The 70,977-nt window shown below is 45.4% G+C and overlaps 3 protein-coding genes across 5 annotated transcripts; 1 reads left to right on the top strand and 2 right to left on the bottom strand.

Moving 5' to 3' along the window:
- Positions 1-10,111: 10,111 nt before the first annotated feature.
- On the bottom strand, positions 10,112-48,646 carry TBC1D22B (TBC1 domain family member 22B). Of its 3 annotated transcripts, none has more exons than XM_033152555.1 (13): positions 48,397-48,645; positions 45,171-45,227; positions 42,026-42,327; positions 40,210-40,389; positions 39,442-39,512; positions 38,259-38,387; positions 37,622-37,687; positions 33,067-33,181; positions 14,885-14,991; positions 13,667-13,742; positions 13,056-13,183; positions 12,711-12,806; positions 10,112-12,182 (listed from the first exon to the last, which is right to left on the bottom strand). In XM_033152555.1, exons 1-13 carry the CDS (start codon positions 48,450-48,452, stop codon positions 12,054-12,056), a joined length of 1,512 nt encoding a protein of 503 aa, XP_033008446.1. In that variant the 5' UTR covers positions 48,453-48,645; the 3' UTR covers positions 10,112-12,053. The 3 variants fall into 3 exon arrangements, with proteins under 3 accessions (XP_033008446.1, XP_033008447.1, XP_033008448.1); XM_033152556.1 differs by lacking the exon at positions 48,397-48,645 and adding an exon at positions 46,758-46,853; XM_033152557.1 differs by lacking the exon at positions 40,210-40,389 and having other exon boundaries at positions 48,397-48,646.
- A 466-nt stretch (positions 48,647-49,112) lies between these two features.
- TMEM217 (transmembrane protein 217) lies at positions 49,113-55,720 on the top strand. Its single transcript, XM_033152558.1, has 3 exons — positions 49,113-49,174; positions 49,648-49,750; positions 54,892-55,720. Exons 2-3 carry the CDS (start codon positions 49,748-49,750, stop codon positions 55,483-55,485), a joined length of 597 nt encoding a protein of 198 aa, XP_033008449.1. The 5' UTR covers positions 49,113-49,174; positions 49,648-49,747; the 3' UTR covers positions 55,486-55,720.
- A 9,781-nt stretch (positions 55,721-65,501) lies between these two features.
- On the bottom strand, positions 65,502-70,334 carry PIM1 (Pim-1 proto-oncogene, serine/threonine kinase). Its single transcript, XM_033152559.1, has 6 exons — positions 70,075-70,334; positions 69,726-69,832; positions 69,478-69,528; positions 68,963-69,329; positions 67,314-67,490; positions 65,502-66,843 (listed from the first exon to the last, which is right to left on the bottom strand). Exons 1-6 carry the CDS (start codon positions 70,154-70,156, stop codon positions 66,686-66,688), a joined length of 942 nt encoding a protein of 313 aa, XP_033008450.1. The 5' UTR covers positions 70,157-70,334; the 3' UTR covers positions 65,502-66,685.
- Positions 70,335-70,977: the final 643 nt, after the last annotated feature.

Raw genomic sequence — 70,977 nt, forward strand, 5'->3', positions numbered from 1 at the left:
TATGAGCCTAACACAGCCTGACTCTGATGCAGTGGCTGTAAAACACATGTTGGCACGGCTCCCAGGCTAGAGCTCTATCCTTTGCTTGACAGGGTCGGACTCTGCGCAGAGGGGCGGACCAGGGGATTAATAGGTGTGAACAGTTATTTTCTCAGCTTGTCTCTTTCAGGAATAATTGACTTGACTCGCCTCCGTACAAAAAATGGTCCCTGCTTCATAGCATCTCTGGCACCACTTAACACAGTTGGGCAAGGGCTAATGAAGCAGCCTGACCTTCCTGCCCAGGAGGATTGCGGGAGCTTGGGGGGGGGGGTTGCCTGCAAGGAAGCTTCAAAATGGGGAGAACCTGGACCGTTGTGGTGTTCCCATGGAAACACCACTGCCTGTGCATAATGCTACCTCTACACACAACAAAGGTGTAACTCTGGTTTTAAAGCAGCGGTGGGGAACCACTGCCCCTTCAGAGATTGCCCCAGTTCCCATCATCCCTGGGCACTGGCCAGGCCAGCTGGCGCTGATAGGAGCAACATCTAGAGGGCCACTCCTGTTTCTAAAGCAACTCCAAAGTTGCCAGAAAATAATGATGTTTTATTTCATTCTACTACTAAAAATCCAGTTACCTTGTTTAGACAACATGGTTAACTTGAAAACCATGGTTAGCTTGCAAGTGGTTTGCAAGCTAACCATGGTTTTCAAGTTAACTATCTTCCCTATCTTCATGAGAATCCTGTGAAGTATCATTCCCATTTCACAGATAGGAAAATAAGGCTCGGGGATGGTGACCAAAGGAACGCAGGAAGCTGCCTTGTGCTGAGTCTGACCATTGGTCCACCTAGCTCAGAATGGTCTGCACTAATCGGCAATGCATCTCTGGGGTTTCAGGCAGGGAGTCTTCTTTCCTAGTCCTACTTGGAGATGCCAGGGGTTGGACATGGAACTTTCTCCACGAAAAGCAGATGTCTTATCATTAGGCTACAGCCAGTCTCAGACCACACAATGACAACATTTGTGGAGGGTAGCTTTTGGAGTCAGGTGTGTCTCAGGTCTAAGCAGAACCATTTATCCATTGAAATGCACATGTACCAGTAAGCCCTTCTGATTATCACTAAAAGTACGAAGCTATTTGCTGGTTGCACTGCAGCCTGGACACTACCCCCCCCCCCATACACACTATATATATGAATGCATGATTTAAAATAAACATTAAATGTTTTTAAGGAACAATTCTCTGGCCATTTGGGTAACTGCCTTCTCTCAAGTCACAGATCTGCAATCCCCTGGACCCCCCAGAGCTTGCTGTGAGGTCTAATCATGAGATCTCAATCATTTTCTCCCCTGGTAAGTGATTAGCTTATTTTAATCAGTATTATCTTTCATAGCCTTCTTCTGCTAGCACTGCTTTTCCCTCCTGGTCTTTTCATATATTCAATTTTCCAATGAAGAAAATTAGCACTCATGTCATTAAAGGGGGAAGAAAATCTCACTGGGCACAATCTGACAAAATGCTTAACTTTGACTGGATCCTGCCAGTAATGCATTGCCAGAAAGCCAAGGCTCAAAAGAGACACGTATGCGGCTGCCGTTATCATTCACACGCAATCCATTTGCACATTCAATTGTAAATGCTTTTGCTGGGAAAAGTAGCATAGGAGGCAGGCATAAGTTGGGGGGGTGAAGCCCTTGGCAGTGGCTACAAGCCAAGATTGAGCTGTCCACTGAAGCCCACTGAAATTATAGCAGGAGCCTTCAAGGAGAGAAGAGTGTGAGGATGGCCAGCAGTTTGCTGAGCAGACAGAATATGGTCCTCCCTGCTGTGCTCTGTCAAGAGTGAGATCCAGGCACTCTTGGCCAACCCGCCAACGCCCTGATGACCCTGTGAGGGTCCAAGGCATTTACGTTCCCCTGATGGAAACATCAGGTAGATGCCGGCGTCATCCTGGGAGGGTGCCGGATAGAAGGGATGGCATTTGGAAACCCACCCATCAGGATCTGACCTTTAATAGAGAGCAAGGCTGACATTTTTAGCATGTCAGAAGATATCAAGCCTGCTTGACTAAGTGCAGGCGGGGAAGACGCGGGCCGAAATGGCAAAAGAAGTGATGCTATGGGAATGGAGAATGAAACGGGTGGGCACCTGCCATCTCCAGGCCCGGAAGATGAGCATTAGCTTACACAGCAGGGAATTTCAAGGCTATTATGACTTCTGGTGCCATGTAAGTGGGCTCTGATCCTGTGTTCTGCAGTAGTCTGAAGACAAGTGTTTGATATAGTATGAGCAGGCTCACCCTGGGTCATCTTGTGCTTATTTATTTCTGATTTGATTGCAGTAACCTTCTGCCGAATGTCTCATTCTGCCCTGAAGTGATTGTTTGTCCTGTGATGACACCTGGGTAGGTGGCAGGGCTGGCTCAGGATAATGCCAGTTTCCCTCAGGGATTCCCTTCCTTCTCACAACATGGATTTCCTGCACGCAAAACACTCCCATGTAGAAAGCAGCACAGAACCTACCTACATGCCGATTGTAAGAGCGAAAGAAGAGTCCTGGTGGATGAGGCCACAGGTCTGTCTAGTCCAGCATAACCTCCAACATTCCTCTGAGGAAAATAGGGACATCCTAAGGAAAAATGGGACATTCTGGGATCAAATCAGAATGCGGGATGGCTTCTGTAAATCTGGGACTGTCCCTGGAAAATAGAGGGATCTGGTGGGTGGGTCTGCAATCACATACCGGAAAATTCATGTCTGCAGTTAAAGTATTTGGGCACAACAAGTTGGTCTTTTAGTTTTTTAGGGAATTTGTACAGTAAGGAAAATGGCAGGCAAATGCTCTAAAAAGTTCCGGATCATATAGCCACCACACCAACAAATCAGGATGCATGCCCAGTAAACAACGGATGTCACATAACCTCTGGAAAGGCTTTGTGCGAACCAAATCAGGATGGGTGTTCAATAAACAGGTCATCTGGAAGCTGACAAACAGGCATTTTAGCCAGGTTCAGCAGCACAAGCAATGCACAGCAGCAGGACACCAATGAGACACCAACTGGTGAGGAACAAAGAAGCATCTCAGAGCCAGCATTCGGGATAAATGCCCATCGATCTGCCTGTGAATGGCCTTCCTAGCCCCTGTAAGTCGCTTTGATGCCTCTTGCTTTTGAATATAAAATTCCTTTGTTGGATGACGGTTAGAAGCAAAAAGAAAAACCTGCTGTTAGAATGCAGTTTATAACAAGATCACAGAAAAGCAAAGCAACAGAGCCAGTACATGTTTACAGCGATGGTCTCAGAAGACCAGAGTTCAAAGTCTACTTAGGGCGCCATCTCTGAAGCACCACTCCCAGCTAGCAGGTCACATCCACAGACCAACCTTCCATGGCAGCAGCAGAAGAAGATGGTGGGGTGGAAGAGGATGACTGGGCCCAATTGCTGGTAAACGGCAGGTGATGGCAACAAAACCAGCTCAAGATCCAGCAGATACTGGGCTGGTTTGGCACCCCCACCAGAATACCCGGTTTTGTAAGAGAGCCTGCTGGATCAGGCCAATGGCCCATCCAGTCCAGCTTCCTGTTGTCACCATGGCCAACCAGATACCTGTGGGGAACCTGCAAGAAGGATGTGAGCACAAGAGTGTTTTCCCCTCCTGCAGTGTCCAGCAACTGGCTTTCAGAAACAAACTGCCTTTGACTGTGGAGGCAGAGCACAGCCATCATGGCCAGCAGCCACTGTCAGTAAGGACTTTTTTCTGGCCTCCATTGGAGTCTGGCTTAGCTGGTGGAGCTGAGTGGAAAGGCACGAAATGCCCCGCAGCCCATCCTAAAGGGTGTTGGAGATGGATTGCGATACCAGCCATGAAACTTACTGGGTGGATCGTTCACTGTCAGCCTAACCTACCTCACAGGGTTATACTGAAGATAAAGGCAGAGGGGAGGACTAGGCACACGACCCTGAGCTTCTTGGAGGCAGGCTGCAACAAGAGGCAGCTACAACAAAATGTTGCAGTGTGGAGTACTCCTGTTCAAGGTTCCAACCAACCAGCCATGGCATCTTCCAGGAAACTCCATTTCTCCTCTCTCTTATTCTTCCATTCCCCCACCCTTATTGGGCAATTCTGGAGAGTTGCTCTCCTTTAAGGTTTTATTGTCTAAAGATTTGCTGTTCTTTTGGAAGGCCTGCCCATAGCTTTCTCTTGTGCATTGATAGTTCTGTTTTTGGTTACATACGGATCTGTGTTTGGAGAATGGATATATAAGGTTTCCCCTCGTTTCTCAAGCTCAGGACCAACCATTCTTCTTAAGTCTGCCCCCTGTTGGCCAAAGACAGAGAGCACTCAGAGCCTGACAGCAAGCAAAGGGGACAGTGAATTTTTCCTCCCTGGGCAATGGAGATTAAAAATAAAGTTGGATACATATGACATCCTATCAAGTCTCATTAGCTGGAATGAGAGTGCTACTTGGGCTACATTAAGCTGAAGGGTAATGCAGATTTGCGTTCTTTTCTGCCTTATTTTGTTCATTTCAACAGGATTTAAACTGCCTTATTACATTTTTATTTTGTTTTATACCATGCATTGCATAATGTTTTTCTCAGTGACAATCAATGGCAATGCAAACCCAATGTGATGGCAATAAAATTTCCATTACTGGCTATGTTTCATCCATTGACAACTGTTTTGGGGAGCAATGAGTTGTTGTTGTTCAGTTGTGTCCGATTCTTTGTGACTCCATGGACCAGAGCACGCCAGGCACGCCTATCTTTCACTGCCTCCCAGAGTTTGGCCAAACTCATGCTAGTCGCTTCGAGAACACTGTCCAACCATCTCATCCTCTGTCGTCCCCTTCTCCTTGTGCTCTCCATCTTTCCCAACATCAGGGTCTTTTCCAGGGAGTCTTCTCTTCTCATGAGGTGGCCAAAGTATTGGAGCCTCAGCTTCAGGATCTGTCCTTCCCAGTGAGCACTCATGGCTGATTTCCTTCAGAATGGATAGGTTTGATCTTCTTGCAGTCCATGGGACTCTCAAGAGTCTCCTCCAGCACCATAATTCAAAAGCATCAATTCTTCGGCAATCAGCCTTCTTTATGGTTCAGCAATGAGTAGGGGGAATTAATTTAGTGGGGGGAATTTGTTCCATCTCCTAGCAGCCTCCAGATTTTTCTTCTTGGCAATAAGCAGAGTGGCAGCCAATGCACAAAACTAGATTGATAGAGGCTGAGATGTTGTTGTTGTTGACAAAAAATATACTGAAGTGGCTATGTGATTGTTAAACCCTGGGCTGATTTATTTATTTATTGCATTTCGATCCCACCTTTTTTCCAATGAGCTCAAGGTGGTCTGCATGGTTCTTCCCCCTCCTCATTTAATCCCAACAACCCGGAGGGGTAGGTTAGGCTGAGAGGCGGTGACTGGCCCAAGTGGGGATTTGAACCCTGGTCTCCCAGATCCTAACATTCTAACCACTGCATCAGTAGCAGCCTAAAGGGTCTGTATATTACAAGCAGCTATGTGTAGGAGAGCCCCAGTGTCATTGAAGCTGCTTTGGGAGAATTCAGAGTGAAGGAGTAAAAGGACAGGGGAACTTACTCCTTTTCCAACTCCCCGCTGCAAATTTGCCCCTCCAACAGTTTTAACCCACCATGGGGTTATAGCCATGGATATAGCAGAGCCTTCTCCTTGTCATGCTAGCTTTCTATGACCCCCCCCCCCCCCCCGGAGATGCATTGCCCCATTTGCAATCTGAAATTCTACAGTCCAAGCAGAGGTTCACCACCTTTTCTGTATTTTGTGAGAACGGGGCATGAAAATGGTTTTGAAGGAAGTTTTCTGCAGGTACCTCCAGCAGTTGTCAGAACTGGTAGCTGCTACCGTCACCCAGAGTCTGAACTGCTAGGAGCTACCATCACCTGGAGGCTTCTTGCAACATGGTACATTGTTCAGCACTTTCCTCATGACCCCACAAACTCACAAATAAATGTTATATAAAACAAAAAGATCACCATGTGTTTTGTACCTCACTGTGTCCTTCAGGAGAAATATGAACATGTTGTAAGGTGGAGACTACTCCGTTGCACTCCCATAATACTTTGGGGGGGGGAGAGAGCATGAGAGAGAATCACAGAATTGTAGAGTTGTAAAGGACCCCAAGGGTCATCCAGTCCAACCCTCTGCAATACGGGGGTCCCAACTAGATCATACATGACAGATGGCCAACTAACCTCTTAAAAATCCCCAAGGAAGGAGAATCCACCAACTTTCAAGGGAGTCTGTTCCACTGTCAAACAGCTATTACCACCAGAAAGTTCTTTGTGATGTTTAGTCAGAACCAGTAACTTGAAATCATTGGTTCGGGTGCTACCCTCTGGAGCAGGAGAAAACAAGCTTGCTCCATCTTCTATGTGACAGCCCTTCAGATATTTGAATATGGCTATCATATCTCCTCTCAGTCTCCTATTCTCCAGGCTAAACATACCCAATTCCATCAACCATTCCTCATAAGGCCTGGTTTCCAGACAAACATGGGCTGAGTATTGATCTAGGTGTAGATCTCTGTACTGAAGCAAACACCATCTGCTGAACTCTACACATATGTACTCAACTTGTATTCGCCATACATTACTCACATCACACGAGTTAGCCCCAAATCTGCTTACATTACCTGAGGCATTAAGTGAGGTGGTCCTTGAGAAATGGCCAACTCATTCTTGGGCATACCACATAGGAACATGATAAATTAGGTATTAGACCACAGGCCCTTGGTCAGTCTACGCAGCTCAGCTCACGATTCTGCTACATGGTACAATCCCTTTTCTTCTCTATACGGAGTTGTCAAACCCACAACTAATGTCATCTGCTCTGATGAACTTTCTTAGTAACACTTAACCCACTTTGTGCTTCTTTCCTCTGAAGTGACTCAATTCAAATTGTCACTGTGTCTTTGCTCCTACTTTGACTCTCAAATAAACAATTAAGATTACATTGTTCTCTCAAAGCATTTGCCTCACTTCCTCATTATCTGACACTGGCCTTGTACAAATAATCCTTTATATGCCAAAGGAAAGCAGTGGCAGACATCTAATCAGTTATGAGATTAAAAGAACATGATTTGACTGGTCTTCCATGTTCTCTCTGAATATCTCTACGTGCGTACCTTATTGGGGCCCCATCTCACACTCATCAAATGTACAGCTGATGGGGGACAGATGGCAGTCAGGGGAGACTCAACTCTGCCTCAATGTGTGATGGGTGTTTAGATCAGGGGTAGGCAACCTAAGACCTGGGGGCCGGATGTGGTCCAATCGCCTTCTCAATCTAGCCCATGGATGGTCCAGGAATCAGCGTGTTTTTACATGAGTAGAATGTGTCCTTTTATTTAAAATACATCTCTGGGTTATTTGTGGGGCCTGCCTGGTGTTTTTACATGAGTAGAATGTGTGCTTTTATTTAAAATGCATCTCTGGGTTATTTGTGGGACCTGCCTGGTGTTTTTACATGAGTAGAATATGTGCTTTTATTTAAAATGCATCTCTGGGTTATTTGTGGGGCATAGGAATTCGTTCTCCCCCCCCTTCAAAATATAGTCCAGCCCACCACATGGTCTGAGGGATGGTGGACCGGCCCACGGCTGAAAAAGGTTGCTGACCCTGGTTTAGATGGAACACTCCTAATGAAAGTTCTATATATATATATATTTTAGGATCAACCAGAGTTCACAATATAGTGAGTAAGCATTCGAGTTAAACAGTGTTCCTTTCTAGGCTCAATGTGAAAAAGATTATTCTGGAGGGAAAGCAACTTCTTAGTTATTTCCCGAAATAGCTGTAGTAAGACAAAAGGGACGAAAAGCACCCACACATTTTTCAGATTAAATGGTTTGCTACTCCGGAGCAAGGGATTTCTCAGCATCCAGTGGGCCCTTTTCCCTACATGCACGACCAACGCTTGACAACTGCAGCATCAACTGGAAACTTGAAAAGATGGATGAGCACAGATGCTGCCGACCAGATTCACATCATTGCTCAAACACAACGGCGTCAGCTCACAGATTCAACTGCACATTGAGTGATGAAAAATCAAGTTATATACATAAACATGTGAACTACCCATAGCTGGCAGACTTGGTAGTGCCTGGGGGAGGGTCACAGATTAGGTTGAATTCAGTAGGTGAGCGCATAATCTTACCCAATTCCTTTCTCTTCGAACAGCAAAGCTGAATGCTTGGGAAGAACAACCTTAAAGGTGGAACCAAACAGTGACAAGCTAAAGGAGGAGAGTAGGCAACCATCACCAGACAATGCAATTTGTGAGAATAAAGATAAGAGCAGAGCAGACAGATGACACAGATATGGAACGAAATGGGTTGAAATTGAGAAGGATCTGCTTTGCAGGAGAAAATAGAACACACAACCATTAGGCTGGCAAGGCAATCAAGCCTGCAAACTCAGAACACTCCAAGGATACATCCAGGTATACACAAAGAGATCCCAACAGAGGCACCCGACCAGCGACAATTGCAATCAGGACTGCTTGGGGTGGGGGGAGCCATTTCAAAGTGGAGCCTGATTTTTTTCTGTGGGGGTATTAATGAGATAATTCCAGAGTGAAGCAGACCATTAGCAATCAATTACAACAAAGCACTGGCAATAAATGCTGATAATTAGGCTCCCAAAAAGTAATTATGTTTGTTCCACTCCACTGAACTTTTTATTTTAATAGTAATTAACTTAGGGTGGGGGAGAGAAAGTTTGAGTGACCTGCTGTGCCCGGCCCCAGCACACATGAAAAATGGAAGGATGGCCAATTCTAGCTGTGAACTCCTCAGAATAGACCTCTTGGGCAAAGGAGGAAACTACTGGAATGCCTTTTTGGCTTTTAAACGGTGATAAATCAGAAGGGCTTGCCACAGTGTAACAATGACTTGCCTGGTTCATCCGTTCAACGATGTTTAGATCTCTTGTTTGGCTGAATCATACTTTGTGTCATCTCTGACCATGAATGAGATCAATGGGAACTGCTATTCTGATCAAGGAAATCCACGGTGAAATGAACCATTACCAACTGCAGTGGCTATGCTTAAGAGGCAACCCATCAGTGGGTTCACCCTTCCCATCAGTTGCCCTTTGGAGACCCTATTGAATGAGGCCACAGCCAGGCCCCCAGTGCCCCAGAACTGTCTTTAGTAAGAACACTTTTACGTGCTGCATTAATGTCTCAGACCTGCCTGAGGAGCCAGTTGGCCTTTTGCTGCTGCAACATTATTGAAACTAGGCTCTGGTCCAGGATCACTTGAGAAGACCAAGCAGACTGGCTCATGGAGGTGTCAGATCACACCCTTGGAAAGCCCCAGGCTATACTGAGTACTTCTCTGCAACATACTCACCTCATTGGCATAATTTATGCTGACCTAATACAAAGACAGAGAAACCAGACTTCCCTCTGGCCCCCAAAGATACTATCCTCGCATGCAAATTGCCTTGGCAAGACACCCGTGAGGGAAGGCAGTTTGAATTTCTACTCTCCTCGCAATTCTCTCACTAATGATGTCCCACATCCAGACTGTGCTTTTGGAGCACCCAGAATTTGAGCTCAAAGTGGTAATTCTAAAACAGGGGTCAGCAACCTTTTTGAGCAGGTGGCCGGTGCACTGTCCCTCAGACCTTTTGGGGGGCTGGCATATATTTATTTTTCAAAAATGAACGAATTCCTATGCCCCACAAATAACCCAGAGATGCATTTTAAATAAAAGCACACATTCTACTCATGTAAAAACACCAGGCAGGCCCCACAAATAACCCAGAGATGCATTTTAAATAAAAGGACACATTCTACTCATGTAAAAACATGCTGATTCCTGGACCGTCCGGGGGCTGGATTTAGAAGGCGATTGGGCTGGATCTGGCCCCAGGGCCTTAATTTGCCTACCCATGTTCTAAAAGGTGACAGAACTAAGCATCATAAATTGGGGAATTCCTGCTTCAGAAGAAAGGGCAGAATTAGACTACAACCTCTCAAAAAGAAAGAGGAAAGCAATGGGAGATTGATTCAGGAATGCGAGGAAGTCCTCAAAAGCCTCATCACTCCTCATCCACAAACCCACCAAGAATAAATATCAGCAACAAGGGATGGTTTTCTCTTTTAATTAGTCATGTTAAACTAATGACCACCAGGTCGCTGTCTCGGAGGAAACAACAAAAGGCACACACACAAAAGAAAAAAAATCAAATCAGAATGCCTGAGAAAACAATTCCAGGTGAGGAAAGCAACTTGAGAGACACTGCTGGGTGTTTGAATGGTGGGAAGGCCCTCACCCTTCTCATGCCTCCTGGTGCCTTCACTGGACGGCTTCTCTTTCTCTGTCCCAGGAGGAAAAAACAAAACAAACAGAGGTGGGCGCAGTCTGAAGCCTGATGGGATGAACAGCAAAGGTTGGCCCAATGCAAGGAGAGGACCTCAGCCTAAGGGAGCAGATCTGCCCCCAGAGGTCCAGGCTTGGCACTAATGAGGCTGCGCCTGCTGGCTGGAAGAAACAGTTCAAAATGAAAAACATTCTCCATATCCCCAATGAAAATCACATTGAGACAATGGTGGGGGAGAGATACGAGGAAGGGAGCTTAGGAGAGAAGCCATCTCCTACCTCCTCTGAACAGTTCAGAAGCCTTGCAGCAAGATGCCCAACTGCCTTCCCCGCTGCTCAAGCAAAGGACAAGATTCTCGCTAGGGCTGGAAGAAGGAAAGCCAGGAGGTGCTGGCGAGGACCCTTTTCCTCACTACAGCAATGTGCAAGGGAGACTTGCTACAGCAATGTACAAGAATGGCCTCTGCTGCTGCTGCTGCACTACTTGAGAGCAGAGGGCTGCCATGCTTGTTATAAGGGCATGCTGGAGTGTGGAGGGGGTAAGGTGGGTGCCCTTCAGGTCAACTTCCACCTGGTCCAAGGTGCCTGTTCCAGCAGAACGTGCCTCTCTCTTCAAACCCTTCACTTCCTTGGCACTGGAGGTCATGCAATGCTGCTTCGCTTTGGAGTCAAGTTTTCTGGACAGAAACAAAATGCGCATAACAGGGGTGGAAATGAGCTAGTGCAGATGTGCCGACAGATCTGACACCCTGGTGACCGGGGGACGCAGCAGGCCCACTGTTATTTGCAACCTAGGCAGCCTTTATACGCTTGGGACGCACGTTATAAATATAAAATCATATCTGCTACAAACAGAAGACGTATATTGTACATCTTTTACCCATATACACAAGAACACAATATACACATAATGCCTTGGAGGAATGTCATTGTCACAGAAAGGATTTCCTTTTCGAAGCACAGCTCCCCCACCCTTACGCCCTCCGGTTCAACGCACACAGTAGATCAGTCAGTCAGTCAATCAATCAATCAATCAAGTCAATCACAGGAGGCGTCCTATCACTTGTGTCATTCCCAACTGTGCGTGGACAAGACAGCCTTTGAACACATACGAGCCCCCGTATGCAGAGAGGCGCAACTGCGCAGCGAGTGGAGTGTTACGCGAGTGTGTGTGTGTCTCTTGTTAACCTTTTGAAATGGTGCACTTCTTCAGACACGTGGAGTGAAGCTAAGCCCTGAGAGCTTCTTGTGTCCAACGGCACTGCCATCCCCTGGGCAGGACTCTTTGTAAGGCATCTTCATTGGGGACTTTGATTGAACGGCATCTGAAGAAGGAGAAGAACACAGGCCCAGCTGGGAGTGTGTGAATGTGTCTGTGCTTAGGCGGGTTAACAAGAGGCTTAGATGACCCACGCTGGAGCTTGGAAAGGCAGTCAGAGGCTCAGTTTATTCTTACAGCCCCTGCCCACCCACCCTGCACCCTGGGCTCAGGTCACCGTCACAGCACAGGACACAAATGGTAGTTTGAGTGGCACATCCACGCACAGAGTGGTAGGCAGGCACACGCAAAAGTTAAGACAGAGGTCCAATGTGAGCTTTTTACAGCAGAGTAGCTCCTGGTCAGTGGCTCCGAGGACTCGGGTGATGCATTGCCACAGTGATTGGGATCGGGCAAGCATGATGGGGAGCAGAGGCGGATCCCTGGCCCTTATCGGCGGTAGTGATTGGGCGCATCTGCAAACATGTACTTGAGTCTGTAGGCTTCGGCGAGGAGGAGTCCAATCTCTTCGTTGCCCCAGTGTATCGTGGGAAGGTTTTGTAGCAACATTAGAAGGCCCTGAAATTAAGACAGAAACTTGGGTATGCAGAGAGAAGCAAGATGTGGCTCTTGGTTTTTTGTGTTGTTGTTTTTAAAAAGCAAACACCCTTTTTGTTCTTTTGTGGTTTCACGTGTTGAGATCTCTACAGCTATGGCAAAAACCTGTATCTGTGCAGTCTTGTTTCAATTAAGTATGAATCACAGCTACCGATTTACTGATTTTCACTTTAGGGAGAAAGAAAAAGTGGTGATTTTGACAACAGGCAAGGGAGAATGTAGTATATTTCAAATATCCAAACACAGAATACTTGGGTCTTCCTCTAACAGGTGACGCACTAAGTTTACTAGATCCCCCAGTCAGGGAAAGCATTTTTTTCCCCTTTAAAGCCTGGATCTCTGGATTGGGGAATTTCATGCACCTAATCACATGCCAGAGTTATCGTTGCTCATGCTGCCATCTGTTGCCTTACTCTAGACAGATACATCCTCAAGCAGGATAATTATGTGGCATCCTTTCCCAAATGTAGCTGCCTTCTGAAGATTTACCTGGAAGTCCTCTTCATCCAAGATCTCTTTCCTCCACTTAATCAAGAATGCAGCGCAGACATATAAATGGAAATGAGAGAATCCCTCTGGCTCAGACTAGGAAAAAAAGACACTTGGGGTTAAAAGGAATGGAATTAGCATGGATTTTTTTTAATATCACGGCTTCTCCCCTGTTTTATGGGGCTGCAGGGATGTGACAGAACTCTTTTAAGTCTTCCCATGAGCTGGTTTGTAGTGCCTGCTCCCGTATAAGACTTTTTCTGGGAGAATCCCTACAACAGCAATAGACTGAGCACCATTCTCCAACCACAAGTCTGGACAGTAAACAAGCCAACCAACCCGTACCTGGTAAGTGTCCCAAAGGCGGATGGTGCAGCGAAGAGGAAGCTCCCGCATCAGTAAGTTGTTCATCCAGCGGAAGGCAAACTGCAGGTATTCCACTTCATACTTCCTAAAGTGATTGTGTACCTGCTCTGAAACAGCACAGGCCATTTACACAGCTGAATATGGAGTGTGGCTCATACGCCGCATCTCAGGAAGCTCCACTTTCAGCCACCCTCTCTGTTCCATCCAACCAAATCCCTCCCACATAATAAGCCCACGCCAAATGCCTCCCGCAGGCACTGCTCAGATGCTTCAGCCCCCTTCTTCTGATGAATCACATATTCTCTTGTGTGCCTCTCGGCTCATGGCCTCTCATCCACCCCCTTTCCCCAGCGGTGTCCCATTTCCAACACCCCTTAATGGCATTAAGCTAACAGATTTGACCCCCTGGTCTGACTACCACCTAGTACTGCCACCTGGCTAAAGAAGCTTCCAGAAGCCTGCTTTCCGCTTCACGCATTCTGCCCTCGGCGTCGATGTGAGCCCACAATCGTTGCAACTCGGTTGGAGATGTGAACAATTAAGAACTTGGCAAGTTCGACTTCCCCTCTGGTAGCTTGAATTTCACCTACCATCGATACGGCTGACAAGTTCCTCCAGTGCTTTGACTTTCTTTTGGATCCCCGGCTGTGCAAACGTGTAATTGTCCTGCAGCAAAACACATGGTGAGTTTAAAGAGGAGCAAGTCCAGCAGATACATGCGCCATTGTTTCCATTAGCCCAGTGTCGTCCATGGTGGAAATGCCTTCTGAGGGCAACAAGAAATGCCAAGAGGTGGAACCTGGGACCTTAGACATGCAACTTTTCCTCAGCTAGGAAACACATGTGCTATAAATCTCCTGCAGGGTGAGAGAACCATTTGGATGGTAGCAGTGGTTCCTGACGGAGAAAAAAATAAAAGAGCGGGGGGGGGGGAACGGACGGACAGTGATAACCATTTTTCTCTCCAATAACATGCCCATTTTCTCAGGAGTTTGTTGAAGTAATATAGCAAGATAAAAGCAAGGAGAATGAGAGAGGCAAGGCTGATTTGGTTTGGGGGCAAGTCTGCCTGGAAAGCTCTATTCCTCATCAGAAAGTGAGGAAGCTCTTTTCTGTTGGCAAGCGACCTCTAGATCTACAAAGAAAGGGAACCATTACAGCTTCAGAAAAAGCCATTTTGAGGTGGAAACGTGCCCAATCGTACGAAGGAGGAAATCTATGCCAACGTTTGTGAGAGCTTGAGGAAAATGACGCAGAGCTCACATAGCAAAATTTCATTTGGATGAATACATAAATAGGAAAAGGAAGCAGGAGCCTTTAGCTTGAAGCTTACTGGGAAGGGGGGATCCTCAATGAAAATAAAAGAGCAATAAAGGGAGGTATCTGGGGCACTACTGAGAAGTAGGCCAAGGATAGAAAGTTTAAAACAGGGATGGGGAATTTCAGGACCAGGGCTCAAATATGGCCCTTCAGACCTCTATGAGGCCCTTGAGGTTCTCCCCAGACCACACCCCTCACTGGCCCTATGGTGGACCCTCTTTGAGTGTTTTTGTCTGGCCTGGATGCATCCCTAACTCTTGTTGCTTCCCTGGATGGAGGATGGGGTTGTGTGTGTGTGTGTGTATAGAAACTAGCTTTCTATACCAAAGTAAAAGTCATGTTTGGATGCTCCTCCTGACGTGTGGGAGAAGCAAACATGATCGGGATGATTAGTACTGAGATGATGGGGGATGCAAAGGCAGAGTTATCAAAAGTACGGAGAGATGCAGAGAGGCAAAATAAGTGGTGGATAAGAGGAAACTCCTTACCTGTATCCCATCTAGCAGTTTGCTCATACACCAAAAGCTGTCTGCTTCAATGCTCCGCATCACATCCTGAGACAGGTTTGTTACATCAAAATTTTCCACATCTTCTTCTGAAAAACAAAGGGCAGCAGGCTTTGGGGAGAGAGCAAGGCCTAGGGATTTATTTATTTTTTATAGCTACCCCACTCTTATTTATTTACATCTCACCTTTTTCTCCAAGGAGTTCAAGGTGTCTTACATGGTTCTCCCTGCCCCCACCCCACAACAGCCGTGTGAGGTAAGTTAGGCTGAGAGTGAGTAACTGGCTCAAAGCCCCCCAGTGAGCTTCATGGCTGAGTGGAGATTCAGACCCTAGTTTCTCCCAGGTCCTAGTCTGACACTCTAACCCAGGCTTCCTCAACCTCGGCCCTCCAGAAGTTTTGAGACTACAATTCCCACCATCCCTGACCACTGGTCCTGCTAGCTAGGGATCATGGGAGTTGTAGGCCAAAAACACCTGGAGGGCTGAGCAGGGCCGTCTTAAGCCTATCCTGCGCCGTGGTGCAGGGATCTCTCCGGCGCCCCCACGCCCCCCCATCCTTTGGCAAACAGCGCCCGCTCGGGACCCCTCGTGTTCCTTCCCGTCGCCCCGCGCCCTACTCCAGTCCTGTGCAGCGGCAGGCTGGAGAAGCGCTCAAAGGAGCGGCGGCAAGTGGTGTAGCGTGGGTTGTCAGCACCTGGGGCAAGGCAAGTAATTTGCGCCCCCTAACCCAACCAGATGCCTAAGGGAAATCTGCAAGCAGGATCAAAGCATAACATCACCCTCCCCTTCTGTGGATTGCAGGAAGCATTTCTGCTATTGAGGCCAAGCTGCTTAAAGCACAGGAACTCCTTTGAACCAGAATGGGAAATATTCTCTGCATGAGCAGGGGCAAGTGAGGAGCAGAGAGCAGTCATTTTGTCATGTAGGAGGCCACTAGCCCTTTAAGACAAACCTTGGATGACCAATTGAGGAGCGGATCGAGGCCGCTTTTGTGTGCATGCACACTTCTTCAGATACACTGAAATAGAAATCACCAGACCCTTAGGTATAGTGAGAGGGTGGGGAGAGGTATTACTCAGAAGGGTGGTGGGAATGGGTGATTGGCTGATAGGTGTGGTAAACCTGTTGACAACTTAAGGACAGCAATTGGTCTTACAGGACCAATTTCAGTGTATCTGAAGTAGTGTGTGTTATTTTATGTGCATGCACACAATAGCTCATACCAAGAACAAACTTAGTTGGTCTCTAAGGTGCTACTGGAAGGATTTTTTTTTTTAATTTTGTTTTGACTACAGCAGACCAACATGGCTACCTACCTGTAACTAGAACACAGAGGAGAATGCATTAATATAAGCTACTATTATTATCACAACAATTGAAACGCAATACTCAAAACGGTTTAAAGCAAGCAGAGAAACTCCCAGTTTGTCTTTTGGTTCCTTAGGGAAACGTGCAGAAGGAACAATTAACCAGAAACAGAGTATCAGCAACAATAGGCAAAGTTAGAAAACACCACCTCTTTTCAGAGGCTCTCAGATTAGGAGCATCTCACTCACCTCAGTCTGAGAGAGAGAGAGAGAGAGAGAAAAGTATCGTAACTTGGAAAGCTTTTCCTAGACGGCTCCCTGCGTCATTTGCTGGTGGGGGGGGGGGAGAGCCTGGCTTTGTGCATTAATGCAGGCTGGGGAGGGGGTTTGTTTTCTTAAAGGTGCACGTGTGCCCAAAGTTGGTGCGCCGTCTTCGGGGCGCGCGAGCCAAGGTGCCCTCCTCCTTTTTCTCCCGTCTCGAGAAGCCGAGGAGCTGGCCGGGTTGCAATCGGGAATGGACAGCCGGCAGGAAGGGGCTGGAGCCCAGCGCCCGAGTGGGAGGATCCGCTGCAGGAGCGGACGACGCGGGGGCGAGAGAGGGGTTGAGGAGCGGATCGAGGCCGCTGGGTTGCCGAGGTGCTGCTGGGGAGGTTGCGCGCACGGCGCACGGTCGGGTGCGCTCACCCAGCGCTGGGGCCGCTTTTGGAGAGGGGCCAAAAACAATATCCGTCCTTCCCAAAAGACCCCTTGGCTCCTCATCTGCTCATCTGCTCCCCCCACCTCCACCCCTGGCTTTCCAGAGCGGCAGGGGCAGAGAGCTGCGGGGCTCTGCGCGCCCTTCCAGTGCTCCCGGACGGGATGCGAGGGCGGCCAGCTCGCAGCCCGCCCGGGAGTGGCATGGGCGGCAGAGGCTGTGCTGCCGGCGCGCGAGCGCCCGGCTGCCAGCCCGCCCGTGGGGGCGGGGCCGGGTTGGGGAGGGGGGCGCCCGGTATGCCAGCGGGCTCACGGGGGCGCCCCTGGGGGGCCCGGCGCCCTGGCGCGCCGCGCCACTAGCCCCTATGCGTGAGACGGCTCTGGGGCTGAGGTTGAGGAAGCCTGCTCTAACCTTTCTGTACCTGAGGCCCCCAGATGTTGTTGCACTACAGTCCCCATCATCCCTAGCTGGCAATGATGGGATGGGATGGGATGGGATGATGGGAATTGTAGTCCAACAACACCTGGGGACACAAGGTTGAGAAAGGCTACACCACACTGGCTCTCTTCAGCTGCAAAGGCTCACAGAGTGGTTTAAAGACTGTATGCAGGGGGGCGGGGAGGGAAGCAAACTCTGGTGCTTATGCTTTAAGTTACATAGATCTTGTCTTGTGAACCACCCTGGGATCTTTGGATGAAGGGCAGTATACAAACTTAAGAAATAAAATTAATAATTGTAACTGAGCAGCTGGGATGGAAACAGTTCTGGGAGAGGAGCCAAAAGTAGCTGGTCTCTCAGAAGAGCAATGAGGTGCCCTGCTTCCCATCTCTGCTTTTGCCACAGCCTGGTGAAATGCTTAATGCCAAGTGCGGAATATCTGTCTTCTTTCCTTTTTAAAAAAGCATATATGAGCTGCCAGCTGAGAGAGCCACCCAGAAGTCTGAGCCAGAGTTACAGCATGATCCTGAAGGAAAACCCTGAGTCAAGGGAAAGGTGGTGGACACAGGCCAGTAAGGAGTCTAAGAGAGAGTTAAAAGCTAGGTGTGAGCTGGAAGGGCGGGTGCAGTCAGTGAATATAGGGAAAGGGAGGAGATTTTGAAAAGGGAGGGCTGAGACTCAGGTGGTATCAGAGTGCTGCAGCTACAATTGGCTAATCCCAAGGTCAGAGCTGGAGGCTGAGCAGGCACAGACCATTGCAACTGCATCCTGACTAGGTGACACAGCAAGAATGGCACCAAGTGCCCCTGGGGGAGACACAACTCAAAGTCTTGCGGGACTTAAAGTGGGGCACACAAAGGCTGCAAGATGTTAACTGGGCTCAGTCTCACATGAAATGTGCCTGTATTCCCGTTTATTGGAACACCTCTATTCAGTTGCTGGGCTGCACCAGTCTTTCTGTATCCATTAACTAAGCTCAGGAAGGCAAACCCCTACGAAAATGAAGGTGGTTTTTTCCTGTTTTAGCAGGGGATTCCTGAATCAAGAAGAGGTTTGCACTGGAATCCCCTGATAAAATGGGGGGGGGGGCTTATAAAGCCCAAACTCCAAACCATCTTACACCTGGTGTTGTTGTGATGTCAGGTGATTGACAGGTGGGCTCACAAGACCAAGCCTGATGAAGATCTGGCCTGTGGAGCAAAAAAGGTTCTTCACCCTTTTCACAGGGACCCCAGATAAGGAGCTCTGTGATGTGTTCACTGTGACATGCAGAACTCACACGGTCCTACCTGTGGCCAAGGTCGCCCTAAGGCACACAACAATACGGCTTCCTAGAGCATTTTGTATCAGCACTGGTCAAACCAATTCTCACTACCATGATGGAAGCTCCAACTCAAAAGGTGGACAGAATGGAGTGCAGGACAAGTTCACAGGGACAGCTCTGCTGCCAATTTGCAAATCTCTTTAACACACTAATTCTGCACTTGTCATCTCTCCCACATTAGTAATGAAGAAAAGCGATACAAGCCTGGGCTGCTGATAGGGGCAATATGGACCAATGGTCAGGATGGCATCTCTGTATATTCGCTCTTTCAAACAACAGCCATGGAATCCGGAGAATCTGAACTTTTATTTCCAATAAAAGACAGATTGAACTTCAGGCACACCTACAACTCTCACCATCTGACCCTCCTAAATTTCAGGTGCATATGGGCTGGGCTCAATGTTATTGGGGAAACACACTGTAGGTGTTCAGGAGCTCTCTTTTTCATTACTTCACATACTCCAGGATTGTAGTATGGCATTTATGACAGGTTTCCAGCCTGAGCCTTGATGAGTCATGGTTACAAAACAAAATCTGAAATGCTACGGTCAGTTCCTGCTAAAGGCATAAAGTCTAATCTCATGTGATTTTTTTTTTTTTTAAGGCTCATGGGAACTCCTGGAGTTACATAAGTTTCTGGAAGTACCTGATAAAAGCTGCATATACCTGATAAAAGACAAAGAGCTGTACATAGATCAAGTGCATAGGTCTTTCTTTAGAGATGAATGGGACAGGTATAATCTTCCTTTTTTTCCACCCCCCAATCACTCCACTTTTTATATAAACCCTTCTCATGTTATGGTTCTAAAGGCAGATATTATCTTCACCAGCACTGCCCAGTTCTGGTTCTCAACAGAGCTAGTCCCTTTCCCTTCCACATTCCAACTTCCAATTTTCCATTTCATGCCTGTGGCTGGGGTGGGAATGTAGGCCAATGGTAGTCAAAACCAAATTCTATAGTACCCCCCTTCTCCCCCCCCAAAATATCCAAACAAACCAATATATTGAAACGTATATATAGTGAAACGATACTGCATCCTTTTACATTTTTAATAGCAGTTGATTTTGTAGTTACAGAATTGGAATTGTTTTTTTAAAATACAGAGTTCCAAATTCTTCCTACTTTTTAAGGGCAGGATTCAAGCCAGAAGTTGACATTCCTTGTCAATCAAAGCCTATTGCTCCCACTGCCCCCCTCTTGCTCCATCCATCTGTGCAAGCGCTGCGTGGTTTCTCTGATGCCAAGATACAATTGTCAAATCCATTAAAAGGCAGTAGAGGAATACAAAACTGGCCACTCTCTGCCTCAGTGGTGGCTGCCTTGCTAATGGATATCACAGAACGTCCCTAGCAAGAGATGCTTTGGCTGGCAGCATTGAACAGGAGGTTACGCTTCACCCATGATTCTTTCGAAAAGCCAAGGACAAGCCATTCAAACCTCCCACAGGGTTAAGAGCTACTGCTGAGCAACTGGCCTAGTTCTCTGGTTCAAGGAATTGAGGGCTCTGAGCCCAGGAAGGGCAGCTGCTTTGGGATGCAGATAGGCAGGCACCGAACTCTACAAGCTGAATTCAGAGCAGGATTTGTGAAAGACTGCTTTGGGCTTTGGTTCCTTCCATTAGAGTTCGCAGCCCCATGGGAGTTAGTTTTGGAATGGGTTAGCCTTCATTTCAAAAAATCCTTGCAGGAGGAAATGCATTGACCACCCTACGACAGGGTGAGCTCCCGTTGCTCGGTCCCTGCTCCTGCCAACCTAACAGTTCGAAAGCACGTCAAAGTGCAAGTAGATAAATAGGCAGGGAAGGTAAACGGCGTTTCTGTGCGCTGCTCTGGTTTCACCAGAAGCGGCTTAGTCATGCTGGCCACATGACCCGGAAAAACTGTCTGCGGACAAACATCGGCTCCCTCGGCCTACAGAGCGAGATGAGCGCCGCAACCCCAGAGTTGTTCGTGACTGGACTTAAATGTCAGGGGTCCTTTACCTTTATTCCTTTAAATAAGCTGCCCTCCTCCATATTCTTAGTCACCCTCTAACCTAAGAAGAAGGCATTTTAATCTGGAAAGTCCATTAAGATGAAATGTTTTTTAGAAATCACGTTTCAGTAGCTAAAATGCAAGGTTCCTAGACATTCATAAATTTCACACTTTCCATTTGTTAGATGGGAGAGCCATGACAGGATCTCCCATTTTATTTTTACTTACACATAGGGATCTTCAAATTTGATCGACGCAGTGGTGTAGGAAGAAAGGAACTTCAATTTTGTCCTCCTGTGCTGTTTTGCTTATCTAAATCAGCTCCAGCCCCAGCCTCCTTTCTTAGGAAAAAATACCTTACTTCTGTTTTCCCCTGCTGTAGGGCAAACAGGAGAACAATGCTGAAGGAAAGGGCTAAGAACTCTTTCCTGCAACTGTCAGTGAGGCCACTGTGGCGAGGTCCTATAACCTAATTTACAGGACTGGGCCAAGGTATTTTGTTGCCTGATGTAAAAGGCAAGATGGTGCCAGCTTCCCATTCCATATACAGAAATCGACTGGGTGGGCAGCTAAATTTTCCTTCCAACACTGGCGATTTGGATAGCATATTTCACTGCACTTGAAGCTCAGGGCAGGGTGTGCTGCTACAGAAGAAAATGGCTGGGGAGGGGGTTCAGGGCGAATAGCTGAGGAAAGCACCTGAGGAGGCTGCCTTGCCTAATGGTAGGACTGGCCCTGGAACAATGAGTAAAACTGGAATACGTTTGGTATGGTGTGAAGGAGCAACGGTATTATTGATTCAAGAAGCAACATAGGAGCGTAAGAAGCTGTGTTATATAGAGGCAGACCATTGGTCAATCAAGTTCAGTAATGTCCGCACTGACTGGCAGCAGTTCTCCACGATTTCAGACAGGGACCTCTAACTAGCCCTATCTGAAGATGTCTGGGATTAAACTTGGGGTCTTCTGCACAGAGATGTTCTATGGCAGTAACGTGTGAACTAGGCCCTGCCAGCTATTTGGAGCTTAAAGTATTAATTGCTGTAGATGGAGGGCCACAAGTTTATGTCTTTACCCTCAGACCACTACCTCTCCCAAACACCACCATTCCAGCTTTGGGGTGGGAGTGGGAGCCATCACTGAACAGCAGGAAGGCACCAATGCTGTGGCAGCCCAGCAGCAAACAGCATATGAGTCACATTAGGGTAATGGAGATGGCAGCAGGCGACTAACTGGCAATGGCAGTCAGGGAAGGAGAGATGGGAGATTCTCCCAGGCAGCCCACCCTGAGTCTTTGAAACGCACATTGTCATCAACGCTAATTGCAGCTTCACGAAAAGACTCTGCAGGCTCTCAAAAGTGTAACAGCTCTTAAACAGTTTCTTACCCATCAAAGGTCTGAAAGTTAAATCTAGCTCTAAGCAATTAGTGTTGGCAGTGATGATGGACTGTCTTCACATAAAGAGACCCCTCTGCTTCCCCCATCAAACCTGAAAGGAAAGCGCCATTCACCGCAACCAGCCTGGCGGCATTAAAGGAATCTCATTGAAACAGGCTCTTCTAAGTCTTTTCAGCTCCAGTTAATTTTGGACCCCGGCAGGAGAGGAGAGCCCTTTTTGCAGAGTCAAAGGGAGCAGCGCTAGCTCAAGAAAGGAGTGTGGCTAAATGCATGTCTGCTGTAAGGTAGTTGGGATGGTTTAACTTGCGGCTGCCTGCCATTCAGCAATGCACTTGATCAGTTGACTGCCTTTTAATATTATCAATACCGCACTATAGGTGCCATTTTGAAAGCCAAAGCACTTGAGAGATAACATACACTATGATTTCATTCAAAAACCCTACCACTCATTGTTAGGAGGGAAGGCCATTTTTAATATTTTCTTTTCCATCATCTAATACAGTAACATACCTGAATCAAAGTGGTCTCACAAAATTAAAAAGTGCACCCTTTGCTTACAGTTCCATGGATTAAAAATCTACTCCAATTAATATTGGCGCCCTCTGAATAATTAACAAAAGCTCCCATTTAAATCAAAATTCTAGGGCGGAACAAACTTTGGCAACTTCACACTACAAGGTTTATTTTAATCAGCTAAGAGACTGGAGACTCTTAAATATGTAACACAGGAAATGACGAACAGTATTTAGGAAAACTATCCTATTCTTTTGAGAAAAGGCTGGAGATGGTTGTAAAACCTAACAGAGAAGGATTCTGGGCAGGATGTTATTGAAAGCTAAACTTCCCCACTGGATGATTACCTATGTGCTGATCTCAAGCAAATCACAAACTTCTTTGTTTCTCATTCTTGGTTTACACTCTATACTCTACTGTACTTAGCTCATACTGTTTCCTCTCTGTTTATTTGTGAAATAAAGAGAGCTGTCATGGTGAATGAGAGAGAGAAAATTGATGTGATGCCTTATTTCAGACTGAAATGTCTTATGGAAATCATACAAAAGCTTTTAATTTACACAGATCTCTGTTTTTGCAATTTTCAAGTTTGCACACAATTATCAAGTAGAAGTTCGGGCATTTTAAAATTTGGTTCAATTATTTCAATGGGCAGGACCCCACAGTGGTTTAAGGGCACCTTGTTGAGTCTGGGACCAAAACCTCCATGCAAAATACAATGGTAAAACCTTACACAGACAAAGCTAGCATGTCCAGGAATATTACCTCCAACATGCTATGTATGATTGACATGTATTAACTTTTTTTAAAATAAAAAATGAAGGAGCATTTCATCATGTGAGCCCAACTGTAGCCTGAAGTAGTCCACTGCAAGCTTTACTGCCACATTTATTGTCCGTAAGAACTGGGACACAAAATAATCAAGGGCTGTTTTTCTCCCTGCAGCATCATTGGCCAAGGAATGAAATTGGTGAACAGATGATGCACACCCATAGCTTATTCCATTAACCCATGAGACAGGGACCACATGGCACTTTGTGCAATATGCACCCAGAGCTCTGGGGTCCCATCTCTCATCTAGTCCTCTGGCATGATGTGTGGCAGAATGTCCTGACAATCTACGTGGACAAAGACCCCCAGGAGTGCAAATAAATCATGCTGTGTGTCTCCAAGTCCCCTGTGCTCTGTGGACCTACACTTTCTACATTATTCTGGGAACCCCAAAGCTGGGGTGCAGCATATCAATAACCTGAGTGAAGGTAACAATCCTGAATTAACAAGCCCCGTAGCAGTGGGACCATAAAGCTTAGATAGGCTTCACACGCCCTATGTGGCTGCTGCAGTATAGCAGCATTTGTCATGGAAACAAGTAACACATAGGAGGTGGGAAACGATGCTGCGCATCTCCAAACACTCCATGAACACTTGACAGGGAGCCATTGATGCTCCCGGTTCTCTAGTGTGTGTCTGCTGCATCTCCAAGTGTGCAGGCGATGTGTGCACCATTCTTGCACACTTTATATACATATTAGATGCACACACAAGCGGAGCAGCCCTTAATCTCAAGAGTCCACCCCTATCCAGAAGCTATTTCCCTTAATTCAAAAAGTGGAGGCAGTGGTTAATTAACGGATTTACTGGCTCTGCATTTAGTAAGGAAAAGGCATTCTTGTGCAGGCGCTTGTTTCTTCATGAGTTTTAGGGTCCAGCTCTGGTGTAAGCTTGGATCATATGAAGCCTTCTTCAAGTGAACAAAAGTTGCATGCCAGTGTGAAATAGTGGCAAAGCATGAACTAGGATGCCCTGCTTCAAATCACAGCCCAGCCACAAACTTCCCAGGTGATCTCAGGTAAACCAGTCTCTTTGGACCGGATTCAATTAAATCACTGTGCTAGCAGGAGCCAGCACAACGAGTCCCACTAGTACAGCAGGGATTCCCCTGCCCACCAAATCAGCTCTGGAGTGTTTGCAGAGCTGGTAGAACAGGTTGTGGAGGGAGGAGGTGGTGACAGTTCCGTCAGACAAGCAGAAATGCTAGCATGGAGTGAGTGATCTCCTTAGTGCTACTTTGAATTCCATGCTTTGTTTTAACCACTACCACCCCCAATATGAAATATCGGGATAATATTACTGAGCTGCTGTTGTAGGCAGCACTAAGAGCATTCTAAATAACTATTTTTAAAACCCAATAATGTTCAAGGTTTATAACATTGTGCACTATGGTTTACACTACAGTTTATTAATTCTAAATAGAGAAGTGCCTTATTTAAGAATTTGAAAACAAAGAATACAGCTATAGAGGTGACTATAAATAAAAGAATGTTCAGTAGAAACTTTGGTTTCAGAACTCGGAATAACATCTTAAACAGGAGCAGAAGAAGCATTTTTATTTATTTTCATTCCAGCTGCAAACGGTTAAGACATACTGATTTCTTTGCTACTACTTTGCATTTTATACTTTCCTGGAAACAAAAACTTGTACAGAGACACAAGCCAACAATATGGTGCATTGGCTCAAAAGGCCAACGCTATGCTAGCCTGCATTAACAGGAACATGGTTTCCACACCTCAAGAACTCAGCTTCACTCCATTTGTCACTGTTAAGGCTTCATTTGGAGTGCTGTGTTCACCATAATGGATCACAGTTTAACAAAGGCGTTGAGAACTTGAAAATGTTTCAGCTACGAGAAAGCGCTAGAAAGAACACTGAAAAGAAATGAAGCCATTTTCCTTTTACAGTCTTTTCAGACTACTTAAGCAGAAAGCCTGAGAACACAAAAGAAGGTTAAGGAAAGTGGCTTGGGTGTTCAGTATTTAAGAATCTCTTAGGAAGAGGGGTAACAATTGTTCTCAAATGTTGCTCTAGTGAACAGGAGAAAATGAGTACCGGTAAATTACAAAGCAGATTTACATAGATAAAGATATGCATGTATGCATATAACCTTCTTAACTGCTAAGGAGAGCTCTGTAATGAATTAAAATTCCTAGGGAATGTGGAATCCCTTTCTTCCAGACTTTTCAAGTTTGTCAGAGCTGTATCAAACACAAAGTATTACGTCTCAAAGAAAGGGGTTTGACTTCAACTCCCAACAACATCTAGAGGGCCACCCCCAATTTAATGGATCACCTGTTAAATTCAAAATTCCTCATGGTAGTAGGTAAAGAAATATCCTCTGTATCAGTCTAGATTAGAAGATGCCTGCCCAGAAGCTAAATCTTAGAATGTGTTGAACAGGACAAAAGAAACTGGAACATGTAGTGTGAAAATGAACCATTAGATCAGAGGTGGCCCTCCAGATGTTGTTGGACTCCAACTCCACAGACCTCCACCCACCATGGCCAATGGTCAGGGATGAAGGGAGTTGTAGTCAAACTGTGCCTTGGAGATTTAATATCCTGGTTTGTTCCAAATCCGGTAACCAGGGCTTCTTGATTCAAATTACTTCCCTGTTTGATTCCTACAAGCATCAAGGGGAGGAGAGATGGGGCTGCATATGTAAGCAAAATTGTTGTGCCTATCTTATTCAAACATGGCTATCTTCTTCATCTTAATCAATGGAATCATCTATCAAAAAACATAAATGGACCAGTTATCAGTACGAAGAGGTAGTCAGCAAAACAAGGAGGTACATGGCTGTACTACACCTACAGTGGTTAAAAACCCACTTCATGGGTTGAGCTTCTAAACTTACAATAGGCAAACCATTACTTGGAGAGCTCCTTGTCTGGTTTCATTTTCTCCATTCAAAATGCATCTTTGTTCAGTTCACACCTCTCTCCATGATGCAGTAGCCTCTCGAGACAGAGCAGAGGTCATAAATGTGGTTTGCCAATGCTTTGTGAATTCAAATAGAATGGAAAACCACAGTTCATGCAAACCAGCATTTGCAAACCAGCTTCAAAACATGACTTGATATCTTAATTTGGTAGCCATTTGCAAACCTTGGTTTGAGAGCTGAAGTCAACTTGGACCTTTATCATCTGTTAGGGGTTCAAGGGCTACTTGTTTGTGCATGTGAGTATAAAGGCAGGGAAATCTACCTGTCCAGAACGGATGCTACTGGCTAACGTTTGTTACTTTCAGAACAGGTTGCCTCAATTTGCTTGCTTCTACCTCTTTTGTATTGTGTCTTTTAGATTGCAAGTCTGCAGGCAGGGACTGCCTTCACCTTCCAATCTCCACCCAGCACTTAGATGCCTTATTCATGATAAATAATACCACCATGTTTCGGTGTGAAATCTGAAAGTAGTGACATGATGTTTATGGAAGACAGACAAATGCTGCAGTTCACTTCCATCTGAGCTCCCCACTCCCCAACAGAGGCCATCAGTGCAAAGAGCACAATCAGCATTGAAAAACCTGAGCCAAGAGTCCCGGCAAATGAGGAGCTTTGGAAAATTCTCTCAAGCATATTGCTCAACACGAACATCTGTTCTGTAAGAACCTTCGACAGGTCCCACATAAAGAACCTGGATATCCAACATATGGCTCCGACAGGAACTGAAAGGCAGCCAACAGCTTTGCAGCAGTCACTCGAGGCTGGCATGAAGAAGTGTCTAATGGGGCTATGATTGACACCACATCCCAGGGCACGCTGCAGCCAGGTTAGGAGAAAATTAGTATCCGCATCTCTGGCTCACAATGTATGTGGCTGCCGGGGAGAGGAAAGCTCTTTGGACTAGGATTCAACCAACAAGCCCAAAGACCATACTGGGAACTAGCAAGTGGAGTTAACTGACACCAGAACCAGAGCCCAGCTCATGGTTCTGCCTGCCAGTGCTTTCTAACACCCACAGGGCATTGGCAAAGAAAGGTTGTACTGTACTTCTTCCTGCCTTACTGGGAACGCATCCACTGCTCATTTAGACCATGACATCGCCACAAATACGTATGTTGTTTTTAAAATGATCTTTCCATTTTGAAGGCATCGACTCAGATGGCTTTGTTTACTTTCAGTTCAGCACAAAAGTGCTGAACAAAAGTGATGGCTCAGGATGTTGCCAGATGGGCAGGAACCGAGACAGCTATACAGGCAGGCAAGCTGTCATTCCAGTATTAATACCTGTCCTGTACACCAGCAGCAGATAAGTTAGGCCAACTAAGGCACCAGAAAGAGGGAAAGGACAGTAGAATTTTACTTTTCAAATGTAATTTAAGAGTGCTCAGTTTCTAATTATAGACACAATTAGGTAGTTAGAGCAAACTGGAAGTATCAATGAGGGCAGAAATGCATTACAGGAGAGCCTGTGTGGTGTAGTGGTTAAGAGCGGTAGACTCGTTATCTGGGGAACCGGGTTCGTGTCTCCGCTCCTCCACATGCAGCTGCTGGGTGACCTTGGGCTAGTCACACTTCTCTGAAGTCTCTCAGCCCCACTCACCTCACAGAGTGTTTGTTGTGGGGGAGGAAGGGAAAGGAGAATGTTAGCCGCTTTGAGACTCCTTCGGGTAGTGAAAAGCGGGATATCAAATCCAAACTCTTCTTCTTCTTCTTCTTCTTCTTACAGGAAGTAATTCCTATACACTACAATGTCCCTCAGCTTCCCCCCACCCCACCCAAAAACAAAAGATTGAATCAATGCAACTTTCTCTTCTTTATAGTACTTTGACTGGGGAATTTTTTTAAAAAAAAAACTTCTCTTTTACATTCTTGCATCTTGCGCAGTCACAAATGTTCCTTTTTTATAGAGACATTGGAGAATTTATGGGATCTGGAGTCAGGGGAACATGGACCACACACAAAAAGCCGTTAATTTTTAACTGCACTGGCATTTAATTATTGTAATTTAAAAGGGCATTAAGAGAGTCCTGATTCTTTGAATTGTTGCTTTGGGGGAAGAAAACCTGGACATTTTGTACTTTTCTCCAAGGATTAGACAGCTGAATTAAGTGAGTGTTACATTTAGGCACATTTTAAGACATACAAAGAACCCTGCTGGATCAGGCCCAAGAGTCATTTATAGTTCAGCATCCTGTCCGCACAACGGTCAACAAGATGCCTATGGGAAGCCCACAAGCAGGAGCCGAGTGCAATAGCACTCTTCACACTTGTTATTCAGATGCATTCTGCCTCCAACAATAGAGGTAAAACAGTTATGGCTGGTATCCATTGGTGGCCTTATGCTCCACAATTCTGTCTGATCATCTTTCAAAGCCATAAAAGTTGGCAGCCATCACTGCATATTGTGGGAACGTATGTCATAGTTTCCTATATTTTGGTCATGAATCCTCCAAGATTTGGCTTTACTGAATGACCCTGGCGTCCAGTATTAAGAGAGAGGGAGAATAACATCTCCCTATCCATTTTCTCCACACCATGACTAATCTTATGCACCTCTATCATGTTGACTCTTAAGTCACCTTTTCTCTAAATTAAGAAGCCCCAAATGCTGCAACCTTTCGTCAAAAGCGAATTGCTGCAATCTCCTGCTCATTTTTTTTGTCCTTCTGTGCCCCCTTTCCTACACTACATGATCCTTTTTGAGGTGAGGAAATCAGAACTGCACACAGCATTTAAAGTGTGGCCTCAACATAGGTTTGCATAGTGATATTGCCACTTTTGTTGTAAATCCCTTTTTAAACAATCCCTATAGTGAATTACCATTTGCCATTTTAATGCCCATTAACTCAAGTCCTTGATTCCCACCAACACACACATATCCCAGCAGGCCTACCTTGCTTTTGCTGGGCAAGATGCTGTCTGTGCTGGAGATCACTTGTATATGCCTCTTTAAGGCAACCCTAAAATCTCTTCCAAATGACCACTATCCTGCCGGTTTAGGACCTTTGGCAGCCTGCACTAGCTCAACCTGTAGGATGCTAAATATCCTCTGCATCTGCAGCCCTGACAACTCCCATAAGCCATTCTGTCAGACAGCACTAGCTAAAACAAGCAGTGCTCAGCAATCTTCGGCTAAAACCATTGATCTGACGGGAGCATCAGACACTCCATATATAGATCTGTCCCTGGCAAAGGCCCAGAAGTGCTCTGCCATCTCACAAAGACAGCTGGGCTTGTGCAGCAAGCAAATGGTGTTCACCTTTGGAAGAGGCAGCATACAAGAGAAAGAGGAAATGCACAGGGGACAGAGTTTGCTGCAGGTCAGTGGTCAGGCGACTCACTAGGAATCATGGAAAGGCAATTTCAGAAAGGTGAAAGCAGCCATGACCACTTGTCTATATTGTAGGGCAGAACTTCCTAGAATCCTTTCAGTGTGTCGTGTCTAAGGACTACGGCTCCATTGCCTTGTTCCAGACCTTCTCCGGTCCTTTTTGGAAGAGGGCATCCAGATGTGCCCAGTTCTCAATGCAGAGTATCTCACTGATAAAAGCTCCACAGCAACCAATTATCTTTGGGTGCTTTCCAAAATGCCATCTTCTGTCAACTGAACCGTGTTGCCCAGCTGCATGTGCTTCAAACTCCTTGTATGGCTCCTGAATGACTGTTCCCCCCCCCCAAAAAAGCAACCAGTTGGTCAGACACATGTATTGAGAAGCAGACCTTTCTGTGAGACACTTCTCAATCAATCACAATAATCGGCTGAGGACATCAGCTGGGAACACAACACTTACCCCCAGCAGTGGGGGGGGGGGGTTAATGAGTGACAGTGACCTGGCAGACCAAGGTTAATGCATTGCTGAGGAGAGATGCTATGAGAGACGGCAAATCCAATATTAAGAAGCACAGGTGTCAGCACAAATGCATAAGCACGAGTTTATTTGGAGATAAGGGCTTAAGAACTCCTGCCTCCAAACAAAGCAGTCATTTCCCACACAAAATGCTTCCCCGGGGAGATCCTGCTGGCTTGCTGACTCAGCCATCTATGCTACAGGCTGTGCCATTAGGGGATGGATGTGTACAGAAACAGCTCAAACCACAGATAAGAAGCAGCTATTTAAGGAAGCCTGTTACAGGCAAGAGTAGCCAAAAGAAAAAAGAAATGAAAAAGTTGCTACTGTGAGCTCCAGGGAAGCGGCTGGTATTTAGAACTTAGGAGCAATAGTTTGAATTCTTCTGATGCTACGCATGGAACTCCACATGAGAATAAAATGGATCAACAGAATCAATCTGGTTTCAGGCCCGGATCAGGCACAGAAAGGCTTGGGTTACTTAATGATGACCAAACTGGGAGAGAGACAAGGAGAATGTGACTGCTAATTCTTCTGGGCCTCTTGGCAGCTGAATATCCCTCTAGACGGGCTCTCCAGGTTGGGTCCTGGCAGCATAGTGTTCCACTGGTTCCATTTATATATGGAATGCTGATTCCAGAAGGTGGTGCTGAGTGGATACTGCTTGGATTAATGCTATGGGTTCCATACTGTTCTATCTTGTCTCCCATGCTTCTCAACATCTATACCAGGGATGAGGAACCTGAGGCTCTGCAGATGTTGCTGGACTACAACTCCCATCAATCCTCACAATTGGTCGTGTTTGCTGGAGCTGATGGGAGTCAAACAACATCTGGATAGTTAAGAGTTACTCATCCCTGAATTCGGAATGAGTGAAGTCAGCATGAAAATATAAAAAACAGGGAGGAAAGAACATAATGAAAACCTGAAGATGTTTTTAGTATCCACATTTATATCACTAGCGATGCCTATTTGTGCTCAGATGTTTGCACAATATTTGAAAAATAAGTAATTTATTGCTCTCACTGTGAAGCTACAGAAATTGGGTTTCCAGGTTATAAAAGTCTAGTCTGTCATGTGCAACAGAATGTGGTTCATGACACCTATCAAGACTAGCATGTCAAAGAGAAGCCCCGCAAGCAAAAGTGCAGGGAACGGCTTGCATGGTCGAGCCCAAAAGGGGCAAGAGTACCAGTCTAGCATGGCTTTGTTGTCCCAGTATTTCTTAGCCAGCTCCTTGCTACAGATGCAAAACCCAATCCAGAGTTCCTACCCTCAAGCCTTTAAAGCAGAAATTCTCAAACTGAGGAGCCCAAGCCACAGGTGGGTAGGTAGGTTCCAATGTGCTGTAGGTGAGTCACACAACATGGAGGTTCTCCTTCATTTCCAGAGGTTTTCCCCCTCCCAAAAATAATTACTACTATGCAACCTCTTTAACTTATTTCTAAATTGTATTTAGAAAGCTTCACGCATCACATAAGCAAAGAGTTCTTTAAATGGTGTACATAATATAATTTTAGATAAAACCCAGCTAAAACTCGCAAAACTTAAAAAGTAAATAGATATAAACTAATTATCACTGATACAGAGAGGTAAAACCAGTAAATCTTTCAAAACAAATATAGGTAATTTGATAATATATCTGGGTAGGCCTGCTGAAATAAAGACGTTTTCAGTAGGCATCAAAGACAATATAGCAAGGATGCCTGCCTAATGTCAACAGGCAGGGAGTCCCAAAGCACAGCTGCTGCCATGCTAAAAATTAAGAGTCCTCATAAATGCAGAACGAACATTCTGTGACACTTGTAAAGGTGCAAGTGTCACAGATCAAAGCCGTCGAATGGGCATGTATGGGGCAAGTCATGTTACAAGACAGGCTCATTCACTCCTTTCCTTCACGTCATGCTTAAATTTTAGGATACAATTCTTAACGCAATAAGGGTCCCCACAAAATAATTCCATCACCAACAAAACCCAAATATATATTCATGCACACACTTTTATGTATTAGGATCCTGTTGGTGGTTGAAAAGTATAAATTCTATTCAAATACCTACATCTCTAGATTTAACATTAAAAATGATTTTAGCATTGAAAATGGATGTTAACTACAGACATTATGTTGTTCTTTTGTTGCTTCTGCAACAGAATGTGAAGGCAAGGTTCAAAAGGCGGTGTTAGTAGTACACAAGTGGGTCCTGAAGATTAAGTGTATAGGAAGGCCCCCCTTCAAACCATTTAAAAAACATTGCTTTAATTGGGGGGTTTTTTTGGGGGGGAGCAGACAACACATTCTGCTCCTAAGCCAGATCATGGTAACTGGCTTACCATATGAGGTGGTTGTACAAGACAAAATGGGTTAACATCTACAGGTGTCACAATATAAAAATGCCTGGGATGAAAGTATGAGAGGTGTATACCGTTAAGTATGAAAAATAATCTTGGCCATTATGTCATTTTGTCAGCTTTCTAAAAATTACAGGAGAATGAGAACGGCTTGCCTTGGTCCACAGAAATGCAGGCGTTTCAATGCATAATGCATCCTGATTGAAAGATGCTGACATCCTTGGCAAAGTATTTAAATGTTTTTGACACAGCTTAGCTATTACTCTTAGTGGCATTTTGGACACTAATGGCTTGTTTTGCCCTTCTAGAAATCCCAGTTAGAAATGCATTCAAAACCATAGCTGTTTTCACTGTTAAGCACAGTATGCAACTGACGAAAGCCAATCCAGGGCAGAAGTGAGAACAGATTAATATGCACTACTAGCTTCTACAGCAGCCAACAGCAAAGCAGTTCTGGCATAACAGAGCTTACCCAATGATGACAATTTGAGTATTCATCAGCAAGCACTAAGAGCACATTGCAGCCATCCAGCATCGCTTACCAACATATTCAGAGAGGAACACGACAAAAAATGGAGTGACCAGGTCGTTAATCCCCTGCACGTAGCCGCTGGCTGGGTGTCGGATGGCCCAGATAAACAGGATTCGTTCAAAGATCTAGAGAGGAAGAAGGAAAGCCAGGTGCTCAAGTTAGCCATGCCCAGGGGAAAGACAGAAGTGGAAAGGCTGACAAGCACAAGGGGGGGGGGAGAGTGTGTGATAAAGAGTTAGAAATGCACACAGCCTAAGGTGCAGAGAGACCCAGCATGAAGTATAGACTACAACCAGAGTGGCTACACTTTTGGGGGCCTAAGAACCACATGTACTCTTGGGTGAACTCTCCAAAAACCACATACCAGTGTTGGGTATGACCATCTTAAACTCCCACATGCGTGCACGGACACCCCCCAGGGTTGTTGCTTCTTTTTTTGCCACTTCCACTCAAACTGCTGGGATCTTTGCAGGGGGGCAGAAAGATTGCTTGGGTAGCCAGGTAGCACCTTCATGTCGGGGGCTTGCCAGCCAGGATATACATGAATCAGCATAAGATGCTGCATGTAGCCAGTGGGAAGTCAGAATTGCCATCCATTACATGAGAGCTCTCTGCCCTGAAAACAACTGCAGAAAGATGTTTGCGTTTATTGCTCTGCCATCAAAACAGAGGGGAACGAGATGCAGTCTCAGGATTATCTAACTTTGCTTTCACCATGTTCACATAGTGGCAGATGGTAGGCCAGAAGTTGTTTTACTTCCCTTTCTCCCCAAAATAACTGTAGCCACGGGGAGGAAAGGAAGCCCTGTGCCCCTCCCAAAGATTTAAACTTTCAGTTCTGTATAAAGAAAGCACTGTAAGTTCCCATCTCTTAAAACAAAAAAGAAAGAGAAACATACAGGCAGCAGTTCATCCAAGCACAGAGTAAAAAGGGAGGTAGGCTCTTCTATTTATTGATATTCATAAGCTACCCTTTATCCCATAGGATCCCAGGGTGACAAGCATATGTAGAATAAAAATTGCCCTGACACAATGCCACACAGTTTTGTTTTGTTTTTGCCAGCTTTCATTTATTTGATTCTCTTCAAGATCTCCTTCGTATCTGTGGTCTTGCTTAAAGGGAACAAGTGAGATGTTACCCAAATTACAGGCTATTTGAGACCTCATGCTCCAGCTGGAAGCACTTGCAACAGGTTCATCCCCGTTTGCATAAGGAAAAATGCCATGGATAAACAGGATTTCAAAGTGCAGTTTTATTCGTAGCCCAGCAACTGGAGCAGCTTTTAGCTGCCAGACCTTACAGCTTTTGGATGGATTAGTTTGCTAAATATGCTTTGCCAAAACTAGTTAAAGGGTGCTTCTAGTAGGTGGAACTGGGAGGAATTCAACATAGCACCACGGCAAGCGTTCCATCAGTGCTACAGCTTGCCAGATGGAATGGTCCCCTCCTCTTTCCCCCTGCATGTTGCTCTGGGGTTCTCTGACACCCACAGAGCCAATCTCAGGGGCTGCTAGGGACACAGGAGGAGGGGGGAGCCCTGTTGCACTAGTGGGAGCCCTCGTTCTGGTTTCCACTTACAAGATTCAAAAGCTGAATCCACCCACTATCTAGGCTTCCTCCCTCTGACTTTGCTAAACATAACATGCCACATTTTTCTATAATTCAAACCACCCTGTTGCAGAAAATATCTTGAGAGATGGTTAAACTAGAGAAATGACTTCATGCCACTGTGATCTGCCACTGAGTCAGTCACTGGTACCTCCAGTTTAAAAAAAAAGGATCAGGTAAGCAGGTAGTGGGAAATACCTCTGCCTGAAACCCTGGAGAGCTGCTGTCAGAGAAATAATGTCCAGTAAATAAAAAGTCTGCCCTGGTAATAGCCCAGTGTTCCCAGTACAACACACTACACCCTCCTCTAGCATGCAAGTCAGCCTTACCAAATCACTGCCAAAATATTTAGGGCCGTACTGTATTCATGTAACTCACTGTGTTAGCAGAAACCATCACAATGGGACTTCAGGAGAACCCCCAAGACAGTGCAGAGGGAGAGGAGAGGGGAGATTGTTTTGTTGGGTAAGCAGTAATTTGTTGTACTGGTGGCGTTATCTCATTGGCACTATGATGGATACAACCCTTAGTCTTCTGCTACCACATGTGTCAAGAAACACAAGTCCAAGTTCTTCAAAGAAAACAGGTCATTCAAGTGAGAACGAATCACAGCAAAGTTACAAAAAGCTTGCAAAAGTTATTACACCTAAACCTGAAGATGTTCTTTTTGTATGCTTTATTCTGAGCTGCTGTAATGGCAGGAATCAGGCATGGCTAAGGAGCAGTAAGTGTTATGGATAATGGAACGTAAGGAGCTACAATGGGGAACTAGCAGCCATACAAGGTGTGCATTCGGAACACTGGAAGTGGTGGGGATTTTCTTTTCTTCTTGTTTTTAGTTGCCTTGGCCTGCATGTTTTTGAAACATTATATCCACAACAATGGACAAGGAACATGCTGTTCTTCACTTAAGAAAGCTGAAATCCATAAGAACCTAAGCTATGATTGAAGTTCCATACAATTCCTACATGTGCACTTCCAAAAGTTGAGGAGCCCTGCCTTCAGAACACTGGTGGGCTGCTGGCTGGAGCACCTCATTACATTTGCATCCACTATGATTGAAATTTGCCGGCAAGCAAAATGTCAGATTTGAAGACTTGTCCTCTAACAAAACACAAGAGAACAGATCCGGAGGGCATTTGCCACTAGTTGCAAAAAATTTTTGCAAAACTATTATAAGGATGGGTGCCACCCTCATTACCTTGGGCATACATTTCTTGGGGGGGGGATCCTTTAAGGAGCCTGCATATATTCATTTTACAGTTTAGCAGATTGGTCTGCAATGGTGTTCAGCACAATTACAATAGACAGCTCTCGTTAATCATACTCTGAGCATGACAGTTTGCTTTACAGCACTACCACCTACGTTAACAATGAAGTATTCTAGGTTTCAGGCTGAACAATGCTTTAACCCACAATCTATGAGCCATTGTCCGCTAGAAGGAGAAAGGAGGCACACCCCAGCAAACAAGCCATATTACAGTAGCAATGACAATGTAACTCAGAACAGTCATGAACCTATTAATTTCAAGACAACAGCACAGGACTTTGTTGTGTCCCCCCCCCCCCCCATGGGACACACTGTGGGCTTCTGTGCTCCAAAAACCAGAAAATGTGAATCAAGCTTGCATGATAGCAGGGCCTGTGGCTTTAGACATCAATTTTCATAAACTCCAACATCAGTCAATTACCGGTTCTTTGCAAACCCTGCCTCTCCGCTATGCAGAAGGGACTTGGATTAAGCCCACTCAGACTTGACTGAACTGGCATGCTCTGCAAGCATCAGTAAATATTCAACAGGATTAGGTCAGTCAAAGGATTTTGAGCTATACTGCAAAAGTCAGTTTTCATTATTAATTCCTGAAATTCTGTCTGGTTCAGACAGAAGCTGTAGCTCATTCCTGGCTCTGCCACTAACAAACTGTTTAGCCTTTGGCAAGTCACATTGTTGCTGCGAAACTTCATGCACAACTCTGCAACACACACACCGATAGTGTGCCTTTGGGACTGAGATGATCTCTTGCCATAAGCGCACTTGGCGCAACAGGCTGGCAGTCTCTGTTCCTAAGGAGATATCAACTCAAATTGTGGAGTCTTATGAAATTGAGCCCAGAATTACACATTATGGGTACTGCATACCTGCAGATGGAAACAGCAGTCCCACATTTTTCCCGCCTCTGTTCCCTGCATCATCTAGTACAGGCATCCCCAAACTTCGGCCCTCCAGATGTTTTCGACTACAATTCCCATCATCCCTGACCACTGGTCCTGTTAGCTAGGGATCATGGGAGTTGTAGGCCAAAACACCTGGAGGGCCGCAGTTTGGGGATGCCTGATCTAGTAACACAAGATACTGTATATGACATGCTGTCACCATGTTGTTTCTACATCCCTGCAACCAGCATCCAATGACGTGTAGGGGGATAAGAAAAAATAATGGGGGAAAGTCTTGTCACATATTTTAAATTACCATATATTACCAAAGAGAGGGAAAATAAAATTCAGGGCTGAATCTCAGGAACAGCCACGCATCACCTCTAAAGTCTAGTTCTGTCGTTTCCAGACAGGGTGGATCTTGCAGGAAAGGGCAGTTCCTGCCACCCCTAGGGAATTGTGAGTAAAACATGCAAACTGAGCTTGCTCCTGCAAAATAAACTTGCATTTGATCTGAGATTCCAGCTTGAGCACAGAATTTGCACAAGATACCAAATTAAGAAATGGGTGGCAACTCTGCTTTTGGAATGAAATGTCCAAAATTTCACTGCTGAGGTTGAAATCAGCTATGACTTTCTAGTTTAGAAAAGCCCATGCATACAGCAGAAAGCAGCTGACTCTGGGGGGAAATGCCAGATTTGGGGGGGGGCAGGAGAAACTTCCTCAGGAAGCCACTCCTAACCATCAACACAAGCTGGCAACTCACACTGCAGGAAAGCTAAAAAGAAAAGGCCCCTTTTACCTCCTGTACTAGTGGTTGCTGGAACAGAGGGATGAGGGGGTTTGTCCGTGGAATGTCTATATGGATCTGAAAGACAATTGTAAAATATATATGTATCAGAGAACATTAATGGTTGCCAAGCTGATCAGCACAACTGCAACACTAGAGGCAATATTTCTATGGCTCAAGCCAAAGCAGGACTATAACTTAAGATGGAAGAGGCGATATTGACTCATTCAGAAATCCCAAAGAACTGTTTTGCTCTTCCTTCTTTAATAATAAAAAAAGAACATGCTAGCCTGTCAGCCACAATCCTTTCAACAGAGGTTGCATTTAGAACACAAAGCAGAGTGTATGGAATGCCTGAGAGCAGAACATCTTTTAAAGGCAACTTCAAATACCTGGGTATATTTTATTTTTTTTCTCTAAGATCTCTTGGCAGGTCAAGAGTTAACATCTGCTCACTTCTGACCACTAACACCCACAAACACTGTTTTGTGTACGATGGGTCAGCCACAGTAAGAGACGGGGTTACAGGTAAAAAGCACACTGTTGCCACTGTTAGTGGAATGACTATGCCCTGTGCCATGGAATCCTAATGTACCCCAGATGCTACGCGACAGAAAGGGCAGGCAGCAGGAAGTAGGGGGCTGGGTACCTGCCGGTATGTATCTTGATGGTGCTCCTCATTTCTGGAGTCGTAATACTGCTCAATGAAACCAAAATACTCTTCTCGTTTGCGTTGCAAAGTCAGCTTTCTTCGCTCCATGCTGGCAGGGAGGTAACCCTGTAGGAGAAAGAAAAGCCTGTCAAGGCAAGTCTCCTTTTCCTCTGCTGTGTTCAAAGTCCTCAACTGCCCTACACACATGCATGCTTGAAAGTAGTTTGCAGGAGAACTGTTCCAACCAGGAGTGCAGGATTCAGTAAAAGAAAAGTTGGAGCCCTGTAAGAATCTCATAGAAGGTTAAACAAAAGGCAAGTCCTTCCATCCAAGTGTGGTGGAAGAAGTGGCACCTGCCAAAATCTCCCCATCACTCTTAGGGGCAGTCAAGGCTACCTTGCATGGAATCCAACAACCTTAGTTTTAACACTTGCTGCTACAAAAAAAAAAAAAATGTTTCTGAAGCCAATCATCACATCTCACTTTTTGCAGAAGTGGCTTTCTGGAATCCAGCAGCATGTTTGTTTTTTCCAGGTACAGGCGAAACTCGAAAAATCTGAATATCGTGGAAAGGTTCGTTTCTTTCAGTAATTCAACTTAAAAGGCGAAACTAATATATGAGATAGACTCATGACATGCAAAGCGAGATATGTCAAGCCTTTATTTGTTACAATTGTGATGATTATGGCGTACAGCTGATGAGAACCCCAAATTAACAATTTCAACTTTGGGGTTTTCATCAGTTGTACACCATAATCATCACAATTATAACAAATAAAGGCTTGACATATCTCGCTTTGCATGTCATGAATCTATCTCATATATTAAACTCCAGTAGCTAATGAAAACAATTGCTTACATAAATGGACTTTTCCACGGTATTCTAATTTTTTGAGTTTCACCTGTATAACCAGCCCAATGTACAGGCAACTCTTATTTCTAAGTCTCCATTGCTTTTATGCCTAGTTTTTAAAAGGTACTATTCTCTCACGTTTATGGGAGGGAGACGTTCCTCTCCAGTTAAAGGATCTCAGGAGTCTAGGCTGAAAAAGACCTGAAGAACTCAACCAGGGCCTAGTATAACTGACATGTTTCCCTAGAGTCCAGCTCTGTTGTTTGTATGTATTCTATAGATTGCAAATGTACACAAGTTGCCCCAGCTTAGGGAAGCAGCACTCACTGATAGAAGTCGCCACGTCACAGGCCGGACCTCTCTGGGGACCCCAGGCCAGCTGCATTTCCTCAATTCATCTGTAAATGGAGAGCAGTTAAGTTTATTCACACGCAGTATCTTGGCTGGCATTTCTACACTAGGGAGGAAAAGCAACTCTTGTCAGCTTGGCAGGTTCCAGACCCATGAGAAAGACTTTTTTGCTAGATATGTAGGTTTCTATGGTGATGGTGTCTATGATTCCTTTTTTCTTTCTTTTTTGTAATTATAGGTTTTTAATTGTATTTTTATCAAACATTTATGTAACTTGCACTGCAATTCCATATGTGTCTACCCAGAAGTAAGTCTCATTGATTACAATACAGCTTTCTCCCAGATAAAGGGGTGTAGAATTGTGGTCTAAATACATGGCATAAGCAGCCTGGAGCACCGGAAAAGGTTTTTTTAAAAAAATAAATATATTCCATTGATTCAGTCGCACTCCCCTCTTTAAACCAGGGGCAGCCAATATGGTGCCCTGCAGATGCCATGATACCTAACTCCGATTATGGGAGTTGTATTCCGCAATGCCTGGGATGACTTCCCAATTTAGGCAGTGCTTATTAGCCGCTCAACAAAACATGACATGAGTATCACATTTATCCTAGTTATTGAATACAGTTTCAACACAAAACTACTTCTAAACAAGAGAAAGATACCAAATGGGGAACACACTTCTCCCCTCTGGTGGTATCCCTAAAACTAACAGGACCCTCGGAGTTTGTTGCCTGGACTCACCTAGATCGGTGTTGTGACTAGACAGAAGCTGCCTGAATTTCTCCAAGCGAGTTTTCTCACGCACCGTCATGGGAGGAGCTCCTGAAGCGTTTTGGTCAGAGATGCGAGCAACAAGCGGAATGATGGGTCGGAGTGGGAGGGATTGCTGTTTGTGGAGGGGGTTGCGCACACAGGCATCCTCTAAAAGAGTTTAAAGAGGTCCATCAGGCCATGAGCATACTGGGCAGCGGCAAGCACTGTCTGGAGCTTCCAGAATCCACTACCATTCCCAATAAGGTCTGCACACCTTCACAAACATGCACAACAAAGAAAGGCTCCACACCTGTGAAGTTTCTCCCCCATCACCGAATGGAGACAGAAGCTTCACCAACTGAACTTTTTCCTGCCACGCTATTATTAAAAAGATACAAATGCAACCTCCACGAGCAGGAAATATAAACTCATGCACTCCTGCTGGGCAACTACTCTGCTTCAACTGCACGTTCTGTGGAACAGAGGGAATCCCTGGGTAGGAATTTCCTACCATTAATGGAATATTTGGACTTTCAGTTCCATTGGAACAATGCTTTAGCAGCACAGGACAGTAGTGACCCAGGAGTTCTGCTCACTTTTTCTGGGCTAATAAACAGTGGTGAAAAGAAAATGCCACATTATCCGAAATAGGCATCACTCAGTGGTGTGCATGGATGGCTCTGAGACCTTTTTTGTTGCATAATTACTGAGGCAAAGATTCATCTGACCTGTCCTCCAACAATAAACACAGCTAGGCTCTCACTGCTCTCCTTCCATCAACTCCTCAAGGTCAATCCTTTTGCTCCAGTTTTCATGCTCTCCTTCCTTCCTTCCTCTTTTAACATGCTGGACAGACAACTCAACACATATGGGAGGAAGCAGAAAAACACAAAGGCAGTTTACTATCCCAAATTCCTTTGACACCTCTATGCCAAGTGGCCAGTCAGTTTCCAGCAGATAACTGGAGTTGAGACATGGACTCTGGAGCCATCTGGTGGTGGTTCTGTGATAGGAAGGCCCATTCTGAGAGCTAAAAAGTAGAGCATGCTTTGCTTACTCCGCTAGCACCATCACAAAAAGGTCTGGTCCTTATTATCTAAACTATTTTGAGTATGTCTTGCATGCCTGTTCCAAAGTCCTCAGTGCAAAGCTCTAGGTCCCACCCACCCCCATCCAGTAAACCCTATTCAGATCGGTTCGTTGTTAACTAAGAAGGCTTACTCATAGAAAGCTTGCCCCCAATCACTTGCAAAAAGAGTAACACAAGGACTGTGCCCAATAGTGGGCCTGATTTGACAGGACACTAGGCTTTTATCCCATGGGAGTATACCAGATCTGTGCATACTCTGCCAAGTTATATGTGTTGTAAAACTATACCAAGGTAACCTATATAGTCTCTGCCAACGAAAGCAAATTTCTACTAGCTGAATAAGAAGGATTCACCTACCCCAGCAACCAACCAACAACAGTGTCCACTAATGAGAGTTATGAAAATCAAGAGAAGTCACATATTATCAGCATTAATTTATTCTGCTCCTGCTAAAATGAGGCAAACAGGGAGCTCCATAAGGCACTAACTCAACCCCTCACCAGCTTTCAAGGTGTCAACAGGAATTGACCACACATATTCAAAACTATTTTTTCAGCCACAAGAGAGAGATTATCCACATTTCTTGGCTAGAATTCAAGATCCTCAAAATGCTCAGTTCTGCACTTGACTCCCAAAATGACCCTTGTGCAGACCTGTAGAACCCACACAGCTTTGACAAGATCACATAGGGTAAAAAGGCCAGGGAGCCCTTACCAGGCGCTCTGGACAGCTGGGCTTCACTATTGGACTTGATGACCTTACAATTGGTTGGTGCGTCACTCAGAGCCACCTGGGGCCACTCGGGTTTCACACGCAGCCTGCTGTGGTTCTCCAGCACCTGGGCTGCTGTGGCCTTGGCCACCTTAGAGTTCAAAGTCTGGAAAGATGGGAAGTCCTCATCTTCATCGTCCCCAATGTCCCAGGCATCACTGGTGTCACGGGCAAACTCGTGAAAACTGCTGGCCTTCTTATTCTTCATGGGTAGCGCGCTGATCTTCGACCGTTCCTTGATGAAGCTACAAAATAAAGGAAACCGGCATTATTGCAATGTGGTCAAACTCTGCATCTCACCTTCCCCTGCCTATAGCCTAATTTGCCCTATTTGATTCCATTTCCTCTGCGGGTCAAAGCCCACTGCCACTTCTCCATCCCATGGTACAGTTCCTTTCTCGTCTGGTCAGGGTAAAGAGAAGGAATGCAAAGTCTTCCTATAAGCTCTCCATCAAGTACAAAGTTCAACGTCTGAACCAGTGAGCTTTGCAGTCTTGGCACATGGGACAGTGAGGAGAAATGCTTCTGCCAAATGCCTTGATGAAGAAAGGTTGCCAGTCTGAAGTACTGCTTGGCCAGTCTGAAGTACTTGCATTCAACTTCAGTGAGCACGTATGGAATCCTGGAGAACAGCAAAAGTGCAGGCATACAATTTGAAAGTAGCCACAATAACATACTGCTTTGCTATCAGGTTAACATATATATAGAAGAGAGGCATAATCAGGCACAACTATTCTTTCATAAGCTGCATTTGCTTTGTTCTCAATTAAATGAGTCTAAGTCCTTGGGCTATAAAGAGAAAGTTCATGTCAGAACAAGAAACTCAGAAAGCACATGAACTCCAGCAAGGTTAAAGAGACCAAGAGGGAAGCTGAGAACAAAGCAAATGGAAATGTCTCAAAACTACTTCAGAAAGCCTGGTCAAGAACAGCATGTTCATGAGGTAAGCCAGACAAAGGCAATACGGAAAAACTAATGCTATTCCTTGAATATGTCTTTGTTGAAGGGGACCACTTACATCCAAGTTACACCTTTTCTTAAAATTTTTATTTGCAAATGTATCAAAAATAATAAAATATCATCAGTAGAAACTGACATTAAGAATGTTTCATTAACACTAATTTAAATTTATATATTTATATAGTCCAAATAGGCACTGAAAAGAGATTAATGAGCATAAGTCATACATTCAAACACATAAAGAGCAGTGAGATCTTCAGACCCATGAGATGTGCTTTGAAAGTGGTAAAACTTTCATAAAGTAATGTTTCTGAGGAAGGGGATTTTAGTCACACTGGGAAGTAGTAAAACAGGACAAAATCTATTTGCGTAAGAGGCTTGAATGAACTCAGATGCAACAATACTAAGCCTACCCTAGTTAATCACTAAAATCAACAGCAGTCAAATTAAAAACAAGACCTCAATGGAGAGAGTGTTACAGAATTCAGGGGCCACCACAGAATAAACTCTGCACAACAATCTAATGTCTGAAAGAGATGGCACCTGGAACAGGGCTTCATTGGCAGATTGCAGAAACCCCTTCTCCACCTCCCAAGGTGGGAAGGGGATACGCTCTTTAAAACAATAGAAATTTAAGATCAGACTCAATTAATCTAGCATATTCTCATCAAAGGTTTAGTCAAGATACCCAGAGAAGTGGTCTCCACTCCCAAGATACCCCCCCCCAAATCTTAACTGGCACTAACTAAGAAGAATCTATGATAGATAAATGGCTCCAAAGTTGTTCTGTAATTTTATATTCATCTCGCAATGGCCCCATTCAGAAACAAACAGACTGGGCTAGAGTGGCATTTATTTGAATGAATATAGGATTGTGATAGTCAACAGTTGAAAACCACTATCAAAATGCATCAGTATTAGCAAACATTGTGATTTAGGAAACAATGTATTTATAAGCTCCACGGTAGCATGATGAGAGCGAGATGTTCAGCACAGGGGAAGGCACATGTTAGATTTATAATCTTAAACAGCCACAATTGCTTATATATAAAAACAAGCAACACATAAACTAGGGTGGCTCTGCATAGCTTGGATAGCAGTATTAAAGTCTTTGCCCTCTTTTTCCTCCTTGGAGAATCCCCTCTAGAGACTGACAAGGAGGTTAGAATCCATGACTCATGAATCCCTTGGGATATAGCAGCAACAATTGTGATGGGAATGCCTTCCCATAGTGACTTAATAATGGGGCCACCAACTCATTACATGCCCAGCACTCAAGGGCCAAAAAACAGGTAAAGCTCAAACTGGTGCCTGATGGGGAATTTATTGGTCCAAATAGTATCCAAGGCATTTAAACAAAACATCCTTCATTGAGGCAATACTTGCAAGTTCTCCTATTCTAAAAAGTTCTTACTTGGAGTTTTAGTTCACAAAGGACATCATGTAGTTTGTAATTCTTGGTACCAAAGCTCCAGCACACTAGGTGGTAGTCAATTAAGTTTTGCTCTGAGTAAACCAACTGAAATTAGTGAACATGACTTGTTGTTGGCATCCATCTGTCTCGAGAGACAATGGAGTGCATCTCCACGGGTGACGTCAAACCGCTGCATTTGCAGCACCTAAGTGACCTTCCTGGGGTGCAAGCCTGGGCAGTATGTATGGAGATCCTGGGCTGCCCAGATGACAAGACCCCACAGAGCAATACGTTTGACACCAGCTTGGCTGGAAGGAGGTGTACAAGGTGCCATCCAACTGTCTTGGGAACTCCACTCCAGATTTGTATAGGGTTTACTCCTTAGCCTTGCCTTCTCCAGACTATGTTAATTTCAGTGAGTCTACTGTAAGTAAAACTTAGTAAAATTCCAACAACACAGCTGTGTATGTTAAGCCATTAAATTTCACTTTCAGCATTTTTGGTGCAGCTCCCTTTTTCTCCATTCCACTTTTCTCTTTTTTGCAATAGCTCCTGTGATCACCAACTAAACCGAGGCCTTGGAGGCTGGAAATCCATAGGAAAGAGCAAAATAACTGGACGGACAAAACAGACTTCTTCCCAGGGCAAAGCAGCACCATGTGGTGATGGGTGCTAAAGGTCTGCCCTCTGATGAGAAGAAGGGAAGCTACTCACTTTTTAGTAAGCCGGGGATCCAGTGGAGGATGCTGAGCTCCATAGACAGGTTGAATGCTGCAGGGGAAACAAGAGACTCAAGTGATTCATGAGCAAGTATTCTAGCCTCAGCAGTGAATGTATCAAGGGCCACATACAAGCAACGTCAATAACTCCCAGGTATCAAAACCACAGAACAAACACAATCTGCTACCTAGAAAAGCAAAAACAATGTTGACAATCCACCCTCCTAATTCTTTTCTTGGCATCCCCTTTGACCAGTCCAAAGAACACACATGAGAAAGATTTCCCATTTCGATAAGCAGCTCTTTGAGAGTTTCCTCTGCCCTCTGGCCCCAGTCAAAATATCTCCATCATTCTTTGCAGACTTAACAGAGGCCAAGCCACATGACTACATACAAGCTTAGAGCTTGTTCTTCTCAGCATGGATTATACAGCACATGGGGTGAAGAACGGGTCGTAAGGGCTATTGGTCACAAGAACAACTTTACTTGCACAGGTTAGGAAAACTGTACTCCTAACAAACAATTCAGACAACTGAGCTGGGGGGGAGCTATGTGGAGATGGGCCCAGGACTTAGCCCTCATTTCAATTATCTTCTAGCTACATGTGCTTCAGAACACAGAAATAGGTAGAGGGCAAGACATAGGCTACAGGCTATTTAAATAAAAAGAGTATGTGCACACACCTCCCCCTTCCATTGGCCTGAGCTATCACAGCAGCCTACTGACTGGCAGGCAACGTACACATCAGTGAATAAAGCTTAAGTTCATTGGTTGGGCTGAAGTTCAAGTTGGATCATTTCTTTTCCCAAAACCGGTTTACCTGGTTTAGTCAACTTCACTGTTTAAATTAGCTATAGGTGGAAACAACATCTTGATTTAGAGAGGCAGCAACACACAAGTGAGCAAGCAGGATGTGGCAATGAGATAAGAAAGCTAAAATAGTGAGGCACCAGCACACTTGCAGAAATAATGTTTGTTATTTCTTTTCTTCCCAAGTACGTATTACAAGACCTTTAAGTTGTACTTTTCCCATACATCCAAACTACCCCAGAAAGTTGATAGAGTTTGACAGGCAGAGAACTGGATGACATTAGAGGGAGAAACAGATAATTAACTAGCCTGGCAGGATTTAAAGCCAGCTAAGCATTCCACAGGCCTCGCAGTGGTGAACTGGCTTGGGACTGCGCGGTCAATATGAGGTTAGAGAGCATGTGAACAATATAACACAGGGGTGAGCAGAAGATAAATTAGGATCTACTGAGAGATCTGAAGTAGATCAGCATGGATTTACAACTCCCAATTGTTGTAACAGCAAAACTCCCAACAATGGCAACAGCAAAATGATTCTGCATTGCATTGCTGAAGGGTGGGGGGTAACCACGAGTGGATTTTTGTGTGGAAGGATGGTATTCCAAACAAATTCCTCAGCTCAGAGTTATTTAATCCTAAGTGTATAACTTTTGCACTTAACTCTGGTTGTGAACCTTGGTATTCTAGAAAGCTTGAAGTCTAATGCAACAGCCTCATGAATTATACAGCCTTTATGCCAAACCTGAGGCCAAGATCACCTCTTAGGTCTTACCTCACTTTCTTCAGGGGCACATGCTCCTGAATACATCAAAAGAGGAGAGTTATCGCTCAATCTCCTTCAGAGTGGCCAAACAATTGTGCAGTTTCCTCAAGCTTTCAAGTGCCTTCTTAATGAATGAGGAAGGAAACCTAATCAGAATTGAACACTAAGTATATAGATAAAGAATGTATTCCAATATAATTAATGTTAAAAGCATAAGAGTTTGTACATGGGTGGGATGAGAAATTTCTCTTCAAGGCTGATAGCAGATCATCCCAGCTTGGCCCTGTCCAACAACAGCCAGAACCCTCCACCACCAACAGTTTCCCCAGAAGCCATGTTTCCAAATACTGTAATAAAGTGATTAGAGCAGTGCTGAAGAGAAACATGTGAGCCTTTCAGGGTCAGATCTATCTAGTCCTGCATTCTGTTCCTGGTGGCCAATCAGATGCCTATGGGAAGCCCAAGGAAGGACAAGAGGGCAAAGATACTCTTGCATTTCTCTTCCAAAGCAATTAGAATATGATGCATGGTCCCTCGGATAGTGGAGATAAGTTATAGCCATCACTGATAGACTTATCAAAAGGATACACATACCGCCATGGTTTAAACTATGGAAGAAATTGGGGGGGGGACTTTTATAAAATCCACACACCTTACATCTGACTTCATCCATTTTACCCAAATCACACACCCCCAAACAATGCTAAAAGCAATAGATATGGGAAGCTCCCTGCATCCTCCACATCACCCCTTTGTAATTTAAGCACTGCAAACTCCCTGTTCACCAGCTTTGGGGTGGGCACATTAAGGAGAAATCATCTCCGGAATATGAAGTCTAGGACTTCTGCTTTCATATTTAGAAAGCCAGCCTTGTGTGTCCTGAAGTTCTCCAGAGAGTTTTCTTGGTATAACAAGGCAAAGATTCTCAGTTGCCGAGTTGCAATAGGCATAAATTAGTTGGTGTTTGTTTTTAAAAGCCTGGTTGATTCTCTTTGCCACCCGGTTTTGAGTTCACTCCTATCAGAGCGTTTAGCGGCAGTAAGCGCCAGCACGATAAGGAAGCCCATACGGACTCACGCCGATTAACCTATGCAAATGAGGAAGTGACTTCTGCTCCTGGGTAAAGTAGCAACCCAATGCACCTGTCCGCTGAGCAACCTGGCTGGCTCCGAAATACAAACGGCCCTGGGACAAGGGAGGACGGAGGCACCGGCGAGTCTCGCCGTTCCCCACGGCGGGTTTAGGAACATGGGAGCCTAGCAAAGCCCATTTGCCCCGCGATCGCTAGCCTCGCCTCTCCGGCTGGCGATGGGCTTCTGACTGCAGCAGCTGCTGCTGACTAACCGGGCCAGCCGGCGCCGCAGCGGAGAGCAATCGTGGCGCGACCGCAATCCCGAGCTTCACCTCACGGGCATCGGGGGACCCACAGAGGTCCTCTCTCCAATTGCCCTGCTCCCTCTAGATGCGAGGAGGCTGCTAACCGGCTTCAGGACGAGAGCCGCGAGCCCCCACGAAGCACCTCCCTGCGATGAATGGCGGCGGGGAAGCACTCGCTGGAACCGGCGCCGCCAACCGGCTCCCGCCTTCCCGGGGCACGGCTGCTTCGTGGGCGCCCACCCCGGAGACCGAGCCTCATGCGGCCGCTCACCTGCCCGGCAGCTTCGCGCTCCGCTTCCAGAACTGCTTGCTGCTTTCCGCGGCCATGGCTAGGGGGGCAGAGGCCGAGCACCCCGCCGGCTCCGGGAGGGAGGGGACGAGCCGGAGCGGTGGGGCCCAAAGCCTCCGGCCGAGGCCGCTTCACCGCCTCCCTCCGGGAGCCCCGTTGCCAGGCCTCAGCGCTGACATCTTGGAGTCGGGCGGGCGCGGTCCAGCCATTGGTTGCCTGAGCCAGAGTCCCCCTAGCTGGCCAATCCTGAGTCAGATTCCTAAAGCAACGTGAAGCATAAGCGAGGTGGGGGGGGGGCGCAGCCGAAGGGAGGGCGGGACTAGGAGCAGCGCGCAACGCGCGAGAGGCGGGGCGATTCACCTACTGATGCACAGAGGAGGGGGCGGGGAAGGAGTAAGGCTGATTGGCGAGGGGGCGGGGGGAGCCACGTGCAGTTTGGTCGAAGCGGGAGGCGGTTTAACTGTCAAAAGTGGCCGTCCTCGCGGAGAAGCGGGAGCAGAAAGCCAGTGAGGGAAACCAAGGCAGGCTGGGGGCTGCCGCCACTCTCAGGGAGGAAAATAATAAACAACGCTTTCAAATCTAGGCAGACTTTTTTTAAAAAAAAATTATTAATTATTGGGAGACTGATTGTTGGAAACTTCCATTAAAAAGAGGACAATTTTTTGCAGAGGCGCTACTTTTATGTGCTTTCTTCAGCCAAGTCACCTTCAGCTCCTACCTTAAACTCCTCAGAAGCCCTCAGATTGCCCTCCCTTTTAATGTAGGTGTACTGTACTTCACAAGGATAGATTTTTAACTGCACCCATGGGGCATTGGTGCAAACAGAACACCCATCGGATCCGGCTTACTCAATTGCCAACTTGAGAGAGAGAATGCAAGAACTTATTTAACTTTAGCATGTTCATTCCTTTAATGTCGTGGGCACAGTCAGGATTTATGTTGGCGAGGGACAGGACATCCACCTGTCATCTGTCTGGCTCTGTCTAGCAGATTCGGAATGAAATGTCTCAACAACAAGTTGTTTTAAATTACTTCCTTTTGCTCCCAAGTGCTCCAAAAAATCTGTCAAAATCTTTCTACAATTTCTACTTTTAGTTAAGTATTTGTATTTATTTACTGGGGGGGGGGGGGGGCAGCTATCTATCCACTTGGACAGATAAAGTATCTTGAGTGGCAAATACACACAGCATACAGATATTCCAAGTGTGTTACTTCTCTCCTATTTCTTCACAGGAAGCTTGCTATAAGTGGCATTGTTGTCTTCTGATGCAGCAGTAATCCTTGGAAGAGATAAACAACTGGGGTCACAAGAGATCAAGTGAACAGACTCAAAATGGTGAGAAGAAATGTGCAGTATGATTTACTATTGGCAGCAGTTAACATCAATACAAACCTGAGAGCATACCAAGGCTGTGTACCTACTCCATTGTACTCTTCATTCAGTGCACTCCCACTGCTTGTCTGGGAGGGAAGTGGTGACCACATTGCCACAATTCAGTCATGTGTATTACTTCAGTTGGGAAACACATTTTTAGCATTTCTCTTCTTCCCCATCAATGTTGCTATTCCATGCTTTGCAACTGCATGCCATTCAAATGTTTTGAACTGTATCTCCCATTAACCTCAAAATATGTACATGGCCACTGGCCTATTCTGTGGCCATAAAATGTGCTTTTAAAAATAAAAAATAAAGGATCATTATACAAGGCCTGTCTGTCACCACACTAGCAATCTACCACTGGGTACAGTGGGACTGGGCTGGACTGCAGGGCACTGAACCTCAGGCTTGAGACACAGTCCTAGCTGCACCACTAAGAGCAGGGGTCAGCAAACTTTTTCAGCAGGGGGCCGGTCCACTGTCCCTCAGACCTTGGGGGGGGGGGGGCGGACTGTATTTTGAAAAAAAATATGAATGAATTCCTATGCCCCACAAATAACCCAGAGATGCATTTTAAATAAAAGGACACATTCTACTCATGTAAAAACACATTGATTCCCGGACCGTCCACGGGCTGGATTGAGAAGGCGATTGGGCCGATCCGGCCCCCGGGCCTTACTTTGGGGACCCCTGACTAAGAGTGATAGCTGTTCTGTGAAACTGCAACACTACAGTATTTTTAAGGACTAATAATAATAATAGCACTGAGGCAGTAACACATAACCATCTGAACATGTTTAGAAAATAAGGTTCAATGAATTGAACTAAGAGCATCAGTCACCACCAGAGGTAAATAGTATCCTATCGCAGTGTCTGGCACCTTTTCATTTCTTCAGCTGTATTCCTTGTGCTTGTCCCCTTTTTATTTTTCTGCCGGAACTTCTTACAAACAGTAAGATTTCTGTCTGTTAAGAACAATATAGTAATAAATTTGTTTAAATAATAATTAATTCCTATTTGACTAATGAATTTCTTACTGATTTTCCCCCTTACATTTTTTTCTTCTCCCTTTCTAACTTTTATTGGGTTCAGCATTCTTTGCTGATAACTATATGATATCAGCAAGCTTGCATTGTGCTAGAAAAGAAAGCAGAAAATGTACAAATGAGATGGAAGCACATTTTAAGACTGGTGAAAATCTGAGCTTTCAAAATGGGTAAAAAAGATTTTAAAATAGACAGAGAAGATGGCATGCTCATTACTAGAACTATTAAAACATTTTTTTACTAAAGAATGTGAAGGTGATTATTTTAAAAAGCACAAAACTATTTTAAAAACTATAGAGGAAAATGGATTGCTGTAGAATACTTTATAATAAATTCATTGAAGGAAAGAGACAAGGAGATTATCAATAAAACAGTAAGTCTGTCAAATTCAGTAAAACAATTAGAACCTAGATTTACAGCAATAAGAGAAGAGAATTAAAAATCATACTGAAGAAACAGGAAAATTAAACCTGACACTTCTAGGAATCTTTTGAGGTTGTTACCTGGATACACTCCAGAGTTTGGTACCCCAGGAGTTAATACAGGCAACAGAGATAAATCAAAAGTAAATTTTATTATATCAAAAGGGAATTAGCTGATTGCCTCAGAAAGGAATTAGCACATTTACTAAACATATTAAACAAAATCAATAAACAGCACACCAAGAATAGAATGAGGCTTGGGGAAGTTAAAACCATGCAAGAGTTACTCTTAGAAGCATTCCTAGGAACATATAGGAAAACTAGCATGTGGTCAGGGAAAGAGAGTTGGGGGGGGGGGGAGGTTGTTGGCTGAAGAGGTTAAGGTTGTGGCAAAATGTGGGGGTGGGTGCTGGATTGAGCTGTTTATTTGCAGAAGAGAAGGGTGGTTCAGAGGAATGATTGGGAAGGGCTTTGGGGGAGTTTTAGGTGAAAATCAGAAGAAAAATGGAAGACTTTGGGACAGTGGCTGAGATTAGTGAGCATAGGGAGATCTGAGCTTTTGGGGTGAGAAAATTTGGGAGGAAGAAATTTGCATGACAAAGGGGAAAAGTTACAAGTAGGTAGCCGTGTTGGTCTGCCATAGTCGAAACAAAATAAAAAATAAAAAAATTCCTTCCAGTAGCACCTTAGAGACCAACTAAGTTTGTTATTGGTATGAGCTTTTGTGTGCATGCACACTTCTTCAGAAACATAAAAAGGGGAAAGGGAAAGGGGGGGTGGGGAGAGAGACTGGTATCCCAAAGAAAGAGGAATCTGATTGGTTTTCAAAGTGTAAGGTAGAAGGGGAGGGAGGTGTTGGACAGCTGATGGGCTTCCTTCTAAAGTTTAATACCTTTCCTTATTTTGTGAGCCTGAGGTTCAGTGTGTTGAAGGCAAGAGAGCCAGCATGGTGTAGTGGTTAAGAGCAGTAGACTCTGTAATCTGGTGACCCTGGTTCCTGTCTCCGCTCCTCCACATGCAGCTGCTGGGTGACATTAGGCTAGTCACACTTCTCTGAAGTCTCTCAGCCGCACTCACCTCACAGAGTGTTTGTTGTGGGGGAGGAAGGGAAAGGAGATTGTTAGCTGCTTTGAGACTCCTTAGGGTAGTGATAAAGCGGGATATCAAATCCAAACTCTTCTTCTTCTTCTTCAGCAACAAAGGGGATAGAGGGAAGGAAAAGTGGGTGGGGGAGGGGAGTCCATCAGAAAATTCCTTGGCAATGAGGTGAGATCCCTTTAGTACCCAAAGGATTCCTAGCTAGTAAAGTGAAAAGCATCACCTGCAGTGGCGGAGCTAGGCTCCGCGGCACCCGGGGCGGCAAAGGAAACACCCCGGGGGCGGGGCGTCATGACGTCACATTGTGACGTCACGATGCCCCGCCCCGGGGGCGTTCCGGGAGTGCCGCCGCCGCTTCTGCAGCCCCCTTTTAAGCCGAAGAGCCCGCTTTTAAGCTCTGCGGCTCAAAAGGAGGCTGTGGAAGCGGCGGTCCGATGCTGCTGCTCCCGGGGCGACTGAGCCATCGGCAGCCAGTGGGGGTGACAAGCGCCGGCCCCTCCTGCCACTCCCCACGCTGCCAGTCACCCGGTGCTCCCTCGGCCGTGCGCTGTTGCTCCTGGGGTGACGGAGGGAGCGGCAGCGCTTGGGAATGGCGGGAGGGGCTGCCGCTTGTCAACCCCATGCGCCGCCGCTTGCTCCGTCGCCCCGGGAGCAACAGCGCACGGCCGAGGGAGCACCCCGTCCGTGCAGCGCTGTTGCTCCCAGGGTGACCGGCGTTGCGTGGGGAGTGGCGGGAGGGGCCGCCGCTTGTCACCCCCACCCGCCGCTTGTCACCCCCACCCGCTGCTTGTCGCGCCTGCCACTAGGGGCGTACCGCCCCCCCTAGCGACGCCCCTGATCACCTGTTATGCCTGAGTTAGTCTCAAAAATTAGCATAGGAACAAATTCTCTCTTCCTGATAGTGAATGGGCAGTGTTTGAAACTCCCATTGTTCTAGACGCATTTTGCCATTTTGTAACAGAATTTCATTAATGCGATCAGTTTCTGAGCTCTGAGCGCAGTACTGCACCTGAGATTTCAGATTAAAACCGCAGAGTAGAAGGAAAGGAGGACCTTTTTCTGCCTCCCCAGCTACTCTTTGAAAACTGGAGAAGAAGACCCTCTTAAGAATATTGGGGGGTGGGGTGGGCAGGGAAAGGACTAGACCACCTGAAAAAAGAACCAGTTACGGGTAGGTAGCTGTGTTGGTCTTCCATAGTCAAAACAAAATAAAAAAAATTCCTTCCAGTAGCACCTTAGAGACCAACTAAGTTTGCTCTTGGTATGAGCTTTCGTGTGCATGCACACGAAAGCTCATACGAAGAACAAACTTAGTTGGTCTCTAAGGTGCTACTGGAAGGAATTTTTTATTTTTATTTTGTTTTGAAAAATGAACGTAATATTTTAGCTTCAGTTCATTCATTTTCAGCTTTGTATTCTTATTATAAAAAGTGTGCCTAGACAGTCTGTTGTTGCACCCATAATCTAGGTTTAAGGTACCATTTAGCTCCTAGTTTTCATATCTTAATTTCTAACACTGTGAATGGATGTTAAAAAAAGAAAGAAATGTCAGCCAGGAAGAGCTTGTTTTAAAACAGTTTGCAAAATGATTTCAAGAAATGCATCTTATTCCTCAGCTCTGGTGAGATGGAGATTGACATATCTTTTGGACTTTTCAATCAAAAGCCTCAGAATATTGAAATTTATAGCTTCCTAATTTGGGGAGAGAGTGGGAGGTATGATAGCTGGGTGCCAATAGCTTAGTTTGATTTGGTCTTTTACTTCAGATTTACAAATGATAAGGAAAGAACGGTAGAGATTTACAGTGAAAGGAAACAAATTTTAGAGGCTCTCTTGCAACTGCACTGGTTTGGAATACGTGAGCTTGACTTTCTGTCAGGAAGACCTCTCCAGGCCAAAATCAAAGCTTATTTCTGAGTTGCAGGCTATCATAGCAAAAGCTGGATATTTTTAGAGGTGCTACATAACACTTGGTGGGATGGTTCTGCCTCTGCGGATATCTATGCACTCTTTTGGATCCTTGAAGTCATGGTGCAAACATGCAATTTCATATGTTGCTGTTGCTTGTGCAACCAAGGTCACCTTCATGTGACCTGCTTACTGAGCCTTCATCCTGATTTGTTTGCACAATTTTTGTGAGGCAGTTATAAAACATCCACTGTTTATTGCACATTCATTCTGATTTCTTTGCTGGAAGGTTATACAGCATTGTGTTAAGCAACTGCTATTATCCTACATGTTCCCATCACTTTCCTTACAGCAAAAGGGGTGTGTGTAAGTGGATTTGTTGACAAAGAGTGCACAATGTACTTTAATTGTGTAACATGTATTTCTGGTAAACAATTGAATCCCACCCATAAGACAGGACAGTCTGGAAGCAACCAAGATGGTATGCATCAATATATTTGCATTCTCTCCTACTCTGATACTTTGTATTCATCTCTAGTTTGAACATATCTTTAAGCTTGCTCAGAAAGTTCTGGAAACATTTTCCATATCCTGCACTACTAATTCAGTTTTATTTGCCTTTCAGGGGATTTTTGGAAGTGAGAAGATGATAATCCTGTTTGCAGGTGGTATCTGTGGCATAGCTCCAAAAGCAGGATCTCTTCTAGCTGGTGTCTACATGATTCTGATGACCAATATGTACCTGATCTTTGAGGCAGGTCACCTAAATCGCTCCCTAACTCTGATACAACTGCATGAGGCAGAAAATTATTTGATTGGAACGATGTGGATCATCCCATATTACTATTACACTGCAATCGCCTTGGCCGTTATAACTTACCCTATATGTTTCTACTTCCTCTGTTCCATCCAGAGGCGAGACACTGTAGGATTGTTTATCTATATTGTTTGGATCATCTTCTATGATATAGCCAACATTGTCCTCGTAGTTCTAACAGCAAGGGCAGCTCTTTATTCAATAAGTGACTTGGAATGGTTTGGATTGGCCACCAGAATCCCCACAGACTGCTTTTGGCTTCTCTTTATCATAACATATTTTCTGATGATTGTTGAAGGCAGAAGCATAGGGAGGATGTCACTGAAGACAAGGCGGATATCGAGACGTGTGTCAGAGCCTCCCAAGTTTAGGCTGGGTATCAATGCTAGGAGAGTTCAATAAGAGTTGTCAGGTAATTTGTGCACACTAGCAGGCTTGCAATGCTTGGGACCTAGCAAGATGAGTACAGTTCACCAACCTTGTATTGCTGGCCACTGGGAGCTTTAAAAGCCTCTGGTTATAGTTGCCTGCCTAGAACTGCAAGAACAGAGGGATTGTCAAACACTCAACAGGGCTGCAAAGCATGGGTTTGTCTTGCCAGAGTTGCAAATCTGGTGTATAAATTCATGCTTATCCTTAATAAACATATATTTCCTCTCCATTGTATTTTGGATTATACCCCTCCCCCCATCTTGTTTTGCATGATTGAGTTACGAAGACATGAGAACTGTATCCTCAGAATATTTGGGCAAGCAATAGTTTCCTTTCTAACCCCTATAATCACATTGATGTGCCTGTGGAAAACCGGGATAATGAAATTCCATGGAAAAAGCTGATGTCTCTAACAACATATGTGCTTGGATGTAAAATGTCAAAGTGAAGATTATTTATTGCTTGATTATTATTTTTTAAGTAGCATTTGCTCCCTTTCTTTGGCCAGAATGACACACTGCCTCAAGGTTACTAAATAATACAAATGCAGAGGTAGGGACTTTGCAGGGGGAAAGCAGTTGGTAGAAGAGGGATGCTAACCACTCACAACTCTTCCCCAGTAGCTGGCTTGACTTCAGCTGGTCCCAAGATTGAAAAGAAACCTGGTGAGAGAGAAAGGTCAGCCTAGGGAGAGTTCAGGGAGAAAGTGGCAGGAAGAGGAAGGACAGAGCACACACACACACACACACACCTTCCCCGGCAATGTCTACCTCACACTCCCACACATGTTTTTCAGCAAACACACTTTGGCAAAGGTTGGTGTAAGCCTAGTAGTTGTTTTTCTTGAGCTGCTTTCATTTCTTTCACCAAAGCGGATTTTTGTGTGTGTGTAGCTGGGGAAGGAGCAGAACGGTGGTGCAAGCTCTGGAAGTATAGATTAATTTTTTCCCATCTTTTTCGTAGACATGGTTTTGTTACCACATGATGTTTTTGGGCAGTCAGGTCCACTTTCCTCTTCACACCTTCACAACTGCCATTTTATTTGGCAACATTTTAGCAACAGTGTTTAAAAAAATACAGTACAGTATTGTAATTGGCACTGAAACATAGGAAGGTGACAGTTCAACTGTGGGGTTTGATACCCAATTTTCATCTTAATAGTTGTGAAAATTAGAGCATAATTCAAAAAACAAAAATATGACCACAAGGGACATGTTTCTCCATTAGTTACTACTTTCTAGTACTGTATATGGCTGCTGTCTTTGTCCATGGAGTTTTCGTGGCAGAGATACTGGAGTGGCTTGCCGGTTCCTCCTTCAGGTGGAGGAGAGACATCACCTTGCTGACAAAGGTCCGTATAGTTAAAGCTATGGTTTTCCCAGTTGTAATGTATGGAAGTGAGAGCTGGACCATAAAGAAGACTGATCGCCGAAGAATTGATGCTTTTGAATTATGGTGCTGGAGGAGACTTGAGAGTCCCATGGACTGCAAAAAGATCAAACTTATCCATCCTTAAAGAAATCAGCCCTGAGTGCTCACTGGAAGGACAGATCCTGAAGTTGAGGCTCCAGTACTTTGGCCACGTCATGAAAAGATAAGACTCCCTAGAAAAGACCCTGATGTTGGGATAGATGGAAGGCACAAGGAGAAGGGAGGATGAGATGGTTGGACAGCGTTCTCGAAGCGACTAGCATGAGTTTGGCCAAACTCTGGGAGGCAGTGAAAGATAGGCGTGCCTGGCGTGCTCTGGTCCATGGAGTCACAAAGAATCGGAAACAACTGAACAACAACAACAAGTATATGGCTAGGAAATCTCAGGCCTGAAGGGCCAAATGCAGTCCTCCAGGATTTTCACAGACCACATCCCTTCCCAGGCCCCACTCCTCACTGGGCCTACTCCATTCACTCTTTGTGTGTCCTTCCCCTGGCTGGAATGTGTCCTCAAACTACAATAATGCTTCTTACTTACCTGGATGGAGAGAAGTGGGTATAGAAACCTCTGAATTGCGCATGACTTGAATGTCGCCTACTATACAAAAGCCAGAGGCACTACAACTCACCTTAGCCCCTTCAAGCACATTGAAACAAGACAGAGAGGTACAACTGTGTGTAATATGCACACTGCTGGCACCATGCTACAAATGCCCAGACAACACAGCTCTCAACTGGAAGACCTGCACCCTGCCTTGCTGGCCCTTTCCTATCTGGCCTGGGAGAGTGGAGTGCTGACTGACTCCAGCTACAAAAGCCGAAGCTGTTGAACAGATTCTTGGGCTGGAGTATTGTTTATGGGGGGTTGAGAGAACTGTTGCTGTTATGGATATTATTGTTGTATCTTTAGTTTCAGATCTTATGATTTACATGGAAATTGTTTCCATTTGGTTGTGTACTTTTTGATGTGTTTTATTTTTTGTTTATGACTTCTGTTATGTTTGTAATTATGTAAATCTTGTCATGTTGTAAGCCGCCTTGAGCATAGTTTCAAGGCGGCATACAAATAAAATGATGATGATGATGATGTTTCAGATAGGTGTCTGATAGCATAGGACATAAAATGGACCCTTGTAGGAGCCCTTAGTACTACCTTCTGGTCACGATTCTGCAAGTAGGGGTTGAACCACTGTAATACAATGCCTGCAGCTTCCATCCCCCTGAGTTCAGAAGGAGACCATGGTCAATGGTGTCAAAAGTCTTGAGAGACGGGGGGGGGTGTGGAACCAACAAGGCTATGGTCCCAATTGTATCATTAGTCAGGGGAACCGGGTGTTTTAGTGGCAAAAAGAGGCTGAAGCCAGATTGAAATGAATCTAGATAATTGCTTCGTCCAAGCATACCTACACCTGCCAGTGGCCACCCTGTCAGTCACTTCGCTCAAGGGAATATTAGAGACTGAATAATAGTTTACTTAAAACCCTTGTCTCTTCAAGTACAAGCCTTACCACCACCTTTCCTTGGGTTGTGGGCATAACTCCCTCTCATAATGAAATTATTATTATTATTAATTATTTGTACCCCGCCCATCTGGGCGGCTTCCATCAAATATTAAAATACATTTAAAATATCACAGATTAAAGACTTCCCTAAACAGGGCTGCCTTCAGGTATTTTCTGAATGTCAGGTAGTTGTTTATTCCCTTGACCTCTGACGGGAGGGTGTTCCACAGGGCGGACGCCACTACCAAGAAGGCCCTCTGCCTGGTTCCCTGTAGCTTTGCTTCTCGCAGTGAGGAAACCGACAGAAGGCCCTGGGTGCTGGATCTCAGTGTCCGGGCTGAATGATGGGGTGGAGACGCTCCTTCAGGTATACAGGTATACAGAAACATTAACCAATACCTGGATTCATTCAATCAATCCCCACCCCTACAAAATTTTATCTGCCATGATGGACAGAGTTGGAGAGAACAGGTAGCTGGCCTCTCTGGAGTCTTCTGTCTATGTGAACAGGCTGCAACAACTGAAATTGATCTGGCAGTTTGAAACTCTGCAGCTGGCTGGCAAGAAGAAACATGAAGGAATTCAAATGCTGTTGGCATTGTGGGATGGTGATTTTAAAACTGTCTGTCTGTCTGGGTACTAGCCTGCTCCCACCCACCCACTCCAGCTCAGTCTACAGATTTGTAACAAACAGATACATAAAAACACAAGTCTCTAGCACTCTTTTCACAAGGTAACTCTGTAAAGGTTGTCTATGAAGCTTTCTATGTAATGCGAAACACCACATGGCACCAGAGGTGGTTACCGGTACATTAAGCTTCCATAACAATCCAGCAGATGGTGCTGTTTCCATGTAAATAGTTAAGATATGTTTAGTTTTTGTTTCGTTTTGTTTTAAAATCAGCTATGGAAAGTGGGTGGCGGGTGGTGCTGTGGGTTAAACCACAGAGCCTAGGGCTTGCTGATCAGAAGGTCGGCGGTTCGAATCCCCGCGACGGGGTGAGCTCCTGTTGCTCGGTCCCAGCACCTGCCAAACTAGCAGTTCAAAGTGCTTGCACGTCAAAGTGCAAGTAGATAAATAGGTACCACTCCGGCAGGAAGGTTTCCATGCGCTGCTCTGGTTCATGCTGGCCACATGACCCGGAACCTGTACGCTGGCTCCCTCGGCCAGTAACGTGAGATGAGCGCTGCAACCCCAGAGTCAGACACGACTGGACCTAATAGTCAGGGGTCCCTTTACCTTTATGGAAAGTGGAAATAGCAACAGAGGAGGGAATTTTGATCAGGAAAATGCCACAGGATTAGACATCACCTCCCCCAGCGCTGTTGCTTATTTCAAGCTGACAAGCAAGCCACAGCTGCATTTACATTAAAAAAAGAAAGAAAAAGAATTAGGTGATCCAATCATACAACTCTCACATATAATTTGACACACTGCCTATTTGGGAAACGGCTTTGAGAATAGTATCACCATGCTGACTGATGAGAAATGTAGTTTTGGAAACGTTGTCGTCGTTTAGTCGTGTCCGACTCTTCGTGACCCCATGGACCAGAGCACACCAGGCATTCCTGTCTTCCACTGCCTCCCGCAGTTTGGTCAGACTCATGTTGGTAGCTTCGAGAACACTGCCAACCATCTCGTCCTCTGTCGTTCCCTTCTCCTTGTGCCCTCCATCTTTCCCAACACCAGGGTCTTTTCCAGGAAGTCTTCTGTTCTCATGAGGTGGCCAAACTATTGGAGCCTCAGCTTCAGGATCTGTCCTTCCAGTGAGCACTCCGGGTTGATTTCCTTCAGAATGGATAGGTTTGGTCTTCTTGCAGTCCATGGGACTCTCAAGGGTCTCCTCCAGCACCATAATTCAAAAGCATCAATTCTTCAGCGATCAGCCTTCTTTATGGTCCAGCTCTCACTTCCATACATCACTACTGGGAAAACCATAGCTTTTACTATATGGACCTTTGTCAGTAAGGTGATGTCTCTGCTTTTTAAGATGCTGTCTAGGTTTGTAATTGCTTTTCTCGCAAGAGGCAGGTGTCTTTTAATTTCGTGACTGCTGTCACCATCTGCAGTGATCATGGGGAAGAAATGGAGGCAGTGAGAGATTTTACTTTCTTGGAAACATTAGCTGCAATTAATTTTCATGTCCTTGTGGGACCCCAGGACTCATCCAGCACTTATTTTGTTTGTTTGAAAGGCATTTTAAGAACCTGCCCTCTTTAAATTTTGTTCGTTTAATGAATATACAGCTGCCACTGTTCTATAAAGCCAGCACTGATCATCCTAGATTGATTACTAAGCAAAGATGGGAAAGGGTAACACTCTCCATTCCCAATTCATTGAGAAAATAAGTTGAGTTAGTTCTTGTATAGACTTGCAGATAACTCTTTGCCTGTTCAAATGATACATAGTGTTCAAACGACACAGATCTGGGGAGGAGTAGGAGTCGGTGTTGGGCTCGTGCATTTCTTCCTTCCCTGCAGAAAGAATATCCCAAGAAAAGCAGGAAATACTTCATTTCTTTGAACATAGGCCCTCCCTTACTCTGTGAGATCAAACATCCTCCCATAAGGTACCCGCCCTTAGCAAAATGATACATATGGGAGTATGTCTCACAAAACACCTTGGGAATAATGTCAGGACTCCTAACACCAGTTGCTATGTAACAGTAAGCAAACACCTTGCATGGTGCTAATGTTGGTGCTTCTATTTCCTTTACATGCTTGTCAACACAAAGTACATTCATCTCATAGTGATAGCAGTTGCATCTGGTGGTGTATGGCAGTATGCTTGCTGAGAGGGGCTATTTCTCCATGAGTCTTATTAGAGTGGCAGGAACACTCAAGAGCTGGAGAGGGGCTTTAGCATCCCATCCCATCAACATCTGCTTTGGCCATCCCACTGCTACATGTTGAGTCAGGAACCACCTATCTGGACCAGTGATGAGATGCCCCAGCCTTTGGATGGGCATAATTCTCCCCCCCCCCAAAATGATTAAAAGTCACAAACTAGCAAGCAGCCATATTTTGTGATTTGACAGTGGGGCAATTTAGGAAGTGTTGCTTCTGCCACATCAAAATGCATTGTTAGAATTAATATACACATGCAATGATGCCCAGGGAGAAAATGCAAGCATTGCCAAGGTTCTATATGCCATGTTAAAGGGTGCTGGTTTGTTCCAACTTGCTGGTTTGTTCCAACTGAATCTGAATTGAATATGGATGTGAACTACATATAAGTAATTAGAAACCAAGTTCAGCCTCATCCTACACAAACATAAGGGTCATTGGTCCTTGATTGCCATACGTGGAGAAAGCATGAGAGGACATTTCCCCTCCTTAGTTCTGCTTATAACTGCTTGTTAAAGTCTCCTTCAGATGGTTATTCAAAGCTTTTCTCTCCAACAGAGAAGATAGAATCATAGAAACATCGAAGTTTAGAGTTGGAAGGGACACAAGGGTCATCTAGTAACCCCCCCCCCGGCAATGCAGGAATCTCAGCTAAAGCATCCATGGCAGATGACCATCCAATCTCTGCTTTAAAACCAACAAGGAAGGAGAGTCCACCACCTTTTGCGGGAGTCTGCTCCACTGCCAAACAACTCCTACTGTCAGAAAGTTTTTTCCAAATGTTTAGTCGGAATCACCTTTCTTGTAACTTAAGGCCATTGGTTCAAGTCCTACCCTCCAGAGCAGGAGAAAACAAGCATGTGCCATCTTCCATGTGACAGCCCTTAAGATGCTTGAAGGTAGTAAACAGCAATGGAGGCACTGCAGTCTAGACTACAATTTTGGGAAGTTTCTGTGAATGCCCACATGATCTAGACAAGATGAGTAAGTCAGTCAAGTGTTTGTGTTGTGGAAACCTTTTGTACTTTAGGCCAACTGCCCCAGGGTTAATTCAGCACCATATTTTCTGGTGTGCTTGATAATCATAGCAACAGGGTTGTCCATGCCATCATAGTTATAGTGTTGTATGCCTACCTCCATGCAAACCCATGCAAACTTGTGATTTGTGCTTGGGATGGACAATTCTGACTAAAAAACAATGAGCATTCTGCAACCCAGAGTGCAGGTTGGGTGCATGGGAGATGGCTGGTGGCATGTAGGATTGTTATCTTCACTCAGCCAAAGATTATGGCACATTAACTGCATGATGGTGGCTGACAGCAGATGCTGCATGTCTACTTTCCCTGACTTTAACATTCAGGTTATGTCACGGTCCTGTGTTTCCCTGACATCTACACACACACACACACACACACACACACACACACACACACACACTGCAACCACATTGCTGTCTGTGGCTGGGAGACAGGATGTGCTGAATGCTGTCGGGTCACAGCACCAAAGATCCCAGACCTTAGGGAAAATGGAGAATTAAGTGTGTGGTGCTCATTTCCTATAATGTGACATTTGACCCAGAGTTTCAGTGAACTGGCAACAAAATTCTGCCACAACCATTTTTGGAACAAGTTCAATTAACTACAAACTCCCAAATCTGGTTTTCCCCAAAACCTGTGGCAAAGATTTGAGCCAAATGTCATGTTTTGTACTGCTCCCACAAGTGTATTTTGACTTGTCAAATAAGGTTTCATAGTTTACAAAGTTAAATCTGCTTCAAACCTCGTGCTTTCTTCCTTGCTCTTCTATGGGCCTCAGCTTTTGAAAATAATGTGTATGTACTTACTTACTTACTTACTTACTTACTTGTTTGAATTATGGTGCTGCAGGAGACTCTTGAGAGTCCCATGGACTGCAAGAAGATCAAACCTATCCATTCTTAAAGAAATCAGCCCTGAGTGCTCACTAGAAGGACAGATCCTGAAGTTGAGGCTCCAGTACTTTGGCCACCTCATGAGAAGAGAAGACTGCCTAGAAAAGACCCTGATGTTGGGAAAGATGGAGGGCACAAGGAGAAGGGGATGACAGAGGATGAGATGGTTGGACAGTGTTCTCGAAGCTACTAACGTGAGTGAAGGATAGGCGTGCCTGGCGTGCTCTGGTCCATGGGGTCACAAAGAGTCGGACATGACTGAACGACTGAACAACAACAACTTACTTGCATATGCAGTGCAGGGCCCAATGTGCTGTAATTTTCATATTTCATTTTCCATGGGATCCTTGTTGAGGGAGGAGACTCATGTCATTTCCCTTACTGACATAGCAAAGGGTGGGGGAAGATAGTAGCTTCCTATTGTGGCTTGTTTCTATCATTGAATCAGCCTCTGTGCAGCTTGACTTTCTGGTCACTTTGTCTCCGTTGTGGGAAGTTTTTCATAGAATAAGTAACAGTCAACCACCACTTACGGGAATAAGGGTGGGCCTATGGCGGTCTCACTAACACACATGCACAAATTTAATTGAAATTCATAGGACCTGCTTCCATGAATTGCATTTAGGAGGCAAATGTTTGAAGGCAAGTAGGCTGGTGTTGATAGCTGAACTAATTTAAGGGCCACCCTACATATGTGAGGTTTCTATGATCAGATCTTCTGACATTTTAAGAAGTGGAATATAACTGCAGTGGATTGCAGCTTATTTCAGAGCCATGGTATTGTGTGTAAATAACCCTTTTCCCCTGTGCCATTTCCCCAAAATTGTCCCACTGAAATTGCAAGCTCATCCTCTTGGGAAAATGGCACCAGCAGAGGGTTAAAAAGCCCTCTTATTCAGCAGGCAACTGCTCAATAAGTATTTAATTGAATTTACTGAAAGCTCATAAATAACTTTGCATTTTGCAAAGTTTGCCTCCAAAAAAAAAGGTGTATAAAGGCCATTTCCCCTGCTGTAAGATTTGGTGAAACCCAATTTGGTGTTCACAAGAGAATTAGGAAGCACTGAAAGCACTGTATTTGAAAGCTCATCCCAGCACCTCCTGCAGTCAATATATTAAAAAGAATTGTAACTAAAACTATCAATATTTTGGAAAGCAAAAAAGATTGTGTGCTTTTTTTAAAAGGAGCTTTGCCTCTTCACAAAACAAGTGGTAATTGTGGTACAGAAACACCCTTCAGGCTATAAGCCTGTGCATGTTTGCCTTAGAGTAAGGCCCCTGGAAATCAGGGGACTTCAGTAAGCCGAAATGGAGTTAGGTTGCAACTTAAATAATACACCAATTGCTGGTGCAACTAACACATAAACTCCAGTCACACTTAAAGGTAAAGGGACCCTTGACCATTAGGGCCAGTCGTGTCAGACTCTGGGGTCGCGGCGCTCATCTTGTGTTACTGGCCGAGGGAGCCGGTGTACAGCTTCCGGGTCTCGTGGCCAGCATGACTAAGCCACTTCTGGCGAACCATGCAGTGCACGGAAACACCATTTACCTTCCTGACAGAGTGGTACCTATTTATCCACTTGCACTTTGATGTGCTTTTGAACTGCTAGGTGGGCAGGAGCTGGGACCGAGCAATGGGAGCTCACCCTGTCACGGAGATTCGAACCGCCGACCTTCTGATCGGCAAGCCCTAGGCTCTGTGGTCAGTGCCACCCACGTCCCAGTCACACTTGCATGCATGCAATAATAAAAATGGGGCAGTTCAATGGGTTTGGCCATTGTAGTGGCAGAGCAGAAATGGTCAGATATGGGCAAGTGAAGAAAATATAGGGTTAAATATAGGCTACTAACATGAGTTTGGCCAAACTGCGAGAGGCAGTGAAGGATAGGCGTGCCTGGCGTGCTCTGGTCCATGGGGTCACGAAGAGTCGGACACGACTGAACAACAACAACAAATAGGCAAAGCATTTCCCAACTTTCTCTTCTGATTCATTAACTAGCCCCCACCTTCTCCCTAAACTAGAATCCACATTCTAGGTTGGAGAATTTATGCTGCAATATAACTGAAACATTCATACCCAAAGTAGTTTATTGGTACCATTAACCCAGCATTTGCAGGTTAATGCAACCTTCTGTGGCTTTCTTCTGCTGACATTTTCTAGCCAGAAATAGGGCTACAAAGAATTTGAGTTAAACATTTTGCAATAACATTGTGAATATGAAACAAACTGGGCATCTGAAGTCTAGTACTGCCCATTGAAGAGCCAGACATCCGATTAAAATCAAGTTTTCCTTTTTATTTAAAACTGCATGTATAAAAAAAATAGCAATTCTGAATTCCCTGTACAGTATTAGCTATTAACAAAACCAGCAGACTACACACCAAATTACTTATAGAAGCTTGACAATGTTGAAGTCCAGGGTATCTTGCTCCACTTTAAGTAAGAAGACTACTATGTACACATCCCCTCCCCCACCAATACCTGTGAAAACATGTCTCAAACATTCGGGGAGGCTGAACAGCCACAGCTGGAACTATTTACAGATGGCTGAGTGGCAGGTCAGCTACTCCATACAGTGGCAAGACATCAAACAGAGCAGAATAGGCAGAAAATAACCCAATGGAGGAAGGAAGTTGGGAAAGGGGAGGAGAGGGGCAATGTGACAGGATATCAGGTCAGCAGCTGTAGCAGTGAAGTGTAGGCTAAGAACCCACATGATTCATAAATAAAATAAATAAGATCCTAAAGTTAGGATATTCCATTAAAAAACCCTAGAAATAAATTAAAAAAACAGGAGTAAAAACATTATAAACTGCAATCTTCTGTACACCAAGCTTTGTTCCTGTATTGATCTGTACAAATTTACAGTTAATTGGGTTGCATTGTTTGTGCACTTGAGGGTGCTAACTCAGAGTTCATGTTGGACAGCACATAGCTAGGGTTTGCCAGTGGATCACCCACGGCCTCTTTTCAAGCAGTTCTTTTAGAAGGTGGAACAAACCAAAACTCAGGTAAATCTTGAGGCAGCAGCAAGGAAGGAACGTTCAAGTATTTTCTTTCCCCCAGCACAGCTCAGTTTGCAACTGAAGGCACTCAGAACATGGTGACACAGTGAAGACAGGGGCCAGTCCAAATCGGTATTTCCCCATCCCAGATTCCCCCATTTGAGAGTCTGCTCTAGTTGTCTGCTCCACTTGTTTCATATTCTAGGATTCAGCAGGTTATGAACACACATGGAGTTGCTCAAGTCATCTAATGGCAAGGAGGTTTGCAAAGCGGGACCCAAAGAGTTTAAATCCACTCGACCAGGAGAGATGGTTCTTTCAGGCTTGGAAATGTCTCCAGGTAGCCTGTGTCTGCAATGAGATGATAGTATTCCTGGTAAAAAAAAATCTCCACTCAGCCAGAATCAGTAGGGCAGAATTCTGTTTTGCACCCCAAAAGGATAAGACACACTGCTATTTTCTAGACTCATGCAGTAGACTGTGCAGGTGGATCTCAGCTGTTTCCTGAGACAGAAGAACTTCTTGCATCCAAGAATGGTTCAGAATGTCTTCAAAGGATGGCCGGTCAGAAGGCCTCAGAGCTAAACACCACTTAATGAGATGCTGGCACTCTGCAAAAAGAAAGGACAAAGTTGGAATAGGTGCACTGCTGAGGAGAATCTACAAAACAGGACACTGATGATGCAACAAAATCTCAACCTGCTTTATAAAACAAGACTGTTTTACATGGCTGAAACAATGTTTAACTAATGTTTATTTTGCTGTTCATACCAGGGTGTGTTTGCTTCAAGTTTGACATCAAGGGAATGATTCAAAATCTGACTGGAAGCCCAATAACAGTGTTTAGGAACACTTGCTTGTGCAATTTAGATGGTAACACGCCACTTAATTTCAAATTCTATGTTTTTCCCCTCAGCAGCTGAAGTGCTACTTGCATGCTTTAGCATATAGCAGTAACATCTAATATAAAAGCTGTTTGGGATCATCAGAAATACTTCCAAGTACTGTCCCTCATAGCAGAGATTGGATGAGCCCTGTCCGCTAAGTTATCCCCTATCTCATTAGAGCAGCAGACACTTACCAGGAGAAATCCTTTGCCGAAAATAAACTTGACCTCTTATGATCTCCTCATCATGTTCAAAGGGGATATCACCACAGACCATGTCATAGAGCAGTACTCCAAGCGACCAGACAGCAGCAGATCTACCATGGTACCTGTGGTAGCGAATCCATTCTGGAGGACTATATACACGAGTCCCTAGAAGAGAAAGAAGAGGAAGGTCTCATCATGAGGTTTAAAATTCCTACAAATCACCTCGGTGGTGATTTTTTTCAGCGCTTGGACACACTGATCAAAGGACCAGGAACTTCAAGAGAACTAGTTTTCAACTATGACAATGCAGTTAGTAAAAACCAGACATGAACTTCTGAAGACAAGCTGCTTAAGATGTTGACAAAGATGGGGTGCCCTTATTTTTTAGTTGTGCATGTGGTAATGCTGAGATGCAGCTTACTTGCACCACAGCAGTAGCTCTTGGCATATGCACCCTTTGTTATAGTATCTGATCTCTCTCCCTCACCCACCTCCTTGCTGGCAGGAAGCAAGGATACTGAGGTCAGAGTTGCTAGTCTGGTTTCTACCCACGTGACTCTTGTTTACAAACTTTGGGTTGTAAAAAAAATCCTCATGATCCACCAGGGGGCACCAGAAGCTTAAGTAATTGTGCAAGAAAGGGGGCTACTGAGGGAGGAGCAAACCCACCCCTGGTCATTAACCGTTAAATTAAAAACAAAACAAAAAATGCAAGGCAGCTCATGCCACTCAGGAACTCGGAGGTAAAAAACACAAACAAAACACAAACAAACCAAACTGAAAGCCAGCCGTGATTTTTTGAAAGTCAACAGCTCATGAAAAGAGTCAGTAGCAACAGCTAGAAGCTTGGTTTGTTTTCTGGAAACAATGTCTGTGAGCAGCTCACATTTCTATTCGAATCTTAAATACTTGAATCTCTTCCCGCCCCCCACATGCACATTTTGTTAAACAAATTATTGATTTGTGCTTCTTAGCAGGGAAGGTAAAGTGATATGAATGTAAACAGATCTCTTCCAGATTAGATTTCACAACATTCATGCCATGACGAAAAGCAACTTTCCATTTAAACTGATTAATTTAGTGAGGTGGCAGAGGCAGCAGTTCTTAGCAACTACCTCCTCCATTTTTTGTACTTCGTAGGGACAAACTACAAAACCCTTTCAGTCATCTATCAGTTTTAGAAACATAGCAATCCACATACTTTAAGATTTCCCCTTTAGTTACAGATTTTGATTAGCATTCAAGGTTTTGAACAGTATGCCTGCAAACATGTTTACATTCAGCCTTGCACTTCTGCACTTCCTTGCAAAATTAGTAGCCACTCAGATTTACAACATATTTACTGCCTGGTTCCTTCACTTTCTATTTTCACACCACAAATAAGAGGGTAGGTTGAAGCTCATTAAAAAAAAACCATTAGCAAAGTCTAGCAGTTGATTGGAGTTAAATCTCCTATCAACAGAAACTGTGTGTAGGCAATAGGCGATCAGAATAAAATGTATTTCATAAGAACAAGTCCTACAGCTCAGAGGAAGAACATGTTCCATTGCTGCAAAGCACTCAAACCCAGGGAACACAGTGTTTCAAAAAGGAAATTCCCTGGCTCGAAGCAGTGAATGGAAATTGACAAGACTCACCATCAAAGTCAGTGTACACTGTGTCCTTGAGCAGCGCTCCAGATCCAAAGTCTATAAGTTTGAGCTCTCCACTGCTCAGGTCAATCAGGATATTCTCGTCCTTGATATCCCGGTGCAGAACCCCACAGCTGTGACAATGTCGAACCGCCTCCAAAATCTGACGGAAAAAGCTGCGAGCCAAGTCTTCGGGCAGAGCACCCCGCTCCGTGATGAAATCAAAGAGATCCTGCACGGGATCAGGCCGTTCCAAAACCAAAATAAAACTGTCCGGCCTCTCAAACCAATCCAGGAGCCGGATTACGCCCCGAAAGCCAGAGCCAACCTTCTTCAAGAGCAAGATCTCCATTGGTACCCTAGTTCCACCAGGCTGCAGTGTGATTTTGGGGGGGGGGGGAGAGAGAGAGAGCAGGATTCATGAATAGGAGAGTCAATCGACCTGCATTGTGGCAGATCATTGAAAGCTGAAAGAGATTCTCTCCAGCAACATCGGGGTATTCCTCTGCCCAAACACTTACCAATTCCCCCCATTCCGAAACCCGGTCGCGGGACACATGCTTGATCGCCACCTACGAAGATTAAAAAAAAAAAATTGGAGTGAGCGAACAGAACTGGTAGAAAGAAATGTCATGGGTGGTGGGGACGGAGGGAGGGCTGGAATGAATGGAAGGGATATTTTTTGGAGAAAATTGGGGTGAGGGAAAACGAAGAGGGAGAACGATGGGGAGCAAATGGGGGAACAATCCACCCGCGGCCAAGCACTCACCGGAGCTCCATCCGCCAGCCGGGTCCCCGAGTAGACCGAGCCGAAGCCGCCACTACCGAGCAGCGGGCCCACCTGGTACAACTTCTCCAGGGGCTCCTTTTCTTTTCCTACGAAGGGAGAGAAAACGAGGGATCCGGGGGGGGGGGGTCAGTCCATTGCGCCTCCTCAGAAACGCTGCTTTCTCTCTCCCCCCTCCCATCTCTCCGCATCAGCCGCTCCCCAAACAAAACAAACCCCTGGCCGCCACCCCAGCCCCGCCTTCGCCTCACGACCCCCACCGTGAGGGACGCCTGCAGGCCGCCCGACACCCCACCCTCCATCCATCCTCTGCCCCTCCGGTGTGGCTAACCTGGCAGGGGCTTGACCGGGTGCAGGTCCCCTCCGGGCGCGGAGCACAGGTGGGCCAGGGAGTTGATCTTGGAGAGCAACATTCCCGCCCCGTCCGCGTGTTCCAAGCAGGCCGGGACCGGCGGCAGCGGCGGCGTCTCTGAGGCAGCTGCTGCTGCTGCTGGGTTGGCGTCTCCGAGGCACGGGCGGGAGCTGCGGGCGGGGTCGTGCCGGGCCAGCCTGCTCCCTCCCGTGTGGCGCGACGGCCCCGGCCTCAGCCGCCTGTAGTAAAGTGGGAGGGAGCAGCGCTGGGGCGGAGCCGGGGAGAGCCGGCGGGCAGGTCTCCAACAGCGGCGAAGCTCCGCCCACCGGCGCGGCGCCGGCCAATCGCCGCCGCAGCCGCCAGCCCGCGCCTCGGCTCTCCGTCAGAATGGAAAGAGACTCGACGTGGCGGGAAGGAAAAGGCGCCAAAGAGAGGGGGGGAAGGAGGAGGGGGCGACGGAGGGGGCGAAGGGGAGCGAGGCTTGCTCGGGACCTGTGGCGGGAAAAAGGGAGAAGACAATGAGCGAGACAGGCTCCCCGGGGGCTGCTCCGCCGGGGCAAGGCAGGCAGCCCATGCCGGCTCTGTCAAAGGCAGCCCTCCTCTCTTAGTCACTCGCTGCTCGCCACAGATATAATATGCCCTCCATCTCCCATGCGTTGGTCTCCTTCAGGGAAATAATTCCCGATTGCCACCTGCGCCATTCATTAATCCAGTAGCTGCATGCTAGGCAGAAATTCAGCTGGTGATGAATTCCCTATCGTTGCAATTTTTATTTTTTAACAAATCAAATCAAACTTTATTCACGTAAATATCTGCCTGTCGTGCAGACGGTTCAGGCACAGATGCCTCTTGCCGGGGGGCGGGAAAGATGGCGACTGCTAA

Source organism: Lacerta agilis, chromosome 6 (genome assembly GCF_009819535.1).
Source record: "Lacerta agilis isolate rLacAgi1 chromosome 6, rLacAgi1.pri, whole genome shotgun sequence".
Taxonomy (NCBI): Eukaryota; Metazoa; Chordata; class Lepidosauria; order Squamata; family Lacertidae; genus Lacerta; species Lacerta agilis.

What these genes read in the sequence shown, in the direction of transcription:
- TBC1D22B (XM_033152555.1), bottom strand. Translation starts at nt 48,452, where the DNA reads ATGGCCGCGGAAAGCAGCAAGCAGTTCTGGAAGCGGAGCGCGAAGCTG. An exon ending in AGCGCGAAGCTGCCGGGCAG is followed by an intron (nt 45,228 to 48,396) that starts GTGAGCGGCCGC and finishes TTTCCCCTGCAG; the next exon opens with CATTCAACCTGTCTATGGAG. An exon ending in TAGTCACAACACCGATCTAG is followed by an intron (nt 39,513 to 40,209) that starts GTGAGTCCAGGC and finishes CTCCATTTACAG; the next exon opens with ATGAATTGAGGAAATGCAGC.
- PIM1 (XM_033152559.1), bottom strand. Translation starts at nt 70,156, where the DNA reads ATGTTGCTCTCCAAGATCAACTCCCTGGCCCACCTGTGCTCCGCGCCC. An exon ending in GGCTGGCGGATGGAGCTCCG is followed by an intron (nt 69,529 to 69,725) that starts GTGAGTGCTTGG and finishes TAATCTTCGTAG; the next exon opens with GTGGCGATCAAGCATGTGTC. An exon ending in TCGGCAAAGGATTTCTCCTG is followed by an intron (nt 66,844 to 67,313) that starts GTAAGTGTCTGC and finishes TTCTTTTTGCAG; the next exon opens with AGTGCCAGCATCTCATTAAG.